The sequence below is a fragment of the Canis aureus genome, chromosome 14, assembly GCF_053574225.1.
Source record: "Canis aureus isolate CA01 chromosome 14, VMU_Caureus_v.1.0, whole genome shotgun sequence".
Classification (NCBI taxonomy): Eukaryota; Metazoa; Chordata; class Mammalia; order Carnivora; family Canidae; genus Canis; species Canis aureus.
Genome location: NC_135624.1, coordinates 31,058,587 through 31,130,675, shown reverse-complemented (window position 1 = coordinate 31,130,675; position 72,089 = coordinate 31,058,587). Strand labels below are relative to the sequence as shown.

Sequence of the window (72,089 nt, the reverse complement as noted above, 5' to 3'; positions counted from 1 at the left end):
AATTAAGTGTTATTGAAATGTGCTAAAAATAAATAAAAGGCAATGGAAGGTAAGATAAGGTAAATGTTAAATGTAAGACAAGGGAAGCAGAATGGAAAACTAATGCTATAATCCCATTTATAAGAACTTCGCTCTCTGGGGCACCTGGGTGGTTCAGTAGGTTAAACACCTGCCTTTGGCTCAGATCATGATCTCAGGGTCCAGAGATGGGGCCCCACATAGGGCTGAGTAGGGAGTCAGCTTCTCCCTCTCCCTGCTTTCTTCACTCATACTCTTTCTTCCTCTCTCTTTTTCTCTCTCAAATAAACACATAGAATCTTAAAAAAAAAAAAAAAAGAATCTCACTCTCCTTTCCCCATGAGTAGATTACTTATCATGGAACTGAAGGATGTAAAGAACAATCTGACTTCTTCATACTTAAAAATGAACTCCTAATGGTATGAGGCAAGAAGTGTTCCTGTTTAAAAGCTAACATCTTCCCAGGAAAAAAAACCTAAGAAATGTGAAAGAGTCCAAGACACTGATCTTGGGAACACTGAATTGGGTGACCTTGGGCAATTTCTTTAAGCTCTTTGAGTCCAATTTCCTTTCTGTTAAATGGATGCTATGCCTGCCTCCAAAGTAAGTGGCGTAGGTCACATATAATCATGTTTTTTCAAGCTCTGAATATAATGGTGAAAATCCTAACATCATTGGTTTGGTGTGGTGGTGGTTGTGGTGGCTGTTGCTATTTTGGCAATTGCCTTAAGAATTCTATAAATAGAAAACAGGACAACATTCCACCTATATTTATAAATGATTCAAGGAGCCATAGTCAATCTCTCTAGGTTATCATGATTAGGAATCATAAATCCTTCAGTTATAAAACAGATTATATATTAATAGAAGGAAAATAAATAAAAGTCACAACATGCTTTTGTAAATGAATAAGAAAGGCCCACAGGCCTATTGGAATCACAGACTGTGTGGAATAGAAGGAGTGTGGCCAATTATAACAAGTAGCCATCATTTTTTCTTTTCCACTATCCACACCCTTGCAGTAAGAGTCTGCAGTTCCTCTCATTGAAAAGGCAGAGTCATCCCCCCTCCCTTGAATCTTGACTGGCTTTATGTCTTATTTTGTTCAATGAGATGCAGTAAAATACCAGTTTCAGGAATAGGATCTGAGAGGCCATGAGTTTCTTGTTCTCTTGTCCCCCTACTACCACTACATAAACAAATCCAAGCTAGCCTGCTAGAGAATTAAAGACCTCATGGAAGACCTCTCATTTGTCCCAGCCAGTGCCATTCTCAACCAGGTTATAGCCAGTTACTCACAAATATGTGGTAGTGATCAGCCCAGATCAGCAAGGCCACTTGCACCCCAATCAGCTGATGGCAGACCCATGAGGTAGTCCAACCAAGACTGAGGAATCATTCAGCCGTCTCCTAGACAATGTGAGCAATAATACATACTTACTGCTTTAAGCCATGGGTGTTTGAGAAGGTTATACAGCAATTGCTAACTGATACAGGAACTTATAAACTTTAATCCAATTTCCCTAAGCCATGGGTTTTTGAGATGGTTATACAGCAACTGCTAACTGATACAGGAACTTAAAAACTTGAATCCAATTTCCCACATGATATCTGAGCCCCATCTCCAACATACCTGTGAAATGTTTATCTGACCTTTGTTAGATTGTGACTAGCAACATGTCTTTTTTGATGTATGGATTCTCTCTTGATATAGATCGTTCTGTCTCTGGGCAGCTCTGACTGCTGTAAGGTTTTTCTTTTTTTAAGATTTTCTTTATTTATTCATGAGAGATCCAGAGAGAGAAAGAGAGGCAGAGACATAGGTGGAGGGATAAGCAGGCTCCCCAAAGGGAACCTGATGTAGAACTGTATCCCAGGACCCCAGAATCACAACCTGAGCTGAAGGCAGACACTCAGCCAGTGAGCCACCCAGGTGTCCCAAGGCTTTTCTTTATGTTGAACAAAGTTGGTACCCCAGAATCTTCTATCCTTGGGCTTACTCTTCCCCTTTAGGTTGCCCCAGAGAAGTGGAATGGCTCATCTATATTTCACCTAACTGAAAGAATTCTCAATTAAGATTACAGCTAGAAGTGTTTTGAGCCAGCTCCATTTCCCTAGAAGATGAGGAAAGTTTGCTTTGTTGTGCCTGTTTTTACTTTATTCCACTTGGTCTGGTTTCCACCGTGAAAGGAAAATTAAAACATTCCAGAAAGTGTTTCTTTCACTGTTGAAGCCAAGAGATGTGAGAATCTTCAGAACTAAATCTGTCCTGGTGAAAAGAAGGAAGGCAGCTTCCTCTGGGTCGAAAATGAAGAGCCAGTATAGACAATTTGTGACAATAACCTGACTCTACTGACCTTTGAGAGGTGAGCAGGCCATCTAGACTGCTAAGGTTCTTCATTAAGCTGCTTTGTGAACCCAGGAGAGAGGAGATACATTAAAGGGTATGGATTTCTGCTGGCCGCTCCGGTGACCACTTCCTGAGCAGCACTTTTGACTGTAGACCCAGTCTTATTGCCCAGTCATTTCCAGTGTTCTTGTGTGGGGTCCAGCTCTGGACATTCCTTCATTCTGTATCTGGACTGGACAATTTCTCATTCCTTGAATTCACTTCCCTGTTCATTCAATTGGACTTTTGCCTCAATTTTCTGTCTAGCATTCTACTTTCCAATCCCCAGCCTACTTTGCTTCCCTCATACATGAGACCTGGTTTTTTCATCTTCATACCTATAGCCAGAGCTAGAATCTGCTGCTGCCAGTGAATAAATATCTCCAAATTAAGACTTCGTGATGATGTGAGTCCAAATTCACCAATATCTGGGAACACATTTGCCAGCATTACTGTAGAGTAATTAAAAGTAACAGGATATGGAAAGAAACAGAAGTTTCTACCACTTTTATGTGGTAGACCTGTGGCAAGTCACTTGACCTCTCCAATTATTCAGATCCCTCTTTTTTTTAAAGATCTATTTATTTATTTATTTGAGAGAGAGCAGACATACATACGCAAATGGGGGATGGGGCAGAGGGAGGAGAAAGAATCCTTAAGCAGACTCCTTGCTGAGCATGCAGCCAACATGGGGCTTGATGCCACAACCTATGAGATCATGACCTGAGCCAAAACCAAGAGTCAGATGCTTAACCAACCAGGCACCCCAGATCCCTCTTTTGTTAAGTAAGGATCATTATTGCTAATTCATGAAGATGCAGTGAAGAGTAACTGTGATACTTTAGTAAATCTCCTAGCAAATAGCAATAGATATTCAATATCTGAGAGCTGGTATTGGTATTATTATTAGAATTATTGCTAATATTGATATTATATAGTTTAATCTTTCACAAATAAATCAAAGCCATTTTTAAAAATATTTATTTATTTATTTATTTATTTATTTATTTATTTATTTGAGAGAGTGACAGAGAGAGAGAATGAATGGGGGAGGGGTAAGGGGAGAGGGAGAAGCAGGCTCCCTGCTGAACATGGAGCCTGACATAGGGCTTGATCTCAGGAACCCAAGATCATGACTTGAGCCAAAGGCAGATATTTAGTTGACTGAGTCACCAAGGCGCCCTAAATCTAAGCTATTTATAATCCCAAAGTTTTCAGTCCTGGTTTTTTCCTTTTGTAAAAAGGCTCATATAGCTAAGACTGTCTAAAAACTGAGCCCATTTGAGTTCCAGTGAATCTAGCGGATGAAGGGTAGACATGGAGAATGGCAGGCTCCTATAAAGATACTGCATTGTGTAGAAGCAAGGCAGCTAAGTGCTACTTTTTTCCAAACTAACTCAGAGTCCTCTATGAGTCACAATGTAATAATGGTACAATACCTTGTACTTCAGGCTTTCCAAGAATCAGGAATGTGCAAAACCATAGACATGCCCACAATAAGTTTCATCACATTAAAGCCCAGTCATATGAGTGGTGGAGTTGCATCTTGGCAGGCCATATTAACTCTAAAATTTATATTCAGGCATGCCTGAAGACAGGTCAAGGATTACAGGAAGACCTGGGAAGAAGCTATTTTCTGAAGGACCAAGAGGCATCATGGAATATAATTTGTCTGGAGGGAAAAGAGAGCAGGAGCACATGCATCTGCTCCTAGGCAGTGGGGCAGTAGCAAGGGATTGTAGTGATTCTGAATACAGCTCAGAAGATATTTTAAAATGTCTGACAGCCTCGCTCTCATGAACACACTCCTGGCTTTTATTTTAAAAATAACCGCAGTTAAAGAAAGAAAGAAGCCAGCATAGACCATTGGAACAAGGGCACACTCACCAGTTTGTAGAGAAGGGATGCCTTTGGCAGAAGTGGGAGACCCCAGGGCTTCCCTTTGCATCCCTGGCCATGTCCCTGATAATGTAGATATGTGACTTCTATTCGTTTTTCAACTTTATTGAGATATAATTGTGGTAATCATTTTGCAATACCTAACGGTATCAAATGAATGTGATATATGTCTTAAACTCACACAATGTTACATGTGTACTTACCATTTTTTACATACCTATGAATAGATGCCTTATCAATGTAAACGATACTACAACTTTTATTATTTTTTCCTGATTATATGAACAACGTATGTTCATAAAATTGTAAGAATAAAAAACCAATAAATAGGTTGGCTGCCATTTTAAAATTTGCTTTTAAAGTTAGTAAGAAATTTTTCTGTGTAAACAGGATACAGGAGACTTCCAGAATTACAGTACAGTAACCAATGAGATTTAAAGTAAGAAAAACTTTGTTTTTAGTAGAATTTCATAAATAGTCATGTTGCTACAAAATAATTAGATTGGATTGAAGAAAGTATTAACAGGACCAATACTTGGCCTCATCTCAAGGAATAAGATGCTTAAGAATTGCAAACTGTGACCCATAGGATTTCTGATGGAAAATATACAGATACAGCCCTCTGTGGCAGAGAGGGAGAAAACAAAAGTCAGGGACATGAGGAAAAATATCATAGTTCGAAAGATTCTGAAAATGAATAACTAGGAGGAAAAGGAGGAATCTTCCTCATCCTTAAATTAATTTTTTCAGGAGTCAAGAGTACTCTAGGGGTGCCTGGGTGGCTCAGTCGGATAAATGTCCACTCTTGGTTTCAGCCCAGGTCTTGATCTCAGAGTCTTGGGATTGAGACCCCATAGCAGGATCTATGCTCAGCAGGGAGTCTTCTTGAGGATTCTCTTTCTCCTTCTGCCTCTGCCCCTCTGCCTCTCTCCCCACTCACACTTTCTCTCTGTTTCTTTAAACTAAATAAGTAAATCTTTTAAAAGGGGGGGGTCAAGAGGTCTTTAAATCTTTAAAACAAGAGCTTGCAGTCATAAAAAGGAAATCAGTGCATTTCAGGAAAGACTAAAAGTGGTGAAAAGAACATTTATCATAGTAAAAGAAAAATGGAATTCGTAAACCTTAGTTTGGACAAGTCCACAAACTGCCCAAATTCAAATTCAGAAATAGGGATCCCTGGGTGGCGCAGTGGTTTAGCGCTTGCCTTTGGCCCAGGGCGCGATCCTGGAGACCCGGGATCGAATCCCACGTCGGGCTCCCGGTACATGGAGCCTGCTTCTTCCTCTGCCTGTGTCTCTGCCTCTCTCTCTCTCTCTCTCTCTCTCTCTCTCTCTCTCTGTGTGTGTGTGTGACTATCATAAATAAATAAATAATAAAAAATAAATAAATAAAAAAACAAATTCAGAAATAAAGCCAAGATAGAATTCACAGTAGAACACAAATTACATGAAAGACAGAAGAAAGTTAATAATTGTGATGCTAAAATAATAATGATGATAAAGAATTTCCTCAGCTTAAAGAAAAATACAAGGCTAGCAAATGAAAAGTACACACCAGGCAATATTAATAAAGGACACTAATCCCATAACACAATTTCTCCTGATTCTTTTTAATTTCCAAGTATAAATAAGAAAAATGTCCGTCAACTACTTAGGAAGGGGAAAACCAAGACAAAACAGTTTCTCTACAGAGGAGCATGGGTTAATTTGGACTCAGAGTGCACTTCTACCACAAGTGAACTTTTATAAGTTTAAATATAATGTAGTCTTCAGCTCAACTTGAATTTTGCATGATTTCCAGTCAGTCAGCTCACCTCTCAGAGAATTGGTAGAGCTTGGAGAACCCAGGCTGTCTCAAACAGTGTGAAAAGTAGTTGGGATGCACAGATGAACAGTGCATATCTTCCTCCTCAATAAGTTCACGGAAGACTGGGAGAGGTAGACACCTAGACAAAAATAAAACCAAGGGTGGAATGCAAGGAGGAAGATATGCTCAGGGTGTAAATGGAATCCAGAGTAGTGGTATCTAATCACAGGGGAGGTAGTAGTGGGAGGAATGTGGGAAAACTGACACAGGCGATGTCTGAGCTGCATTTAAAAATAGGTAATTAATTAATTAGTTAATCGATAAAAAAATAGGTGTGAAGTCTAATTAGACAAAGAAGGCATTGGCAAAGGGAGGGCAGCCCACACAGAGGAACAAGCTAGAGTACCCCTGGAGGTTGATCTCAAAGGAACAAGCAGTTTGACTGAGGATTCTTAATTATGCCCAGACTTTACTAAAGCTCTCTAAATCTCCATTTTCTCATTTATAAAACAAAGGCAGTGGTAGTGTTTTTGTGAAAATAAATTAATGTAACATTCTAAGACTAGTGCCTGGCACTCGGCAAGTATTTGATGCCCTTACAGGGATGATGGGGGTACTCTTTTCATCTACATCATCAACATCTTCAACCTCATCCCCACCATCCAGTCCAACAGATGTATTTAGTTATATTTGAATTCCACCATTTCCACTTCCTATTTAACCTTTAGGAGTTTGATCTATTTCTCTGCACCACAATGTCCATCTTGAAAACAGTATGAAGGTTCCTCAAAAAGTTTAAAATAGGACTACCTATGATCCAGAAACTGCACTACTAGGTATTTATCCAAAGGATACAAATATAGTGATTCGATGGGGGCACCTGCACCCCAATGTTTATAGCAGCAATGTCCACAATAGCTGAATTATGGAAAGAACCCAGATGTCCATCAACAGATGAATGGATAAAGAAGATATAGTCTATATATATAATGGAATATTACTCAGCTATCAAAAATAAGGAAATCTTGCCATTTGCAACAACATGGGATGGAGCTAGAGGGTATTATGCTAAGTGAAATAAGTCAGTCAAAGAAAGACAAATACTGTATGATTTTGCTCATATGTGGAATTTAAGAAACAAAACAGATGAACATAGGGTAAGGAAAGGAAAAATAAGATAAATACAGTGAGAGGGGCAAACCATTAAAGGACTCTTAACTATAGGAAACAAATTGGGGGTTGCTGGATTTGGAGAGGTGGATAGGGGGATGGGGTAATTAAGTGATGGGCATAAAGAAGACATTTGATGGAATTTGCACATTTGTTATGTGCAAATGATGAATTACTAAATTCTACCCCTGAAACTAATAATATACTAAATGTTAACTAAATTGAATTTAAATTAAATAATTTTTAAAATAAAGTAAAATAAGGCTAATCATTAATGTCTACATCATGAAAATCCAGGGGAAATTCAATGAAATAATATATGCAAAGTACTTGACACATAGAGGGGGTTTAAAAGGGTATATGTCCTTTAATGTACAAAGTACTACTACAAGTACAAAGATGTAAGTACAAAGAAAGTCAATGGTTGGTTTGTTTGAACCCTATGTCTGAGAAACCAAGATGCTCCTGGGATCCTACTCAATGACTTCAAGTGGTCTGTCTTTTCAAGCTACTTTCCACTGTGCCTCTTCTCATTCTCCTTCCTTAATTCTAAAGTCAAACACAAAGAACTCCTGGTTCCTCCAACTCATCAGGATCTCTCTCCCTCTGGACCTCATGTTGGCAATGAATAGTCAGCCCCCTAATTCCCCAGGTTCCTGGGATTGGATGAGGCACCTCTCCTCAGGCCAACAGGCACTTATACCCCCACCACATTTACAGGCTGTTTTGTGATTGTCTGATTGATTGCTGGCATGCTACATTGGACTAAAGACTTAGTGGTGACAGATTAAGGGCTGTTTTGCTCACCATTATAGTACCCAGAACACAATACAATGTCTACCAAATAGTAAGTTCTCCACAAGTATTTGTATAATAAGTAAACAAAAGAATTCATGTTGTGCTTTTATTTTTTGGATAAGAGTAAAATTTTTTTAAGTAAAATTTTTATCAGTTTGTACACATCCATAAATTCATCATAAGTACACATTCAAGTCATTCATCTTAAAGCCAAATAGTTGTTTTAAGTTCAAGCTCTCCACTAAATTTGTAATATCGTGTAGTTTCTGCAAGTGTTTCTATGACAGGCTTTATGTTAGATTTTCTTTTATTTTTAGTAAGGATCGCTAAGTCCTAAGTTTTATTATTTTATTTATGCTTTCTCAATGTTCTACATGTTATTACTACTTATACTGAAATGTTCTTTTAAATGATTTAAATTATTTTAAGATACAGTATACTATGCTAAGTTAATGTGCTAATTAATTTGATTAGTACATTAAATTAATCTTCTTGAAAAATCATCCAGAATGATTTTTCATGGAGATCATATTAATAAAATCAACTTTTATAGAAAATCAGAAAGACTCCTCATTAAAAGTAACTTCAGAGGGGCCCTGGGTGGCTCAGTTGATTAAGTGTCTGACTCTTGATGTTAGCTCAGGTCATGATCTCACGATCGTGGGATTGAGACCTGCATCAGACTCCATGCTCAGCAAAGGATTCTCTCTCTCCATCTCCCTCTGCTTCTCCCCCTTCAATCTCTCTCTCTCTCTCTCTCTCAAAAATAAATAAATAAATCTTTAAAAGTAACATGAGGTATCCACACAGTATTGTTGCTTGTGCATTTTCTCCTCTATGGCTGTTATTTTCTTTTCTAATAATAATCACCTTTCTCTTGCATTTTGGTAGAACTGCTCAAGTTTGCCTCCCATATTTTTTGTGTTATTGTCACTTTGCCCCTTTATTACTATCTCCAACAGGAATTTCAGTTCTGCTGTTGAATTGGTTTCTTTGCAGCTCTTCCCTGCCTCAGCTCTCTTGTCTTTCCAGCCTGCTATCTTTGTATGTCAACTAGTTCTCTGCTTAAGCCTTTCTGCTCCTCTTTTATCGAGGTCATCACTTTCTGCATTCCATCAAAACATTTGTTTCCTAATGCTTTCCTCCAGTTGTTGTTAAAATATATATATTGGTATGTTTGAAGATATCCTGAGTGTTCCGGATATTTTTTTTACTTGTTCTGCAGTAGACTTCATGTTTATTTTCCACTTTATTCACTTGCAAGTGTGATGAGATTTATCTATACTGTGTTGCCGTACTGTGTATCTATACACTAAGTGTTTGCCAGCCCTAGTTTCCAGGCACTGTTCATTTGGGTAATGGTTAAATGCCATTCTCAAAGAAGAAATGGAGATTATGCACCTCTAAAGCCACCTGTAGACCTACTCAACAGAGATTGTGGCTTTTCCTATGCCCACTATCGGGTTCATTATCCTTTGAACCAATGGACTATGGTGAAGGCAAAAAAATCACAAAATAACCCTGCTAACAGTTCTCTTTTTCTGTTCCCACTCATGAGTCTTTACACAAAGTGCTTCACCTTCCAATACTGTGTATCACTGCCAATTGGGTTTTCATTCCTATTTTTTTGTGGGTTGTTTTGTTTTGTTTTTAGCCATAGCTTTTTTTGTAATTGTTTGTTTGTTTGCTTGTAATGAGTGAGGGAATAGGTGTAGTCCAAGAACAAAGCAATGTCGAGCACATTACTGTCTCCTAGACTCTCTGTTAGGTATTGAAAACATCATGATGAACACAATAGATATAACTTCTGCCCCCCTGAAGTCCATAATTTACCTAAGATCCAGTTATTAAATACATACAAAAGTGTTCCACCTTATACTAGGGAAAGCTTACTGCATATAAAGAAGAATAAGATGGAAATGATGGGAATGATAGATAGCTTCATGGTGACTACTTTTAACAGGTATTCCACATAAAAGAAAGAGCTCCTTTTTTTCTTAGTTTAAGCTTTACATTTCAGAGCCACAGATCATAAACTAAAGAATTTTCTACTATTTTTTTTCAGAATGATAAACTTGATGTGTTTCTATTGACTATATAGGGACTTGTTAAAAATGTTTTTCTATTTTTTTAATCTCTGGTAATTTGTTAAAAATGATTTGGATTCCAGTAATTTTAACAGTTTTAAATTTTGATGCTGTTGACAAGTTTTATCTTTTTTAAATGCATTTTCATAGATATTTTTAGTGGAAAATTGGAAATAACTGCAGCAAGGAGTGTTAGCTAGAATCCATTTTAAAATTAAAGTGAGAAGTCATTTCAAGAGATGTTTAAGAGGCCAATTCTACAGGGACTGGTGATAGATTAAATCAAGAGAGGGAGAAAGACTGAGGTTTTGGCAAATAAATATATGGGTATATAAGCTCTAGGAGAAAGCCTAGGCTAGAAATAAGAACTTGAAAGTCATGTCACAGCCAGTTGCCATCTGAAAGTCAAGTGTAGAAGACCCCAAAGCACTTATTCTCTTCACATGTTGAGGCTCTAAGTATGTTAAAAGATAACCCAAGTAAATTACATTTTGTTCTATAGTACATGACTTACACCTTTCAAAATAGCAATAATGACTGAATTTCTCCTATACCTTCTCAGGGTCTCTCGAGTCACCCATTTTTTCCTTAACCACAACCCTTGCTCAAATAGAATCCCATTCACCTTGAATTCTCATGTGCTTTATTAATTTGGAATAAGTCAGTTGGTTTCCCAACATTATAAAGTGGGGACTTCAGTGAGGAGGTAATGATGCAGCAGAGCATTTTGCACACTATGTGTAGCAGTTTGGGACTCCCATTCACTTCTCAGAACCCTCCTCCCCTTTTTCCCTTTCACTTGTCAGAGTCTCATCTCTTGCCACCCTTATTATGACTGTCTCTTATTGGTCTCTCAGAATCTTGCTTTACTCCTTTCTTTTCTTTTTAAAGATTTATTTATTTGAGAGAGAGAGAGAACAACAGCATGAGCTGGGAGAGGGAGAGAGGGAGAGGATCTTTCAAGCAGACTCCACACTGAGGTTGGAGCCCGACATGAGGCTCAGTCCCACAATGCATGAGGTCATGACCTGAGCCAAAACCAAGAGTCAGGTGTTTAACCACTTAATTGACTAAGCCACACAGATGCCCCTACTCCTTTCTGATCCATTCTTTATCACCTATTAGATTTGCTCTTTGTTTTTCCTAAAGTGGAATAAAGAGCTCAAGGCTTGGTTCTTATCTTAACCATAAGGAAAAATGAATCTTCCCCAGAATCTTCCTCCATAAAATGGGAAAAATTAGATTGCTTTACCTCGCATGTTTTATAATAGCAAAGAATAAAGGAGACAAAGTATGTGAAAGTAAACACAAATTCTACACACATGAATTGTGTATGTTACACCAGTTAGGGTAACACTGGCAGTGTAAGAAACTCTGGCATCTTAATAGCTTATCAAAGTAAGATTTATTTTTCATTCCAGCAGGCAGGATTTACATTGATTCAGAGTCCCTGGCTTCTTTCTACGCAGCCTTCCCCAGTGCCTCATAATTCTTCACTCTGTCAGCAAACAAGAAAAGGAACTGAAAGAATCACCCATGGGGGGGCTTTTAAGGAAGAGGATTGCAAACCATGTATATCACTTCCAATTCTATCCAATGGACTAGAACTCAGTCACATGGTCATACTTAATTGGAGGTTGGGAAATTTTGTTGGGCTGTTTACATAGGATGAGAAAGAAATGGACTTTAGTGAACACACAGCAATCTACCATCTCATGACATTCCTATAATTCTACTGGGTGAAGGTGATACCAATATAGTAAATATCTGTCTTAAAGAAAGTTAGTCACTGGAATGAACCAAATATACAAATAACCAACCAGAATTTAACGAAAAATAAGCGCTAAGTTTTAGGTTTAAAATGCTAAGAACTTGTAGTATAGCAGAATTTACTAAGAGCCTACTAACTGCCACAGCCTTTTCTGTGTCCTTATTTATTTATATATCATCCATATATTTACAGAAGGAAAAAACTCAGGTTCAATTAAATTAGATTAGTCACCAAAATCCAAATGACTATATATATAATGGTAGATCTGCACTTAAGCCCAAGATGAAGGAAGGATTGATTTTGCCGGGGGATTGGAGGGAAGAATGCTTGACAGAAGAAACACTTCAAATTGGTTCTGAAGGACAAATACATAACTGGCAGAGTGAAAATTTTCAAGAGTAAATCAGAATTTATTACTCTCAGCTTCAAAACCATCTCTGCTTCCAACACACCTGGAATGCAACCCAAACTCCTCCTGACATTGACTTGCAAAGCCTATATATCTGGTTTGGGATTATCCCTATGACCTCATCTTGTCCCACTTCCCCCCCTTATCACCACCATTCCAGTCTCTGACCCATTGTCAATAATTCAGTTGAGCCAAGAGTACCTTAAAGCCTTTGAAATAGCTATTTCCTTTGCCTGGAATGCTCTTGCTCTTGACCTTCATGTGCCTCAGAGAAGCTTTTCCTGACCCTTCATTATTCTCTATTATTTTGATCTATTGTAATTCTTTTCCCAACATTTATCATTATCTGATATCTCTCTCTCCTTCTCCCCCTCTCTACTTCTTCCCTCCCTCCCTCCCTACCTTCCTTCTTCTTTTTACCTTCTGCCATAAGAATGGAATCCCCTTGTAAATATGAATCTTCCCTGTCTTGTTCACTGCCAAACCAAACAACATGACTCAAAAATTACTTGCTGAATAAATGAGTCTTATTTTGACAGGTTGAGAAATAAAAAGAATGAAGATATTAGAGATTGAGCGTAGCTTCAAGAGCCAAAGGCAAGTTATACATCAGCATAAAGGGTTATGTACTTTCAAACCTCACATTTTTCTCTTAAATCTGAATATGACATATTCTTCTGTTTTAGAAGACCTGGGTGTCATTGGTGGAATATTGTGTGCTGTCGGTGGAAGATTGGTGCAATATCTGGTACTTGTTCTTTCAAAACGACTTAATGATGCTTGAGATGTTCCCAAAAAGGGCAAGGGCCAGCAGAGGCTGCTGTACAATTCCAGACTAAAAATATCTGGATTGTTTTGCCTTGAAATATTAGGCTAAGAAGAGGTGGGAACAAAATCTGAAGGGACTTGGAGAAAATAAATATAGTTTTATTCAGTAAAACCCAACATCCTATTTTCAGGCTCCTAATAACCTTCAAAGAAGGCATATTTAGGGCAAATAAAATATCATAACCCTTCTTTTGCATAACACCATGTTTATAAGATGGTTTTTTCTTTCTTTTTTTTGAAATATGCAAACAACATTTGTATGCTGAGTATAATTATTCCTATTCTATAAATTGAGGATATCAAGACTCTGAGATGTAGTTTGCGTGAATTTCTTAAGGAAAGGAATTATGTCTAATTTATCCTTTCAGTGTTGTTTGTAAATTTAAAAAAAGAAAGAAGGAAGAAAAGAAAGAAAGAAAGAAAGAAAGAAAGAAAGAAAGAAAGAGAAAGAAAGAAGAAAGAAAGAAAGAAAGAAAGAAAGAAAGAAAGAAAGAAGAAAGAAAGAATAAATGTTTAAAAATTGCATTGGATAAAACTCAGATGAATCAGAAATAGGTTTCCTAAGAATGCCTTGCCACCGGGTACCCATTTCTTCATCATTAAAGGTAAAGAGAGATGATTCACATTTTTTTTTGTCCTGAAGTCCAAAAGACCCTCAGTCCTGAAAAATAATGAGCAAAATGAACTCAGAAATTTAAATAGCAACTAAAAAGATGTTAACATCTCTAAACTTAGCCTGGAGGAAATTAGTCTTAGAAGGAAAGAAGATTGAGAGCTCCTTGTTTCAACATCTTGACAAGATGATAGAATAACATAAGATCCTTTTCCTCAAATCAACCCTGTAAAATCTAAGCAAGAAGAGGGAAGCAGAAAACCCAAAACTGTTAGTTTTGGTTCTGGCCAAGACTGAGTAAGCACACTTTGTCCTGTCTCTCCCACTCCATGCAATGAAAAATACTGGACAGAATGCACAGAGTAGCTATCTGAAGTATATTTATAAAAATAAAATAAAAGTGGTAGCGGGCAGATTGGGGAAGGAAACCAGAACTTGAAATAACACCAAACCAAAGATGACTTTCCTCTTTTTCCTCCTCCAGTATTTCTTAGCCTGGACTCAAAGACAGCCTAAAACTCCTAAGTGTACACTAGAGCAAGCTCTGTATTAGTTTTCTAGAACTGCAGGAACACAGTGCCACACAATGGGTGACTTAGAAAAATAAAGATGAGAAATTTATTATCTCACAGTTCTGGATGATAGAAGTTCAAAATCAAGGTGTCAGCAGTGTGGGTTCCTTCTGAGGGTGATGAGAGAAGGATTTCTTTCAATCCTCTCTTTAGCTTATAGATGGCTGTCTTTTCACATTGTCTTCCCTTTATGTATACTGATGTCCATGCTTCCCTTTTTATGAGGACACCAATCATGTTGGATTAGCAGACCATCCTACCCCAGTGTGGCCTTATCTTAGCTGAATTCATTACATCTGCAATGATACTATTTTCAAATAAAGTCATGTTCTGAGGAATGAGGGTTAAGACTTTGACATATGAATTGAGGGTAGGGGTACAATTCAATCCACAACAAGATTAAAAATGAAAACAAACAGAAAACATCTTTTCTTTCTGGTCCAAGGAGCAGGAAAGAATGTTTCTGTGCTTCAGAGAGAATGGTAGAGTCCCATACTTTTGGTTTTATCTTATTTTTCCTTGTCTCCCACCCTATTCTCCAGGCAATCTTATGGTAAATAGTGGTGGGAAGACTGGCAGCCGTGTCAGGCAAGCACCTACACTTACCAGGGAGAAAAAGTCATACTGACTAGAAAACTGTGGCACTAAGAGAGTTCCTTCATGTCATTCCATATACCCTGGCTCTTCAGCCCCTGATGTAGACCCAGTCTCAGGAAGTACATGACAGAGCTGGGAACCTAGTTTCATTTCTAAGACAGAAAACAGAGGTGGGGATAGGGTGGGATGAGTGGATGGATGGGATGTTTTTTGGGAGCTAGAATGTATCAAGAAAATTACCAAAGGTAAATAAAAGGGTCCCATAAAGTATATGAACACTTGGTTTCACCTTCAAGCTGTGCATTCATGGACCTTGGTCCTAAATTGCATACAAAAGTCTTTGAGAATTGAACTATGGGGTAAATCCCCACCCAGGTTCCAGACTGGCCATTGCATGATACACGTACAGGACAGATCTAAGTGATCTTCCAAAGGTTTGGAAAATTAAGCCTCATTAAAACCACAACCCAGAGAGAAAACCAGTAGGAATTTGTGGACTTAAACTAGGATAATTCCCTGCTGAAACAAACAAACTAAAATATCCCCTATAGGATTTAAATAAGGCTTAGACCCTTGCAATATTCAAAATGTTTAAGATATTATCCAAAATTATAAACATGAAGAATGAGGAAACCATAATATCTTGTAAGTAAAAAAAGTAATCAACAGATATTGACCCTGAGATGATAGAGATTTTGGGATTATTATAGACAAAGACTTTTTTTTCAGATTTATTTATTTATTTATTTATTTATTTATTTATTTATTTATTATAGATATATATATATAGAGAGAGAGAGAGAATGAGGCAGAGACACAGGCAGAGGGAGAAGCAGGCTCCATGCCGGGAGCCCGACATGGGACTTGATCCCGGGACTCCAGGATCGTGCCCTGGGCCAAAGGCAGGCGCTAAACCACTGAGCCACCCAGGGATCCCCGAAAGACTTTAAAGTAACTAATTGAACCATGCTCTGCAAAGTAACAGTAAACACTTTTGAAATAAAAGGAAGTGGGCTACCTGGGGGCCTCCATCGGTTAAGCGTCTGACTTTTGATCTCAGCTCATATCTTTCTCACAGGTCATGAGTTCAAGCCCTGTGTTGGGTTCCACACCAGGTATGGGGCCTGAGGAAGGCAGGAAGAAAGAGAGAAAGAAAGAAGGAAAGAATATTTCTATTTATCTAGTGATAATTAGTTATAGTTGATGATAGTTTGTGATCATTATAACAAAGGATCAATTGGAAAATGTAGAACTGAAAAATAACACTTTTCACTGAATGGGATCAGTAGCAAAATAGAAATGACAGAGGAAAAAGTCAATAAATTTGATGATAGATTGATAAAAACTATCCAGTTTGAACAACAAAGAAGGAAAATGATTGAAAAAGAAGCAGAGCCTTAGGACTGATGAGACAATACCAAGAATGTTAAGAGTTATGTCATAAGAGCTCCAGATGGAAGAGAGAAAGAGTATGGGGAAGGAAAATCTCTTAAGCAGGCAATGGCTAATATCTTCTCAAATGTGGCCAAAGACTTAAACTTAAGTAATAATTGCAGCATTGAATTATTATAGTTGTTGTTACTACTGAGTTTACTGAGCATTTTGTTCTGGCACCTGTTTTAAGTTCTTTATATACTTATTTAGTCCTCAAGAAGTAACACATAGAAGTTCTTACCCAAGGTCACAGAGGTATTAAGTGGTAAAGACAAGAAACAAATTCAAGAAGTCTGTGTCCAGTGCACAAGCTCTTAACCACAATATAACATACTCTCTGGCTCATCTAGTGGATCAATCTCTCCACTGGGCTTGGATTCTTAATGGCAGTTACTTTGTTGTGCTCTTCTATGAATTTTTTCAAGTATGTGTAGTTCTTGATGTACTATCTAATATATGGAGGCTTAAAACATTCGAGGGAGAAAAGAATAATTATAATACAGTGTTGTCTTAGTCTGTTTGGGCTGCTATCACAAAATACCACACACTAGATGGCTTATAAACAATAGAGATTGTTCTGGTGGATGAAGTCCAAGATCAGGATGCCAGAATAGTTGAGTGAAGGTTCTTTTCTGATTGCAGACTTCTCATTGTGTCCTCATGTAGAAGCTCTCTGAGCCCCCTTTTATAAGGGAACTAATCTTATTCATGAGGTTTTTGAACTCATGATTTAATTCCTTCCCAAAGGTTCCACGTCCTAATACCACTACATTGGGCATTAGGATTTCAGCATATGAATTCAAGGGGGCATAAAGACTCACCACACCAAAGGTAAAAGTTATTTGTGAACCTGATTTACTATTTAATAAGACTACAATTTTTCAAAGATTTATGTATTTATTTATTTATTTTAAAGAGAGAAGGAGAGAGAGTGAGCAGGGGGAGGGGCAGAGGAAGAGGAAGAGAGAGAATCTCAAGCAGATTCCCTGCTGAGCATGGAGGCCAGTGTGGGGCTTTGATCCCATGACCCTGAGATCATGACCCAAGCCAAAATCAAGAGTCAGATGTGTAACCAACTGAGCCACCCAAGCACCCCAAGACTGTAATTTCTTAATGGAAGATGCTCTGTGACACTTTTTTTTTTTTTTTTTGGAAAGAGTGTGTGTATGTGTGCATATGTGTGGGAGCAGGGATAAGGTGGGGAGGAGGGGCAGAGAGATAGGGAGAGAGAGAATCCTAGGCAAACTCTACATCCAGTGCAGAGCCCGAGGTTGTTTTTTTTTTTTTTTTCTGAGCTTAATTCCTTTATTTAATTATACATAAAGCCACTATATGGGTCCTTGACAATTAAGATAGAAAAGGGAAAAAGCCTTCCCCAACAACAAAAAGGGAAAATAAACCATTTCTATTCCTTCTGTATAGTAGTACTTTGTTGAGTACTGATGAATATATCAATTAGAAGCAATAATTTTAATGTGTTGGTAAAATATAGTTCCTTTTGGTATATATTTTGCTTTGATATATATATAAAGGTATTGTAATGAAGTTGTGTGACTTCATCTTACTCTCATTTGTAATACATTTATACATAAAAAAGAAAAAAAAGGTAAATCCTACTGGAGGAGGACCTTTATCAGAGATATGCCCCAAAGCAGTTAGATGACACCAAGACAACTAAGCAAGAAGAATCCTAAGCAAGCTCTACATCCAGTGCAGAGCCCGAGTTTGGGCTCAATCTCACATCCTTGAGACCAAGACCTGAACCAAAATCAAGAGTCAGTCGCTTAACTGACTGAGCCACCCTCACACCCCTCTGCTGACACTCTTGTATCCCAAAATATCTAGTATGCTTTTGGTACATATAGCTGTTTAATTTAAAAAAATTTGTAGTTTGATGAAGTAGACATAAGACCACACCTTCCATAAAAAACAGTGCAATAGAAAGATGCTCTGCCTGTAGTGCTAACTAGTTTTCTAATCCTAGGAAAGTCACTTGACCTATGGGGACTCAGCATCTTTTCCTAAACCAAGAAACGAACATTCCACTTCCCAACTATGGATATTATGAAGACTGATGGGTCATGTATGTGAAATGCTTTGGAGAGCACTATGCAAATGACATTTCATTTGCATTAACTCATTTCAAGGCAGACAGAAATGAGCAAAACACACTATAGAAAGAGTTTGATGGGCTAGGAAAGGGAGAAACTAATTCCAGCTGGGAGCATTGAAGATATGTGCCTAAAGACTGAACAAGCCAGGAAGGAGTTGTTTCATAGAAAGGAGGCCAAGGCCAGAGGTACAGAGAGCCGTGTCCTTGCATGGCAAGCTCCCACCTCAGAAACTTACTTCTGATCTTCTCTTTCTTTTCCCTGGAGCTTGGAAGAGATATGATCTCAGGGGATAGGCTTAAAATCACTGTAACCATTTGGAACACTTTGTAACCCTGAGCGAGAGAACACATAGATGCAAAGCAGGAGATGAGGGAGTTTTTGAGATGAACGGGCTTTTCACAAAATGTCTTTATTTTTTATTTTTGTTCCTTTTTTGGAGGAGAGGTTCTTTTCCAAACTGAACCAAATTAGTTTCTAGTCCACTTGGGGAAACTAACAGTTGTGTCTTCTACTCTGTGTTTAGCACAGATTTCACACCAGTGTTTTTCAAACGTCAGTGTGAATAAGAATACCTTGATGAGCTTATTTAAGGGAAAAAGAAAAAAAAAAAAAAAAGGACTCCCAGGCTGTATCTCCAAGGCTGTTGATGCAGAGCTTACCTGAAAATGGACCACGGTTCTTCATTTTGACACATAACCAGGTACTCCAGGTGTAGACAGTTCCTTCTCACCATGGACAAGACCAAAGATTAGTCCATGTCAAAGCCAAGAGCATAGTATTTAGCCTTCAAAGCATTTCCAACATTGCTTAGACTCCCTTCTAAGATCAGTAGCTTTGAGATGTCCAAAGAGAGAGAGAGAGCTGAAATCCATGTTGGAATTTACCAGATTGCTTTATTTTATTCTTTGCATTTTCTTTTTTTCTAAATATTTTATTTATTTATTTATTTATTCATGAGAAACACAGAGAGAGAGAGGGGAGCAGAGACACTGGCAGAGGTAGAAGCAGGCTCCATGCAGGGAGCCTGACACAGGACTTGATCCCAGGACTCCAGGATGACACCCCAGGCCAAAGGCAGGAGCCAAACCGCTGAGCCACTCAGGGATTCCCACTTTGCCTTTTCTTCCATTCAGAAGCAAGAGTTTCAAAAATAAGGCCCTCACCTTGCAGATGCTGCTTTCCCAGAGCCACCTGTATCACCTTGCCATAGTCAACCCAATCCACTGTGTTCTTTGAAATCCCTGTAGATGGCAAGCCCTTGGGCCACATCTTCCTTTGAACTGTTTGCAGACAAAGTTCCGAAGACAGCAGAAAATTTTCATCCTCTGTGCACTGGGGAGAAAGGATTTGATTATAAATGTGCTTCTTTGACAGGATTGTTCCGGGATTTCTGTGCCAGGATGTTGACTTCACACTCCATAATGGCAGTGACAGCAAGTCCATCTAAGGGGAGAAATCTGATGATGAGAATTTCATCCTCAAGCACAGGGGTCTTAGCCTCTCATCTGTGGCAAATGCTAGACCCAATACAAATGGTTCCCAGTTTTTCATCTGCACTGCCAAGTCTGAGTGGTTGAATGGTCAGCAGGTGGTCTTTGGCAAGGCAAATGAGGACATGAATATCGTGGAAGCCAAGGTGTGCTCTGAATCCAGGAATGGGAAGACCAGTGAGAAGGTCACTAATGATGACTATGGACAAATCTAACAAATTTTACTTGTGTTTTATCTTAACTACTGGACCATTCCTTCTATAGCTCAGGAGAACACCCCTTCACCCCCATCTGCTAGAAATATCCTCTAATCTTTGTGCTCTCACTGCAGCTCTCTGTGTCCCACATTTTTCTTACTCCCCTCCAAGTCTACCTAGATTACCATTAAGTTTATGATGGTGGGCAGCCCGGGTGGCTCAGTGGTTTAGCACCACCTTTGGCCCAGGGCGTGATCCTGGGGACCTGGGATTGAGTCCCACATTGGGCTCCCTGCATGGAGCCTGCTTCTCCCTCTGCCTGTGTCTCTGCCTCTCTCTCTCTCTCTCTCTCTCTCTCTAATGAATAAATAAATAAATAAAATCTTTTAAAAAATTAAAAAATGAACTCACTTAAGACCTGGCCACTGTACCACCCAGTCCAAGAAACAGTGCAACAATGGTTTACAGAAAACAAGTTGGGGACACAGTTTTGTTTCAATACTGAGCCAAATGCAGTATGCAACAGTCCCTTTCTCAATACTCCACAAGAAGAAAGGAAGAAACAACCAAGAACTAAACAAATAAAATGAAAAATCACCTCCCTTTTATATTTGGGTGATCAAAAATGTTTGAAAGTCCATGGAACACTCATAGAAATGATAATTACCTTCTGCTTTCCTGGGGTAAGCATGGGGACATTTGGATTGTAATGGTCTCATCAGAATTGTATAAACTGCAGCATAAGCAATAAAAGTTCTCTGAACATCTGGGCTCTGTTTATCCTTTAAAAGGTTTGTGAGCAAAAAAAAAGAAAAAGAAAAAAGGTTTGTGAGCATCAGATAAAGAAGATGTTAGGATATTTTTATTTCAGGCCTTAGGGTGGTAACAGTGGTCCCATAATGAAGTTACATCAAATCTGAATTTCCGGAAGTCACCCATGAAAACTACTCTCAAAGCAGCTAACAGCCAGAAGTCAGAGATGTGTTCAACTGAATCATGTCTTTCCAGGAAAAACTAATTTCACAGTCCTACAGTTCTCCTTACTCCAGTTCTCCTTATGGAGAGAACACCGATATCAAAGAACATTTCCCCAGGGCCAAGAAGTGTGTTGGGAACTTTACAAATGTCACATGATTTCAATTGCCCTACAGACCTGGGGGGTGGGGCTGCCATGACTACTTCTATTTTATAAATGAGAGAACCAAGACTCAAACAAGTTACATAACTCACTTAATACATACACAAAGTAAATAGTAAAATAATCCATAATTGCCTGATTCATGCCCAAATTACAAAATTTCACCTCATGATCATCTGCTGGTAAGTCTATATAATCCCACCCCCCTCAATCTGAGTAGACAGTGCTTTTTCTCCCCCTACCCCATTGTAGCATGTGTGTAACTAACAAGAGCCATAGTCTGGAAGATTTTATAATTTAGGATTCATTTAATTGTTCCTACCAGTAGGCTGTAAGTTGGAGAGAAGAAACCACATCTGATGATATAACTTTTAGCATCAGACATAACAAGTACATATTCTGGTTCCATTATTTACTACCTATGCTTACCAGACACAAGTTTTTGTCTGTTGTTGTTTTACTTTTTTTTTTTTCTAAGTAGGCTTCATGCCCAGCATGGAGCCCAAAGCAGGGCTTGAACTCACGACCCTGAAATCAAGGCCTTAACTGTTTGAGCCACCCAGACCCATCTGTTTTATTTACATTTTTGAGCCAAAATTGTCTCATCTGTGAAATGGGAATAATAATTCTGTCTCCAAAATCACCATATGGTTTAAGTGAAAATATGTGAAATGCATCTAGAATATACCTGTTGGTTAGCACATGCTCCACGAATAGTTTCCTATCCACTTTCCTTACTGCCATAGTGCTGGGAGCACACACGTATTTAGTAGACCTTGTTGTCCTACAAATACATTCATGTGGGGGAACGGAAGGGACCCAGTAAATGACATTCTTCGAAACCAAATGAAATACAAGACAAAGAAATGAAGCTCATGGAGGCCAAAACACCATGGTTAGTGATAAGAAGGTGATATTGGACAATTCAGCTTATATGTTTAGGGCAGGTGGGCTTAGACTGAACTAAGAATGAACCCCAAGATCAAGTACATTTACTTACTCTTCCACAGGCAAAAGTGCAGAGCCTGAGGCTTGCCAGGCTGAAGCTACAGTACAGTCCCTATAGGATAGAAGGAAGGGGCTGGCCCATTTATGCCCAGTTTCTTTTCCTAGCCCACTGACCAGGTAACTCTTCCCTCCTCACTAGTGGACAAGCAAAAAGTGGACCATCATCTAGAAATATCCAGGAAAAGGCTTTCTCATAGGGACCATGAGTGCAGAGAAGTCTGCAGCCCAACAGCCTGAATGACAACATCCTTCCATTGCCCCCATGTCTCTGAGCAACAGTCTGGACTCCTGGTACCTGGACTCCAGCCCACCCTCTTTCACCAACCTTCTCAGTTGGGAAAATTTCAGGAGCTAATGCAAGAACTCAAACTACCCTTGTAAGGCCTGACTCTGACTTTGTGATTCAGTCACTTGGCTCACCTTCCGTCCTCCTAACCAAGACCTCACCTCATGTCTGATTCTGAATAATTGACACCCTACTGTAACAACTTTTTTATAACAGCTCCAATCGTCCCAAGATGGGGGCCATGCTTGCTGATGTGAAACCTTCCTAATGCTAATGTTCCCCCAAATAAGGGTCGTTAAAGCTGGAAGGCAAGCTTTCTAGAGAAATGAAGCAAAGCCCAAAGAGTAGAGGGATTTACATGATCAGAGAGCTGTGTGCCGGAAGTCAGGCTTTCTGGCACCCAGGTCAATGTTCTTTTGAATCACCGAGTGAGAAGTAAATAGGAGACAAGATTGAGCCTCATTCCCACCATTTGTGCAGCCTGAGAATGGAATTCCATCAAATCTTGGGAGATGTCAGCAGATATGAATACTGACCAAGGAAGAACCTTCTTAATAAAAAAGAGTCCTTGAGTCTAGGACTGCTGAGGACACTGAAAAACACTATAGTCTAATAGAAGAAATCTGGTGCTCGCTCATTCATTCACACATTGAATAAATATTTATTGTGTGTCTTACATGCCAGACACTTATGTAAATACTGCTCATGTAACAAAGATGAAGCCAGACAAAAAACCCTGCCCTCGTGGAGTCTGCATCCTTTCAGGGAAAGATAATATACAAAAACAAGTACAATATGCTGCAATATAGTAATAGGCAGGGAATTATAAATACTGAGTACTAGGGTCAGGAGTGGCTAATTTATTTATTATTTAATTTTAGTTCAGGTATACTTAGCACACAGTGTTATATTAGTTTCAGGGGTAGAGTATAGTGATTCAACATTTCCATGCATCCCCCGGTGCTCATCATGACAAATGCACTCCTTAATCCTCATCAAGTATTTCAAGGGGTGGCTATTTTGAATAGACTAATCAGGAAACGGCTTGGTGACAGGTTGACATTTGGACAGAGACATCAAAGTGTTGATGGAACAAACCCTGTAGATTCCAGGGAGAGGAGGGTTCTAGGAAAAAGCAGTAACAAGAGCAAAGGCTTGGAGGCAACTGTGCTTGATGTGCTTCAGAAACAAGAAGAAAGCTAGTGCATCTGCAAGAGTGACAGAAGACTAAGTTAGCAGGGCTTCAAATTATATACCTAACTCGGAGTGGGAGGAGACGGAGTCAAGATAGGAGGATCACAGGCTTCACACCAAGCAGGGGGGCGGCAAAAGCAAAGGTGCTAGTTGTGCTCTCCAAAAAGTCCTGAACAGGAATTAAGAGACTCTGTGACCATGTAGTTTTATAATCTTGGGAAGGTTGTTCTTCCTCTCTGAATTTCAGCTTCCTCTTTAAAACAGGCAAACATAAGGGTGTTTGGATGGTTCAGTCCATTGGGCACCCGACTCTTGGTTTCAGCTCAAATTATGATCTCAGAATTGTGAGAACTAGCCCCTACTTGGGATTCTCTGTCTCTCTCAATCTCTCTGCCCCTCTTCCCCTCCATAAACAAACAAACAATTATTCAAGAACATCTCCAAGTTCATCTCAAATTCTGAACTTCTAAAACTTGAGACCTTTACTATTCCAGCTAAGACAAAAGGGAAAACAAGGCCAGGAAGGGACCAAACATTAGGGAAATCATCCCCAAATGTTTTGCAGTTTCTTAGAAATAGATAAGTAGAATTAAAGCTCTGAAAACAAATTAAGACCCATCCCTCCACCCCCAGCTCCAAACACTACCTAAAGGACCTCAGAAAAATTAAAAACAGTATGTCTTCCCCTTGGATTTATTTTTAATTTCTGAATGCAAATATTTGAAAGGAGAGGTTAAAAATACAGTAACAGTCTATAAATCAAAACCCTTGTCTTCAACAGGATGTGGGAGAACAAGTAATGTTGGTATACTCTGATGACTGGGATGAGACAGGTAGATAAATAGATTGATAGATGAGTACATACCTGTACAGACAGTCCCTGACTTAGGACGTTTCCACTTAGGATTTTCAACTTTATGATGGTGCAAAAGAGACATCTATTCAGTAGAAGCCACACTTTCAAAATATGAGTTTGGATCTTTTCCTAGGCTGGCGATAGGCGGTACAGTCCTCTTTCCATCAGCCAGTGATCATAAATATAAACAACTGATATACTTAAAACCATTCTGTTGGTCACTTTCGTACAGGATTCAGGAAATTATAAGAGCTAGCAAACACTTTATTGTCAAATAGGCTTTATGTTAAATGATCTCTCCCAACTGTAGGCTAACCTAAATATTCTGAGCATACTTAAGTTAGGCTATGATGTTTGGTAGGCTAGGTGTATTACATGCATTTTGGATTTACGGTATTTTTATTGGGACATAACCACATCATAAGTCCGGGAAAATATGTAGTTATAGAGAGAATTTGTGTTATGTGTGAAATTTTGCGACCCCAATTTACCCCATATTTGTGCTGATTCCATTAACATCCAGCTCAGCTGTTAAAGAGACTAATGATCTGTGCAGATGGTTCTACTATTGCTCTCACTGTAACCTATTGAATGGACATTCTCACTTTGATACCAATCAGACACCATCCATGTTTACTTAGCTCTTACAGTTGAGCTTTCATATCTCACTAGATAAGGTCACGTACCTGTACATTAGAAGAATACATACATACATGCACCTACGCCTTTCTACTATTCCAATACTTGACTATGAGAAAGTCAAGTTCATCTGCTGGGAAATCCCTGCAGTACAAAGCCCATGGGTAACTGTAGAGTTAAAACCCCTACTGGCTGAAATAGAAGACAGTAGTTAGTATTTCTTGAGAACATCTCAAGTGTTAGGTACTCGGTTCTATGTTGTCACCTTTAAATCTTATAAATGAATGGTCTTTCTGGTGAAAGAAGGGCTTTCCAGTTCATAAGCACAAGTAAAAAACGCACATCTGCAAAGACTAAATGAAATAAAATAGTAAAGTGCTTGGCACATAAAAGGACCCCAATAAATACTAGTTTCCCTAAAGCAAGCATTCTTTTTTATAGCCACTTAGCCATTTAATCTTGTTTTGTCATTAGCATCTTTGCCAAAATTTTCTCCAGGAGCTATTTCATACATTCCAAGCCATCCTTCAATAACACAGACAACTGGTGTTCTCAACCTGGGGCACTGCTCTTCCAATTCCAGAAACATCCCACTATAGTCAGAAAGTTTGGGTTAGTGGAGGAGGGCAGGGCCATTAATTAGCACTGAAAGGGAAAATTCTAGGTGGAATTACTTGAGCTTCAGTTGCTATCTGTATGGCCAACTCCCAAATCCTTTCTTCAGTCCAGACTTCCATTCCACATTCTAGGAAAGCAAATATCAACTACTCCTTCACATTTATGCTTGAGAGCCCACAAGTCCTTCACATGGATGATGTCCAAAATACAGCCATCACATCTACCACCACCACATTCAACTGAACCATATCCCAACAATCCTATATATCCCACCTGGCAGATGACACATTCATTCTCCTGGTTGTCTCAGTTACAAGCTCACAGTCTGAGTAAGGCACTAGAAATCAAAAACTTCTAGTTGCTTCCACCCTCAATTTCAAATCCATTTGTTCAACAAATATCTATTGTTGTGTTGTGTGTTATGTTTGTTGTATGTTGTGTTTCAGGAATCATGCTAGATGTCACTGGTAGAGGCAAGGAAAATAGTTATTTCATGGATATTCTGAGATGAGGCTAAAGATAAAGACTGCTCATGCTTTGGGAACCTCAGAGGACACAATTGAATAGTTCAAAGAACTGAATTGGGAAGGGGTGGGGGAGAATGAAATATTTCACCAACCAGCAAGGGGATAGGAGCTCAGGGTATGATGGAGAAGACAGGCTTGGACTTCTCCAGGGGCAAAGGTGGGCAGGAGAATGAGTTCTGAATGTCTCATGGAAGACAGTGTCCAGCTTTCCCCCTGCTCTGAGACCTAGATATCTAGTCTAGAAGCTTCACAAGAGGAGCAAGGCAGCGTCCTACCTGGCTACTCTCTCAGGTAACTCTCTGGGGCAACTATCATCAAATCTGCCTCCTGCAACTTCCAAATCTCTCCATTTTTCTCCATAACAACTATTCTACTCCAGATCATATCAGCACTTGTCTATGATGGGGTTCAGGACAGGCTGCCTCCAAATATGCCACTTTGGCATATTGATTATTTTGAGTTAAAGTTACTTAAGAAACAGCCAGTACAAGAAGGACACACTGACCCTCCTTTGTCCTCCTGAAAGCAGGAAATGAATTTCTCATGTGAAAAGTGAGTTCTTTGTATCAGGAGAGAGAGAAAAAGAGAGAGAGAGGGAGAGAGAGAGAGAGAGAGAGATCCTTCCAGAGACAGGAAGTTTAGGGCCAAATAAGCTATGTAAGCAAACCTTGTTACTTCTTCACTAATTTGCAACTCCAAGCCCAAACTTCTTTGTCTTGTCAATTCTTCATAAATGTATTGTTTCTCTAGAAGGTATAAAAGCTTCCTGTTTTGGTCACTTCTTTGAATCTCAGGTTTCTGTGGGCTCTTGTCAGTATATTTGTACTCCAGTTACTCTTATGGGACTGGGCTTTTACACATGTGTCTCCTTGAGATCTTTACTATTCCTTTGTTTTATTCACTTTTACTCATCCTTGTCAAGTATCCACTGTGACACCATTTCTTCCAAAAAGCATCTCTTGTGGGTGACATGCTCTGTGTTTCCCTTGTCATAACAGTTGTCATTCTGTATTCTAATTGCCTACCACCCCTTTTTAACCTACTATTATGTTGCGAGAAACTTAACATTCTTGATGCCTAAAAATATGTCTTATTCACTATTACATCACTGATCTGTAACACATGACCTTGTGACATCAGTGGTGCTCAATAGCTATTTGTTATATTTATTCAACAAATGATGAGATGAGGCTATCACTGGTGGTCATAAAGGTGGTATTGGAAATTATACTAATATGGAAATTATATAAATCTTGTTTTAATCCCAGCTTCTTTATTCATAACCTGAAGCATTTGGTTACGTGCTAAGCCATAGTTTCCTTGCCTAAAACAAGGACACAGCATTATGTACTGAATAGGGTCATCATAAAGATTTAATGAGATTATACATATTAGGTATCTTGCAAATAATTATTGTTCAAAATCAAGCAGAGATCTTTTAGATTTCATGCTATCTTTTTCTAAGATCTTTCCACATTTATTTTCCTCTTAAAGATTGCTCTTGCTTGCTTTTTATTACAGCCAGATTTTCCCCCAAATACTCATTTGAACCAGAGTCCTGGGAGATGAAAAATTGGTTGTAGGTGTGATTTACTCTGGCATAGAGTTCTGATTCTAAATAAAGTGAGGTTAACTTTCTCTTGCCTGTTGAAATAATTGTCATTGAGATTTCTGTCTCCCTCCCCAAACTCAAGCTACTTTGTTCCTCTAAGTTTTAAGAAACTGCATCTTGATCCAGGGAGATACCAGTGGCATCAATGTCATATTAGGAGGCTTAGGACACTGATATATGACACATGAAGTCAGGCAGACTCTGCTAGATTGATGAGAAGGAAACTTCTTCTTAACACTGAGGGCACTTGGTCTGGCAGTCCCTCAGGGCTGGTTTCAAGGGCACCATAAAGACAGGGCAGAGTCAACCAGACAAATGGTTTTGGACAGAAAGGACAGTCCTTCTCTAGTATAGATGAAACAAGCACAGCGTGTGGAATCAGAACCACAGAGTTGATGGAGGAAGGCAGAGCAGTGGGTTCTGAATCATCCTAAAGATTTGACATTTATGAGAGCCATGAGCCATTTTTAATAAGAACGATATAAACCCTGAAGAAGCCATGGGAAGTACAGCTTGGGGGATAGTATCTAGAGACAGATGGGCAACATGATGTTGATATAAGGCAACAAATGACTGAGTTTGGTAGAGAGAGAGGGAATGGAAAGCAAGGTTGGGTAGGAGAGAAAGAAGACAAAGAAAGAATCAATAGAGTCTGAAAACTGATTAGATGTTGAGTTTAGAGAAATGAAGCCTCCCCAACTAGGAGAAAGATAGAACCAGCAAAGGAGAAAGATCAAATTCGTAAGACTCATCTGTACCTGTCACTACTCTAGGAAGATGCTGTGAGGTTGACAACCAAAGGAGAGGAGGTGCTTCCAGTCTCCCCTGGGTGGCCGTGGAGTTCCATGGGACAGTGTCCACACAGTGTCACAACATTTGATCAATCTGCTCTAAAATTCAGTCCAGCCTTTGGTTTCACCCCCTGTAGAGGCAAGAGGCTGATGAGATAAGCTCTGCACTTCCTCATAGTTTCTCCTTGCTCAGACCTACCCAGCCTGTTTATTGGTAAAGGATAAACTGAGTCATGATCATGATGGCACATGACCCTGGGCAGCATAGAGCATGTCTGTTTCTCAGGATCTTGACTTTATTTATGTGTATTGAAATCTCACAGAGTGGGGGGGGGGGGTGGGTAGGGAAGGGAGTCAGAAAAAAGAAAAGCGGAAATTCTAAAAAACTAAAAGGTGACATCCATTGCACTCCCTGTAGCAATGGGTCTATTTTTACATCCGCCACATGGGGCAGAAGGCTTATGTTGTCATTTCAAACACCGCTTCATCTTGACCAAAGCAGGATTATATGTGACAGCACTGAAATCAGAACATCTCTCCAGGCAGCAGGGCAGGAGGACTTCTAATTGCTCTGGGTATCCAAAGTTACAACAACCATCCCAGCTTGTCCCAGCTGCCTGGGAAAGACAGATCATTAGTCCCCTAGACAGAAGACACTAAGGTTTCAAAAAAATGAATAAAACACCCAACAAAACAATGCCCTCATTGTGATATGGTCTGCTCATGTTATAAAGGGGCTCTGGTCAGCCTTTGCAAATACTAGAATGATCTCTATATTTTGGCAAGTGTCAATAGAAACTAGGATCTAAGAGAGACAAAGAGAAATGTATAAGACCAATATCTTGGGGCACAGAAAAAGGATCCTAAAAATAACAATTGCTGCTTTGTGTACATTTCCTTTATTTCTCTATCTTAAGAGCCTGGTCCCATGTCTAGGACATTAATAAATTTTGGCAGGCTGAATAGGTTAATAAAGTAATAATACTCAATGTTATTCCCCTACCTGGAATGTCCTCCTCCTATGTTTCTTTAACTAGAAAATTCCTATTCATATTTTTGTCATATCACAAATCACTTATCACTTCCTGAGAGAAATCCTTTCTGTCAACCAAGACAGGAAGTATCTCTCTCCATCATTACTTTTAACACAGTGTTGGTTTCCTGGAGGCGCCAGCAAGTGAATTGTATTTTATCAGTTTTCTTATCTGTCTCTGAGTAATGTAAAGTTAGAAACCATTTCTTATTCTCTCTCTCCCCCTCTCTCTCAATCATCTGGTATAACTTAGCACATAGTAGGTTCATGATACCGTTGGGTTGACAAACTGCTCTGAGAGACATCAGAGAGAAAGTCCTGTCAGGGATGAATAACAGATAGACTACAGGGACAAGGGAGAGAGAAGGGTCAATGATAAATAATCCCCGACAATGATTGCTTCTGCCTTCCAACACATTTTTTCCCCTGACATCAGTAAGTGATCCACGCATTCCTTACAAACCCAATATAATCTGTCAGCCATGATTTCCTGCAGAAAGGGTTTCTGCCACGAAGTTGCAAATAAAAGATAAAAATGTGAATGATGTCTTCTGTATGGTCGTTGCCTTTTTTATAACTTCCCCAATTGTTTCTAAAGCCCAAGTTTGTGGGTGGTCTTCTGGAGGAGACCAGCTTTCCTGTCATGAGCGGAATACCCTCCCCAAAGAGAATCATTCTGTGCAGCCAATTACATCCTATTCTAGGCTTCCCTGTTTCCTCCTACATCACCATATATTTCTTGAGGTTCTGTGCTGTCTTTAGATAGATCACCACTCCCCTTCCATAAAGCAAGTGAATTAAGAGGCATATTTGCTCGGCACTTTTCCCTAAGAGAAGCCAATCACACGCATGGTCTCGCTTTGTCTTTTCCAGGGAATGACCCCAAACTCTGTCTGGATCTTCACATCCGTGTATTCCACACTATCTTCACCCACGGGCACATAAAAATCCACACATCTAAAATCTAACAAAATCTCCTTCCTATACCCTGCAAAATCAGCTTCCCATGTGGAATCTCTTGTCCTGAGGTATGATGCCAGCAATCTCCAGTTACCCAGGCTCAAACCCAGAGGCATCTAGTGTCAGAGTGGAGCCTTCTAACAGATTTCCTTGTCACTAGTCCCTTGCACATTGCTTCCAGAATTGTAGTCATGAAGTTCCATTTCTTTTAGTATAAATTCCAACCTATTCAGTTTGGCCTTCAAAGCTCTCCAAAATTGACTCTTAGTTACCACTCTAGGTTATTTCCTTAAAAAAATCCCCCAAGTGAGAATGGGGAAAATTAACAAGGCAGGAAACAACAAATGTTGGAGAGGATGCGGAGAAAAGGGAACCCTCATACACTGTTGGTGGGAATGTGAACTGGTGCAGCCACTCTGGAAAACTGTGTGGAGGTTCCTCAAAGAGTTAAAAAGAGACCTGCCCTACGACCCAGCAATTGCACTGTTGGGGATTTACCCCAAAGATACAAATGCAATGAAACGCCGGGACACCTGCACCCCGATGTTTATAGCAGCAATGGCCACGATAGCCAAACTGTGGAAGGAGCCTCGGTGTCCATCGAAAGATGAATGGATAAAGAAGATGTGGTTTATGTATACAATGGAATATTACTCAGCTATTAGAAATGACAAATACCCACCATTTGCTTCAACGTGGATGGAACTGGAGGGTATTATGCTGAGTGAAGTAAGTCAGTCGGAGAAGGACAAACATTATATGTTCTCATTCATTTGGGGAATATAAATAATAGTGAAAGGGAATATAAGGGAAGGGAGAAGAAATGTGTGGGAAATATCAGAAAGGGAGACAGAACGTAAAGACTGCTAACTCTGGGAAACGAACTAGGGGTGGTAGAAGGGGAGGAGGGCGGGGGGTGGGAGTGAATGGGTGACGGGCACTGGGGGTTATTCTGTATGTTAGTAAATTGAACACCAATAAAAAATAAATTTAAAAAAAATCCCCCAAGAGCATTCTACTGAGCCACCATTTCCTATTCCTGGGTCACTGTTCATCTGGATAGAAAGTTCAGAAAGTAGCCAAGTAAGGGCATCCTGGTATCTAAAGATGAAAGTGGAATCATAAAATGAAGAAAGAGGGCAGCCCGGGTGGCTCAGCGGTTTAGCGCCGCCTTCAGCCCAGGGTGTGATCCTGGGGACCCAGGATCAAGTCCCACGCCGGGCTCCCTGTATGGAGCCTGCTTCTTCCTCTGCCTGTGTCTCTGTCTCTCTCTCTCTCTCTCTCTGTGTGTGTCTCTCATGAATAAATAAATAAAACATTTTTTAAAAATAAAATAAATAAAATGAAGAAAGAGTAGCATGTCGTAAGATGAAAAGACATGAAGGAGACACGTTGCTCCATCTGGGTGAATTAATGGCTACTCTTTCAGTTAACGATTGATAGAGATCTAACTCAAACCAGCATGAGCCATAAAAGGAAAAAATTAGCTCATATCACTTAAAACTCCGGGGATATATTTGGCTCCATGTTTGGTTGAATATAAGTGTACAGATAAGGTCCTTTGGCTTCTTTCACTCTCTGTCAATAGGTTCTGCTTGTCTCTGGTTCTCCCGGGCAGGTTGTCTCCTTGTATAAGCAGGCTCTAAGTTCCCATGCTACCAGCTCAGCAACTCTAGAGATAAGTGCCTCTTTCATAGTAGTTGCTTCAAATGTCTGGATTGTTTTTTCAATGAAATGCCTAAGGCCCTATCCCCGTCCCTTAATTAATCACTGTGGCCATGGAGAAGAAATATTAGAAAATCAGGGCACTGTAAGAAGGGGAAAATGCTAGACAACAGGAAGTAAACAATAAGAGGATCTAGAAGATTCAGGACACGGTGCATGTTGGAGGCCTGGGTCTTGGGGTTTGAGGATGGTTCTGATTGCTTATAGATCCCATGCTTGGTCTGCCTCTTAAACTTTCATACATGTGAAAAGGGTCATGGGTGATGGTAAATCAGAGAAATACATCTGCCCCATCTTGATATATGGAGCACACACATACACACACAAATCTGCTTCTGAATGGAACTACATCCTACTTAGATCAATCATTCAGAGGAAAATCTATGCACTGGCCCACTGTCTGGGGCTACCAATAAACACCTGATCCTAGTCTAAGTGGGAGAATATGAGAGTGAGACATGATTATGGAGGAACAGCCTCAGAGAACTTTCAAAGGTGAAAATCTATCCAGGTTGTTAAAGTGAACCCACCAATTTACTGCATGCGACTTGCTTACTTTTCAACAGGTAGAGCTTCTTTAGGGAGTACTTCTCACTCCAGCACCTTCCGTCTGAGTATAACCCTTCACTGACCACAATCTAAAGCCTTCCCTACTCTGTGCTGGGGACTGGGATCAAGGGGCCCTCTGATCCCCCCATCCTCAATTTAAGCCCTATGTTAAACACATTCCAACACGTTTCTTCATGACTCAGGTCAAATCCCTCTCTCTCCCATAAACGCTCCAAATACCTTTATTTTAAGTTCTTTCTCCCTCCCCCACACTCCATAGTATATTGTTTATTCTCCTCTGATAGCACTTATCACAGTCTGTGTTTGAATTAATGTTATTTATATATGTGTCTGTCTTTGCTGATAGACTGTGAGCTCTCAACAGGCCTGGAATAGCTTTTATTCATCTCTGTATCCCCCACAGTGTCAAGTGCAGCTCTTTGCACTGAGCAGATCCCCAACAAATGTTTGCCAGGTTGCTCAAACCACTCATATTAGCCCCTGGCACAATGTTTTTCAAAGGCCTCACATTAACCATAGCACTGCCTCTATTTTTTTTAAAAATCTACTTTCCCTTTCAGAACTAAAAATCTTATGCCTCCTGTTGGGATTGGAGGGATCTGAAAAATAACTCTCTTTCTCTCCACTCATGTTCTGAACCAGTTAAAACATTAAACAAGTAGCAAAACAGGTAGGGATTTAAAGCAGCTTTATTGCTGATAAAAACTGAATTAGGAAGTGGCTAAGGTAGATGCTTCCTAATTCTAAACACAGACCAACCACATATCCTTTTGAAATGCATAACAGGACAGGAACAGAGTAACCATTTGTGTGTGTTGTGGACATGAGGCTCCCAGGAGGGAGGCTGAGTTATGTATGCATGTTCTTTCTTCTGCATTCAACAAGCCATTCATCTTCCTATAAGAAGTGACAGAAGAGTAAAAACACGCCTTGAGTGTCACTGCCATGAAAAGTCTCTTCCAATGCCAGAAAACATCAGGAGCAGGGAGTATGTCTTCAACAAACACCTTCATCAGTTTGTTCGCTAAATTACAAAGTAAATAACTATTCATCACCTATTTTGTCCCAGGTACCATGCAGAACTTGAAACACAGTGGTGAACAGGGCAGGTACAATTCCAGTGTCCAAGAGCTTTAGAACATAGAGCTGTGAGACCTGATGGCAAACATAGCCATCACTAGGGAGCTGTGGAAGCAGCCAGACTGAGAGGCCCAAGGAAGCCTCCTACAGAAGTGACATATCGGCTGGGACTTGATGAATGAAGGGTTTTAGATAGGTGAAGAAAACAGGAAGAGTGGAGACATGGGGAGGAGGAAAGGAAAAATAGAGGAAGGAGTTCCACAGGGAACAGTATATGCAAAGAACCTGAGGCTCTTTGTTTATGTGGTCATGATGGACTCTATTCCATAGAAAAATCACATGCCAAAAAAAATCCTCAATGTCCTGGCTATTTTACCTCCAACTTCCAACTCCCCCAAATATTTTAAAACTACAGAGACTAATGATGTACTTAGTACTGGACTTTCATCTGCTTCCCTCACTCTACGTCATGCTAAAATAAAAAGCTGATTGTCGAGGTACCAAGAGCTACGGTGATTGGAAATAAACAGGGGTTAAGTGACAGACAGACAGTGACTTGAGAGAGAGAGTATGGCTGAAAGAGAGAGCCAGGGAGAAAAACAGAAAATCATGAGGACTGGAGGCGGGAGTATCAGCCCCAAAATAATTCTTAAGGGAAAGAGATAATTTCAACTTGTAGACATCCTTCATAAATCCAGCCAAATTCAAACAAAACCCACTTGGAGGTTTTGGCAGTATTTTTATTCTTGCTCTGATAAAAAAAAAAAAAAGTCTACGTTATCAAAATCTTAATTATCAGAAATATCTAAACATGTGACGGCAGAGAGACTAAAAAAGGCCCTGTTCTATTTTGCATTCCACAAGCTCTAGTTACACTGACCCCAATAGCAGTAATTAGTTGGCCCCATATATGGCACCACGGTTTGGGAACCCAACTGCCCAAATTCATCAATAATACGTAGATAACAGCTGTGACGTTTCAAAGGCAATAGTTCAGGCAACACAGAGGGAAAAAGTGAACTCCTCTCACCCCGCCCCCTCATTTGCATCTTCTATTAACACTGCAGTATATCAAAGCTAGAAGAAGCCTCAGGGACCATCTTGTCCTACCTCTTCAAAGTACGTCTGAGAGAATTCAAGCCCAGGGAATTAACATGATCGCCCCAGCACCCCAGAGCATGCCAGTGGCAGGGCTATGTTTAGCATCCACACCTCTGCTCCTAGGTTAGTGTTTTTATATTCAACTGGGTTTCAGTCAGCACATTGAAAGCTCCTCCAAACCAGGCAATACCTAAAGATAACCGTGTTAGCTGCACCATGGATTAAAGGTGCACTGGAAGACAAGTAGTCAAATGAGCTCAGTAACATTCCTCTGAAATGAATTTAGCTCCTAAAACTGAACACTTTCCTCGCAGGGGGGTAGAATCTGCTCCGTTAAGGTAACAACTTGGTAAGAAACAGGTCAGAATTCTTCCCTAAGGGAAAGGCATGCAGATCCCAAAAAGGAAAGCCAGAGCAAGATAAGCCATTCATGCCAACTCCTCCCAAATTCATCAATCAGATAGGTCAGCCCTCTTCTTGATTGGGGTGGAGATGGGGAGTGATGACAGGTGGGGCAAGAGGCCAAGAATATTATTCTAATAGGGATCCTTTCATAGAAAACAAAAGTCCAGGATGAAGAAATTCTCTCCTCCAATATTTCAAAGTATTTTTTTTCCAAAATCTTATCTCATAGAGCTTAAATAATATCCCAGGATCCCCAAGCTATAGCCAATCTCTTGTTAGAGAAGACCAGCAATCTACCAAGAAATTCTTGCCTCCTTCTTCATGAAGCCACTTCTTCAATACTAATCATTATATCTAAGGGTATCCTACAGGTAAGCTGTAAACACCTGGCTTCTGGTATCGTTTAGACAGCCCTAGAATATGTTAGACAGGTAGTACTTAAAATTTTTTTTAAGGTAGTACTTAAATTAACTCCAAGACCATGTTGTACCTAAAACTGAAAAATTCATCTACTATTCTACCAAATGATGTCCAGTCTCCTTGTCTACAAGAGCTCATCCCAGGTCCTGCAGGACAATCAGATAGCAACCTAAATGATCCTCCTCTACAACAAGAAACCAATGTTCAAAGGTCAAGTATCCTTGCAGGTTAAAGTACAAAAAAATTAATTCCTAAAAAAAAGTATTTGCCATTTTAAGATAAAATTCAAGGTTAAAAATGTTTTAAGTAAAATCCAAATATACAGAAATACTTCCTAATTACTTATTCTTCACAATCTCTCATAGGATTCTTGATGCCTAGAGAAGGGAAGAATTCCCTTGGCATCTACAATTCAGACTCTTTTATTGTTAATGAGTGTATTTCTGTCAGAGTCTCAAAACTCATATGAGTCCAATCCCAAATATCTCATAAGCACTACTTTATAAGGAATCCAAAGACTTAATAAGGATGAAAATATTATTTTGGCACCTGTAATACACCCATAAAATTTAGAAAACATAAATCTCTAGTCTCTAAGTCACTTAATTTTATTTTGCTTATTTAATTGCCCCGGGAGATAGCAGAGACTCTAAGACGCATGAGCGGCAGGTTCACTGTCAGGCTGGTCAGTCTATGTAACCTGCCCAGAGTCTATGACCTTGAACTCAAATGCATTTAGGAGAAATCTCCCATCAAGCGTTAATGGCATATTTTCCATTACAAGGAGGAGGGAGAGATTAAAAATCCCACCCATCCGTACAAGCCCACCTTCTTAAAGGGCTGCATTTATGAAACTCCTGCCTTCTACCTAAGTATAGTAATACCCACTGGTAGAAGCTCCTCTTAATTCAGAACCTCTTCAGATGCTCTTGATTCACTTGACCACATTGAACTCAAAGTTTTGGCACCTCAGATGGAACTGATATCTCAGCCTCTACATTGTCTTCGTGAGCAAGAGTTTTCATTTCTCAGGCAGTGGTTCAGTTCTTGCTCCTTGCTACATAACACCTTAGGTCTTAAGAAATCTGCATCGTCGGTTTCTCCTCATCCAAGCATTTGATTCAGTTCAATAATCACCCTCAACATAGTTCAGAACCATGGCTGCTGCAGATGCTTCAGAAATGTTTGTTCCAGCGACCTAGTGAGGACCACTACCCCTGCTGTGGGACCCTCAAGCCACACTTAGCTCAACCTGAAAGATCTTGGTCTTGAGGAACATTTCTCTCTGCCATGTCCCCTTATAGCAGTAAACTTTGCCTCTGGTGTTTCTGATGCTTTTTTTCTCTCTGTTTCTGCCAAGTCTCATGTGAATACATAATTGAGTAACTACTTAATCGGCTCATAGCCTGGCCTCTTCCCTTCTCCAAAGGTGATGTACTACTACTTATTGGAATTGAATTCCTTTCTTCTTTCCTTTGAATTTTTTTCTCTGCTTTCTGACCAAGATATGTATTCATTGAGCACCACCCTTTAAATGTTTTACAGTTTTCCACTGTATAACAAATTAATAATTTCTGGGTCTGTGGAAAGCTTCTAACACAATAAATCTTGTCTGTTATAGTTTCCTGAATTAAGTCATCCCACCCAGGGGATAGTATCCCAATCATCCTATATCTCGCCCAGACTGGATTTAATCTATCATTATTTAATCTATCATTATTCTGCTTAGATTCCTTTTAGTATATGCTGTGGTATGGATTCATAAACAGTCCCCAGATGGACACTTGGCTGGCTCAGGCGATGGAGCATATGACCCTTGATCTCAGGGTTATGAGTTTGAGCCCCACATTGAGTATAGAGATTGCTTAAAAAAATAAATAAACCTTTAAAGAAAAAAAAAAACAGCCCCCAGATATCCCACTCTAATCCCTAGGACTATGAATATGATATCACACTGGTGATTAATGTTGCACTACACGGCAAAGGCTTTCTGAAGATATAATTAAAGTTACTCATCAGTTGACATTGAGTTAATCAAAATAAAGATTATCTGTACTATCATGTGATTAATATAATCACTTAAATGCAGGGAGTTAGCTCTGGATGGTAGCCTTAGAATCCTAAATTGAGAAGTATACCAAACATATTTCCTAGTGATTTAGACAGCTGCCAGTCTACCTGTACCATCCATAACACCATGAAATTGGTCAAGAAGTTCTTTTGAGTATATCCTATTGATTGTCTAAGTTTTTTGGATCATTTATGTGTCTCTCCTAGTCTTCAGGGGATGTTTCCTGGTGTCAAGTCTTTACATGGCTGCCTTCAGTGATTCCCGGCATGCTGGCAAATTCATTCCAGGCTGCCTTCTGAGATCTCACCTCTTTCCCTCTGTTAGATTTCTTTGTACACCTGTCACATTTTCTGATCTAATAACACCTAAAATGGCTTCTTTTCTAATGCCCTCTTTTAGAGCAATTACACCTAGATGCAGCTACTTTTACCTTTTATATCTGTTTATCATAGCCCTTAATATCTCATTTCCCTTTCATTTTTGCCTGAATGTTCCTCCAAGATGTTAACATTTTTCCTAAGGAGCCATCTCTCTGCTTTAACACAGTCTTCCTGCCCTTGGTTTTTGTTCTTCCACTGCTCTCATCAAAATGTTAAAACTAAAGCACTCTAGTTAAGACATTCCATTTCCTCCTTGGTCTCATAAATAAAATTATTTCTAGATGCCAAATATTCCAGGCACAGGTAGTCTTTTTAACTGCCTTCCTAAGCTTCAGATTTGTGCTAGTTCCCTCTAAGAGGAGATCTTATTTTTCTTCATAATAAGGCTCTCCTTTCATTTTACCAACTTACTAATAAAGCCTATCACTATTCCATGCATAAAGCCACAGTTTTGATCTTGAGAAACTAAAGCTCTGGTCAGAACCTCAAAATGAACAAACTTGAGACCACATAGTGGAGAGTAACCCTTGAGAACCTGTTGATAAGCTCATGTTTACAAGAGATTAGGACTCTGGGTTCCTCCTTTTAGTCTCCCCACAGCAGAGAATTTGGGGCAGCAGGTTTAGTGCTGCTACCTAAGCCTGGCAGTAACATTTTAAAGTGAAAGCTTTATTCATTAGGGTCTGTAATCTGTGTAGAACATAACTGTTTTTGCAGTTTAAAGTGACCATTTACAGACCTGACACTTGGCTGAGGACCTCAGAAAAAGCAGAAATTATGCGCCATTTATCAAGATCAAAAGGTTCTGGTATCTGTTTCAGCCTTGTCTGAGATCCTACTGCAAGTCCTATCTGTGTAGTTTAAGGTCCAGTTACAGTAATCCAAAATGAAGATCTAAATGGCCAGACTCTGAAGTATGTTCTTGATTATAAAATAACAGCCACTCATTGGTAGAAAAAAACTCCAGAAGGTCAGTTGCAAGCTTAAAACCAAAAACATCCCCCTATAGTACAACACGAGTCAATGCAAACTAGTCAGAAAACCAACTGGTACCATGATCCAGAGCTTTGGGCCCAAAGCCATGTCCCTGGTGAACAAACCCTCTATCTCAATGCCTTTTATTTTGCCCCCAAATACCATTTCTTATTTATGGTTCAAGAGCATCTTCTTTTACAAATGACAAGACCATTTGTTAGTCAATAAATAACATCTCACTGTTTTCTAATCATGCAGTCCAATGAGACATGAACTCAGGATTGGAGAAACAGAGACCAAGATGGTAGCTTCATTATTGGTAAAAGGTATATTTATTGACATGGTTTCCATGTATTGCCAGTGGGCTTGCTAACATCTTCTACACTGAACTTACCCCAAAACACTATTTCCCCTTTTGACGTATGAAGGCTGTCCCACTCAAACTGGTGCATAATGGAAAGCATGGACCAGATACTTCCTCTTTACTGGCAGGAATATGTCCCCAGAAAGGGCCAGGATGAACTACGAATGACCAATTCACCAATCAATTAAATGATTCTTTTTTCCTGAGGATGGAGATGGAGAAAGAGGTCAGGTCGTTACTCTATATGAAGCACTTTCTACTTGAAAACAAAGCCAAGGAAGATTTGCCTCCAAACAGAATCATATCAGTTTAGAGTGTTTCTAAAGAAATTAAGAAATGATATTGATAGAGCTGTACTTATTATTGAATGTTTGCTTTCAAAATTCAGAGGTATGAGAAATTAAGAAACCATCTAGCCATTATTCATTCATTCACTCAAGCAAGACTTACTGAAAGCCAACAATATAGAGGGCATTGAACAATTTTCTCTTTTTCAGGTGAGGAAACACAGAAGTCTAGAGAGATAAAGCACTGTAATGTCACCCAATACATTAGGGATATAACTTTGACCCATTCTTCCAAGCATCATGAAAGGAACAGACTAAAATGTGTGGTATTGAAAAGTCACTTCAGAAGTACTGCCCTCAGGGCAAGCCATCTCTACAGGGCTATTGACAATAGCTGTGACCCAGAAGGAAGAAGTCAGAGGAGTAAGGGAAGGGGTGGAAACTATGTCATGTGAGAAGTGGAAGGAAGGAAGCTGTGGTGGAAACATTCTTCCTCTGGTGTCAGATGACCTGTTTTAAAGACACAGATTCAGTCATATGGAGTTGCAGACTGGACAGGTCCCCTGATCTTCCTGAACCTTCATTCTCTTCTCCATAAATTGGAGATGACAATAGCATTGCTGTCATTGTCATAGAACTGCAGTGAGAACTATATGTGATAATGGACCAGGATGATTCATGTAAAGCTGATGTAAATAGTCATTTATTTTTATTAAAATATAGTAGAGCTAAGAGTATTTAACAAAGGCAAAATGAGACTGTGCTGAGGGGTATTTAAGGTACTGTCTCTTATGACAAAAAAGAAGAAGAAAGAAGAAGAAGAAGAAGAAGAAGAAGAAGAAGAAGAAGAAGCAGCTCCCTAGCCATCTGTTTCTTAGACCACTTAGATTCTAAGTCCTCCATCTTCCTCTGTACCACATTACAAATCCATACATTCTAGAACACAACACACCTGAGAGGGCAGATCAAGGAGATAGATCATGAGCTGGAATCAAACTTGAGTCTGCCTGGCTAGTTCAAAACATAGCTAACTTCCCACCCCTGGGGCAATGTCAAAGTGGTTGGAAGGTATGGGCTCCTTGAATTTGCACAAGGCTCTGCCCCTAGGAGCCATGTGGCACAGGCAAGATAGTTAATTATTCTGTGTCTCCTTATCCTCATTTGTAAAATGGAAATAATCATAGGCCAACTTTTTTTAGCTCATTATGTGAGAATACGTGAGATACTACATGGGAGGTGCTTGAGAAAGCATGGCGTAAATACCACAATTATTACTGAACGCTTTGTTAGTAGAGAAATTGAACCAGGTGACATTCCTTTTCCCTTCCAACCTTCAGATCCTAAGTACACTTTTCTTTTTCCCTACCCTATGTATATTATCAGGCAAAGTCCTCCTGGAAGCATCTTGGAGCTCAGCCAAGTGTCTCGATCAACACTGATTTTGATCATAGAAAAAAGGATTTTGGAAAAGAACATCAAAATGCTAGCTAGGTACAAAAACTGATTTTTAAAAATAGGCACACTAAAGCCAGTACTGAGAATCTGCTGGTCTATTTCATATATTTAGGGATTATTCTACTTCTTCTTTTAAATCAATCAAACATTTATTGCACCGTCGAAATAGTTCTGGGTGCCAGAAAGTCCATCCCGAAGCATGCCAGACTGCCTGCTATCACATCTTGATGGTGGAGATAAACCTCACTTGGGGTGTGAGGAGAGGATGAGTCTTGACATGAAGTTTTGAGGGAGGGATAAAAATGAGAGAGGTGATCTCTTTTCCAAGTACCATGGGGATTGGGTAAAGTGATGAGAAAAATCAGTGCTTCCCCTGAGCCTCGCACTACTCAATATTAACATATTCAACTTAATTAGCAGTAACTTCCTCTTTAAGCTGCTAAGTATTTTTATGATTAAAGACAATAATCACAGCGATGGAGAGATCAGTGTGGCCACTCTTACAGAACATTGATGAAAAGGTACATCCTTTTGGAAGGTAACAAGGTTATATATATGAACCTCCCGGAACATATTTTGCCCCTCTGAATCCCATTTCTAAACATATAATTAAGCATGTGATGAAATATCAGGGTGTACAATCAAAACAGCCTTGTATGTGACAGCCAAAGTATGTGACAATGGGAAAAGAAATGTTCAGAAATGCAGGACCAGTGAAATAAGTGAAGGCATATCAATAAGATGGACTAACAAGTAGTTATTAAATGGATGATCTAGGAAAAAATAATGATACAAGAAATCATTATGACCACTGTTCGGTGAAATGAGTAGGTTATTAAGGAGTGTGACCTGCATAACCATGATGGTGTACACTCATTTACACAGGAAAAAATACAAGTCTAGAAGGATGGATGCACAGCTAAAAGAACACAGTGGTCATTAGGGAAAAGTGGGATTCAGACAGTTACGTCCTTTCTCATGCATACATGTGCCGTCCAAATTATTTCCAATACGTCTCACAAGTACCACTCCTCAATAAGCAAAAACATTGACAATCAATTTTTGTAAAGGCTGATCAACAGCTACATTTTATGGACAAAGAGGGGACATGGTGGATTTGCAGGACAAGATAGACATGCCTTGTCCCCCAGCAGCCTACAAGAGCTGACTGAGCCCTCCGCTCATGGTAACTACCTCCTGTTCCTTGTGTGATGGAAGGAAACAGGGTTCTGAAGTTGGAGACAGTTACAAGAAGCCCCAAATCACTTCTGCCACTTGCTGACCATGTGATCTTAATCCCGCTAAGCTTTAATTTCCTTCTTTGTAAAATGAAGATCGATAGCTCAAAGCTTTGCTATGAGGACTCACTGGGAAGGTAAATTTGGAAGCAACTGGGCAGGACCTACTGCTCATGGTTGGACTGCAATCCAGGTGAATGGGTTTACTTCGCTCACCCATCTGAAAAATGTGTTGAGGTGACATTAAAGGGGGTGAGGCTGGAAATGGAAATGCAAATGCGTGCCAGAGGATGTGGTAAGCAGGCATCTGCAGAAGGCTAGTTCTCCAGCGGTACCTGCTCAAGCCTCTGCTCCCTGCCACCATTATAGGACGCCAGGCAGCAGCACCCAATAGCATTCCAGGGAGGCTGCTACCTCTGCAGGAGGCAAAGGGTGAGGCGGGGAGGCTGTCCCTGTGCCTACTGGCTCCAGAAAGACACCACGTAGTCTCTGCTCCAGGGACCAAGAGGCTCCTGGTGCAATTCTGTCTTCCAAATCTCCTGAGAGCACAACCACCCTGGCAGAAACTAGATTTAGCCGAACCCTACTTAAAACGGAGTTTGGGAAATGTAATTTATAGATGACCAAATTTACGAAAAATAAATAAATAAATAAGTATACTGGGGAAGGTTGGAGAGAGGTTGAGTGCCAATCTGCCATATCCACCAGTACCTCCCACAGCCCCTGGCATGAGAGGTGACCTTGCCCTGAAGCCCGTTTTTAGAGAATCCTGCATATCACAAATGCACATAAAAAGGAAATTTATTAAAGTGCATGTGTGCACTCTTGTCTCTTGGGATCTGATACCCAGCAACTGCACAGCACAACCCATAAACCCAAACACTAGTTCTCGTGTCTAACACTGCTCAGGCCTCACGGGAACATTTCTCTTACCATATATTCTTGAAATGAAAGATGCCAAGTGCAAATGCCATGAAGATTTGTGAACGGAGGTGGTCGCAACTTTGCACAGAGGACCCCAGGGGTGAAAATGCTTCAGGAAGGCAAAAGATAAAGCAAGTAGCTCAGTTTTTCCCTTCATGAACGCAACAGTCCTTGGTTATAATCAGGCATCAATTTCCCAGGAATGCCAAACAATCGTTTTGGGGGACTCTCTTTGTATTCCAATGTATGGTTTCAAAGATACGCAGAATTAGCTGTGTATTCAGAATAACTGCACATGTCAACTGAGAAACATTTTGCAATATTAAACAATGCACTTCCTGCTTAAAATTTTATGTTCTTAAGCTTAGATGTAACATGCATAGAGCATTATCCTAAGACTTTACATTGGCAGCTTGATGGGCATCAGATGCAAGAAATATGAATATCTTATTTTCATACATATATTTAATAAAATTTAATCACATTAAAAATAAAGGAAATAACTGTATTTGAATAATTTTGCTGGAGATTTTTGATACTAATCAAATTTAATTATGTTTTCCACTTGAATTTTAAAAAGCAACATGGAATATTTTATAAGACAACATTTCAGAAACATATGCAAAATAATTTTAACTTCTCAAATGTGTACATTTTATGGAAATGTAATTTACATCTAAGCTTGCATTTAGCTTACATTTTCTGGAAACATACTCAAATTTTATATCCTTTGAATAGAACCCTATTTTATATTTTAATCTTATGATGTATTTTTGTCAACAGAACACAAGTAACATGAAAATTTTCATTATAAAAATATAAAGAATTATTTTGCCAAAGTGAAGTCAAGGAAAATAATTTTATGAAATAAGCATAAACTTATTTATAAATTATGAATCTCAACATTCGTGGTCAAGGAACAAGGTACCTAGACAAGAGCAATAATAATTGAGTTCAGTTGCTGACTGATATTTTGCTGACTTTTTCTCTTTGTTCTACTGTCATTCTTTGGAGTCATGGAAAAGGCACCTATAGTTCACTGCACCTGGCAGGCCCTCTGATGTTTGAAGAAAGTGATTGTGAGATCCCCAATCTTCTCTTCCCCAGTCTGGTTCAGGCTCTGCACATACTCTTCATTCATTGTCTGGACTGTCACTTCACTGCTATTTACAGTAAGAATCCTTCAGGGACCTTAAGAGACTTAACTACAGAACAAACAGGGTTGCTGGAAGGGAGGCAGGTGGGGGTTTGGGGTAACTAGGGGAGAGGCATTAAGGAGAGCATTTGATGGAATGAGCATTGGGTGTTATATGCAACTGGTGAATCACTAAACTCTACTTCTAAAACTAATAATACACTATATGTTAATTAATGAATTTAAATAAAATAAAAATAAATTTAAAAAAAAGTCTTTGGGGATCACCTAGTATGCACTGGGCATTGTGCTAGGCATTGAATATACAGACATGCAAACATGTTGCTTTTGCTATAAAGACATCAGATTCCAGCAAAGAAAATCTTGGGCAATCTTTGCTTTTTGATAGTTATTCCCTTTAAACTAAATGGCAGATCCTGGCATAAGAATACCCTAGATATTTCCCTCTTATTCATTCTATTATTAAACAGCCTTTAATAAAATATTGTAAACTGTTAACAATCTTATTGTTACAAAATATTATCAGTGGTATGTCAGGGGACTGGGGATTCTAAGATGGACAAAACAGTGTTCTGTTCTTAGGACTGTTCTTAGGAAGTTCAAGGATAAATGCTGCAGAGATAGACACAAATACTACATGATAAATTCAATGGAGAGACCAGTATATGATGCTATGGGCATTTTCTTCCAAGTCACAAATACTTTTTGTCTTATTCCATATCATCCTCAAGCTACCAACTGATAGAGCCAACTTAATTATATGTACTCTTACCACTTTCTCACCTCACTGAAATCCCCCAGTACACTGAAACCTAACATCTAGCCCACCCTCTTCTTTTGTGGCCCTAACCAAGGTCACCAATGACCTCCTTGCCAGAAAGCCAATGAACACTTTCATTCTTTGCCTTAATTTCCATGAACATGGGCCTCCTTCTTGAATAACTTTTTCCATTGGTTTCCCTGACACCACATCCTTCTAGTGACTTCTCCAAGCTTTCTGGTTAACCCTTGTCAGCCTTTTTTTTTTATGATTTCCTGTTATTCTGCTCATTTCTCAAACCTCAGTCCCCAATAGGTCTCCCACATGTATGAATCATGCCTGATGATTGCTACCATAAATATGCTGATTGCAACCATAAACATGCTGGGAGGTTGCAACCATAAGTAAACTAGGTATTGACAACTCTAGATCTGACCAAAACCTTTCTCCTGAGTTATGACATATATATACAACCGCCAACTCAGCACCTCTTAGATGTTGCTCAGGACCATTAAACTCAGGCTAAATGAGTGAGCTATTTCCTACCCTAATGTGTTTCTCCTCCATTTCTCCTATCTTAGGGAAGAAAGATGCCGTCTCTACCATGACCCAGAAGCCAGGTTAATCTTTTAGTCTCTTACACGTATTCAGCACCAACAACTATCAATTAAAAAATCTTTTTATTATTGAAGCACAATTAACATGTGATGTTATGTTAGTTTCAGGTATACAACGTATCAATTTGACAACTCCATACTTTTTCAAGGCTCACCACAAGACATGTAGTCACCATACAACGCCATTACAATATTATCGACTATATTCCCTATGCTGTGCATTCTATCTCCATGACTTATTTATTTTATAACTGAAAGTTTGTACCTCTTAATCCCCTTTATCTATTTTGCCCATTTCCCACCCCCGTCTTCTCTGGCAGAAGCTATCTATGTATACTCTTAAAAATGTCAACTCTCCATTCTACTGCTACTAGCTTGGCTCAGGCCACCAAGCTCCATGTCTCATGGAGTAACACAGTGGTCCATTGAATTTATCTCCCTGTGTGAAGCTGGTTTTATGTCCTTCCAAATGACCCTCCATAGGTGGCTAGAGCCATCTTTCAAAAGTGCAAATCTGACTGTGTCACTTTATTGATTAAAGCTTCCTAATGACTCCCATTGCCCTGCAGCATGGAAGAACAAAGTATTCTGGGAAATAGTAAGAAATTGGGTATTGCAAGAATATAAAGTTCAACAGGAGGATAGCCACACTGATAGAAAAAGGTAAGCACAAACTGAGCTGGACTAAGAAGATTGTCATTGGAACATTAATCTCCAAGGGCACAAACACAGAACTGAAATAAATCAGAGCAGATGCCAGTTAGCTCAAATTTTCACCGAGAACCTATAGAATTGGAGAAAATTACATTTGTTCCACTCTCGCCAATAAAAGTGTTCTAGAGTAAAAATGAAAAAAAAAGACTTCCTACTGATATTTTCTGTTTTATCTCTGTTTAGAAGTTTTTGCAGCATGGCACTAAAATTACATTGTGCAGCTAGGGGTAGCAACCTCAGTGCCTCACTAGCCACATGACAGTGACTTGGAGCTAACGGTTTTCCCCGCTCTGCTGAAAGCACCTGACACATGAGGCATTGCTGTTGTGCTTCTTGCAGTTTTAGTTTTATTTTTTGTCATAAATTCACTATTTTTTTATTTTTTTAAATTTAAATTCAATTTGTCAACATATAGTATAATACCCAGTGCTCATCTCAACATGTGCTCTCCTTAGTGCCCATCACCCAGGGATCCTATCCCCCCCACCAATCAGAGAAAGACAATTATCATATGGGGCATTACTGCTGTGATGGAGTCTATGTGCCTGCAGCCTCTGTCAGTAGAGAGGTGAGTGACCAGTATCTTGAGTAAGATAGAAACTGGGTAGTGAAAAAAAAAAAAAAGAAACTGGGTAGTGCTGCATGCTAGATGAGTCTATTCATATGGAAGTCCAAAATGGAGAAATCTGTAGAGTCAGGAAATTGCTTGGGGCTGGGGGGCCCAGGCATAGGGAGTAGGGAAGTGACAGCTAAAGGATACAGAGTCTCTTTCTGAGCTGATGAAAATGTTATAAAATTGACTGTGGTTATGGTTGCACAATTCTGTGATTAGATTAAGCACTACTGAATACTTCAAAATGAGTGAATTTTATGATAAGTGCCATATCTCAAACTTCTGATGCTATATATTAGGAAGTAATAAAATCATTATAATACCTTTTAAAGTACCACATTTTAGATTTCTCACTGTTTTTTTTTTTTTTAATTTAAATTCAATTAGCAACATATGGCACCTCACCAGTTTCAGTTGTGGAGTGCAGCAATTCATCAGTTGCAGACAACAATCAGTGTTCATCATGTCACGTCCCCTCCTTGATGCCCATCACCCAGTTATCCCATCCCCCAAGCCCCCTCCCCTCCAGCCACCCTCAGCTCTCTCCCATAGACTTCTCACTATTTTTGAAAGGGCTTTATAATACAAACTCACTTCCCAGTTAACTTTCAGAACATTTGTTTGCTATGCTTTATCTTTCGTGTAATTCTAAATCAGTTAAAAGTTTAATTATGATCTTAATTAAAACTGGAATAAAATATCATTTCAAATAAGACAATTTTCTTTCATGTTCATTTGCATGTCATAAAGCTCTTAATGGAGCAAAAAGCAAGCAGTAAATAATTTTAATAATAAAATAGTGGTTTATTTGTAATCTCTCTAAATAAATATTGAACAAATATTTTTTAAAATGTAGCTTTGAAAGAACACCAAAGAATTAAATTGCTGTATATATTGAACATGCTCTGAGCCACAGAGAGCAGATTTCACTGTTTCTTCCAGAGATAGTCACCCCATCTTATAAAATGGGCAGCTAGGAACAATGTCGAGGACTGGGGTGGCATGGTGGAGGGCTGTGGGGAACAACACATGAATGGGGAATCAGGAGAAGCCCTGCATAGACCAATGGTAAGAACTGGTCCTGGATCAAGTGTGTGAGGAGGACCAAGAGAAAGAGGAGGGAAAGAGGAGAAGAGAGACTGGGAAGAGAGCCTAAGTCAGGATTCCTGGTTTCTGGTCCCAACTTGAGTTGGTTCTGTGTCTCTAAGCAAGTTGCTTTCTTCTTCTGAGCCAGCCCAGTCTGAAATATAATTCAAGTCATATATGTAATTTAAAATTTTCTAGTGGTCAGATTTAAAGAGTAGAAAGAAACAGGTGAAATTAATTTTAAATATATGTCATTTAACCCAATACTTCTGCAGGACAATTATTTAACAATCAGTTAATAATTATTTTTTTGGTTAAGTTAATAATTATTAATGAGAAATTTTACATTTGTTTTCTTACTAAGTATTTGAAATCTGAAGTGAAGTTTGCACTTTCTGTATGTGCAAATTCAGACCACAGCATGGCTCAACACAAGCCAAGGCTCCACTTCCCTCTCCATAAAAAATAAAAGTAGGAATACTGCATAAATTCTAGGCTTATTCCTAACATCAGTAAATTTCTTAGCCATATGGAAGCTGACCCATAAGCTTTCCCCAATTGCACAGATACCTTGCTTACATTAAGCTTCCCTCTGCTTCTTCAGTTCCAGTTCAGCAAAGCACAACAAAACATTCTGGAATCAGGTACCGCACTGTCCTTCAAAATCATTGATCCACATGTGCCTGCTCCTGATTCTCAATCCATGGATCCTCTCCACATTCTGCTGCAATTCCTGTAGATCCTTATGCTCTTATAAAGACACAAACAGTGCTCATCGAGAACTTCCAGAAGGATCCTGAGGACGCTGATAAAGAAAGAAAACTATTTCTAGGGGAAAGGTGTAGAAGCATTATAAGGGGAGACACTTCTGGCCAGGAACACTGACTCTAGAAGCTGCATGGCTCAGTGGACAGAATGGAGGCTTAGGTTTAGGCAGACACAGATTCAGACCACGGTCCCAGATGGATAAGACTGGGCCAGTACCAAGCCATTGAGCCACCCTCTCATCTGTAAAAACAGTCTAGAGATAGCTACTTCACAGAGTTGTGGAGAGGTTACAGGTGGTGGCAAACATGAGGGGTTGGCTGGCAATAGCCAGGTCACCAGATAACCCCCATCATCAAGTCAAAGGGCTGTCTTTATGTTTTGATTACTGTGGCCCATCTCCCCATGCCCTGGATCAGGGAGGCTCACAGAGCATCCCCGATGGTCAACTCACACTGCAGGGAGAGAACTCAGGATTCTAGAACCAATGCTCAGCCACGTCAGCTCCTCTTTCAGAATACCCCTGGAACACCAGTGTCTGCACCCTCTCAGTCACTTCTGTCCCTGCTGAGTGGCTGTGAAAATGTCAGGTTCCCTCAAAGAAGGTAGAGACCTACTAACTCCTATCCCGTCCATTCCCCTTTCCGAAGAATGCCCAGCAGTCTAGTTTGGATCTCTTTCTCTGAGGTCATCCATAATGCTGTGAGTTTTCTCACAAAATGAAAGCCAGAATTCCACAGACACACATTTTGATGGATCAGAGAAGTTGAGGCACCTTATTACCAGCCCTCAAATAGGTCAGCTGTTCAAGCCCAGAGTGCTACAACCTCAGCATCAGATGGAGATTTAGACATCAAGCTTCAGTCCGTCTCAAATAAGAAAGGATGAAATCAGAGAGTTAATATTACTTGCCAGAGGCCATGCGGCATGTTGAGGCAGAGACAGAACCAGAGCTGATGGTTGTGTCTCCTGTCTTCCAATCTTTCCTTCTGTCTGCTATACCTCATGGTTTATCTATCTTACATAAACGTAGCAACAGCACAATACATAGATTCTCCTCAAATCCTGTGTTGATGAACTAGTAAAATATCTGGTTACTCCTCCTTAGACCAAGTTGTAGGGATGCTGTAGAGAAAACACACATAATGGAGGCTGCAAGAAATCGAATTGTAATATTCCAATAGAAATATTCACATAATCGAACATATGTGAAACACATCCAAAATCTCTGCAGGAAATCTCCTCTGGTAGTTGATTAGTTGATTGGTCCTTTGTTGCTAAAATTTTATTTTAAAAAAACTGAAGAAAAAAATCAATGTTTAAAGATAAAGGAGATCAGGATAGCCTGTCTCCAACCCCCTAGAATTTGCCATGTTGGTATGTGGATTATTTTGAGCTGAAGGCACTTGAGACCCTGCAGGCTCAAGAGACTTTTGTTCCTCCCTTAATAACACAGAAGAATCTAAATTGAGGGTCTTGCTCAGCAATAAGGGTTATTAACAGAGACAAATTTTATCTGAGTGACCCATCTGTATGGTAGGGCTAACATCTCATTACCAAACATCTGGTCTTCTTACTGCTCTGTGGAGTGCATTCCTTTCTGTAGAGGCCACTTTTAGACAATAGGCTTGAGGCATGGAGACTTGATCAAGGTGAAAGGGCCTGCAGTGACCACCTGGCTGAATATAGACAGGCCCATAGGTGATCCACCTCAAAATATCCATAGGTCCTACCTAACCAATGCATTATTTGCAACCAGACACAGTTACCAAGAAAGGGAAGATTTCATATGTCGCCATACCCTCTCATCTTCTCCCTTTAAAAACAGCCCCCACCCACTGCCTGGTTGCAGACAGCTCCTCCTCTACTGTCTGGCTCACCCATAGCATATTCAATCAACTTCTATCTCCCTTGTCCTGCTTCAGGTGAATCCTTTCACTGACCAGCCCCCATCCAATCATTGTCCCAAATTGGCAGGGTCCCCAACCAATCAGGAGAGACACTACATTTAGATATCACACACACTTTCCTCTGAAGTGTGGTGTCTTCTAGACCCTTGCCCCTTTCTCCATAGTTCAGAATGACATTTATACCTCATATTGCCTGACTGTCTTTGGAACTTCCATGTCTGTGTGGCATCCCCATATGTATGTCTATTATATTTGATTTTTTCCTGTTAATATGTCTCATGTCAATTTGATTCTTAGTCCAGCTAGAAGGGCCTTTGAGGAGATAGGAATTCTTGCTCACCTTAAATGCTGTCTTCAGCTCAAGATACAAGAAGACATGGGGGTAGGGGGTTGGCGGTAGCCTATTATAGGAGGCTATCAGGAAAGCACAGTAAGTGGGGAAAGTTAGTTTTGCAGATTTGGGTCATTGTCATCCCAATAGCTAAGAGTTACTAGAGATTTCCTCATCCTTCTCTTTCTGGTACAGAGAGGGAGACACCCTGAGGAAAGAGATTTCTCTTACAAATGTAAATGTGTCTCATCTAAAGAGATGACTTGTACTCAGAATTCAGAGTTTTTATGTGTGTCTGCTGCTTCCTAAAAGTAATCAGCCTAAAAATAATCCTTGTGCCATACAGACATATTTTAGGGTGGCAATAAGGCTAAAATGTTCTTGGAGGAAATGAGCAATGACCCATGTCCTGTTGGTAAGAAGATTATCTTTTTTTCCTCCTCTTTCTCTGTGGGAAGATAAAGTATGAGAAGGAGATGAAAAGGGGCACAAGGGTGAAGGTCCATGGTCATTATGGATGCTCAGTGAAGGAATTGGTGGGAGAAGGACATCTACTACCAAGGGGAGCCTTGGACTCAGTCAGTTGCAGAAAAATCAAGGGGAAACACAGCTAATTTTGAGCTACATAAAAAAAGTGTTTTAAAAATACAAGCTTTCATTTAAAATGCAAAAGGATGCAAGATTTAGTGGAGATTAAAGTGATTTATCGTATGGCAGCAGCTCTGGAAGGTGTTTATTTATAGACAATTATACACATCCTTGCAGGGACAGTAATAGCCCGGGAGAGAATATGTCCCACATGGGTCCCTTAGTTCCTGTGTGTTCTTCAGAGTCCTGCTCATCTCCTAGATTAGGCCTGTGTGTAGGATGATGGTCAGGTAGACACTAGGGTTTCCAGGCTTTCTCTGACCCATAGCACCCCTAATCCTTTTGGCTGGACACTGCCAGCCCCATAGGCCTAGGAAAGAGCCACCTTCCAGAAACTGGGCAATACCTCCACCTCACACCAGTCAGAATGGCTAAAGTGAACAACTCAGGAAATGACAGGTGTTGACTAGGATGTGGAGAAAGAGGAACCCTCTTACATTCTTGTTGAGAATGCAAACTGGTATAGCTACTCTGGAAAACAGTATGGAGATTTCTTAAAAAGTTAAAACTAGAGCTACCCCATGATCCAGCAATTGCACCACTAGGTATTTACCCAAAGGATAAACATAGTGATCTGAAGGGACATCTGCACCCCAATGTTTATAGCAGCAATGTCCACAATAGCCCAAATATGGAAAGAGCTGAGATGTCTCTAGACAGATGAATGGATAATGATTGGTAAATATATACAATGGGATATTACTCAGCCATCAAAAAGAATGAATACCTACCATTTACATTGACATGGATGGAATTGGAGGCTATTACGCTGAGTGAAATAAGTCAATCAGAAAAAAGACAATTATCCTATTGTTTTACTCATATATGGAATATAAGAAACAGCACAGAAGATCATAGGAGATAAGAGGGAAAACTGAAAGGAAAGTGATCAGAGAGGGAGAGAAACCATGAGAGACTCTTAACTCTAATAAACAAACTGAGGGTCACTGGAGGGAAGGTGGATGCCGAATGGGGTAATTAGGTGATGGGTATTAAAGACGGTATGTGATATGATGAGCACTGGGTGTTATATGCAACTGATGAATTATTGAACTCTACATCTGAAACTAAGGATGTACTATATGTTGCCTAATTGAAGAGAGAAAGAAAGAAAGAAAGAAAGAAAGAAAGAAAGAAAGAAAGAAAGAAAGAAAGAAAGAAAGAAAGAAAAGAAAAGAAAAAAGAAAAAAAAGAAAAGAAAAGAAAGAAAAGAGAAAAAGAAAAGAAAGAGAAAAAGGAAGGAAGGAGGGAGGGAGGGAGGGAGGGAGGGAGGGATGGGGGGGCGGGGAAGGAGGAATTGGAAAACACCTTATCCCTTTTAACCCAAGAGCTGGGAAAGCAACTCGGAACTCTGTGGGACATGGAGCTGTGAGACATCGGATAATAACTATAACGATAGCTAGCTAGCATTATTGCCTACTTGTGTGACACTATTTGGGATTATAACATCTACACAGCCACAATCTAGGACATCTCTTCTCCAGCCTGGGCCACTTTATTAACCTTGTCCCACTGCTTCTGCTCTTCTCCCCCACCCTCCCCCTGATTCCTATCTCCAAACAGCCAGAACCAGCCTTCTAAGCATAAAGAACATTGCATGACAACCTTGTTTAAAATTCTCAGTGGCTTCAGATTGTACAGAAGGGAGAAAAGTCCTACCACTCACTCATTCCATAAATTCCAGCCACACTGGACATCTTTTTGTTCTCAAACCAGACACACTTGTCTCCAAGTTAGGGCAGGTGTTACTGTTCCCTCTGCATGGAAGGCTGCCCCTGGATCTTTCCATGGGAGCCCCTCTTTGGCATTCAGCTTTTAGTTCAAATGCCACCTCTTCAGGAGGCCTTCCCTGATCACCCATTAGCCACCCCACTCACACTCCTACTTACTTTTTCTTACTTCTTTATATTTTGTTTCTTCACAGTATTTGTGACCATCTGAAATTCTTTTATTCGTCCATTTGTTTCCTCGTACGCTGTCTCCTTGCCATGAGGCTAGAGGTTCCATGAAAACAAGGTCTTATTGGAACCTCCAGAGGTTGGAGCTCCACTCAAAGCCTAATTTGGGGCCCACGTTGGAACCAGATCCTTTATGTCTCCTCTTCTCGCCAAAAAATAGTTTTGAATCCAATGTCAGCTAGTCATCTCAAACAAGGCCCACTTTTGGGGAAGACAAGAGACTGCTCCAGCAGCCTGGCAAGGATTCTTGTAAGTAGTGCCTCATAGAAGATCCATAGCTGGACTTGCCTTTTTCCTTCTCAGACCTAGCCTGTGTCACTAATGAAACCCCCACTGCCTGGAAAAGCCAAGAGGGGTCATTAAATACAACAATCAGCCTGATCAGGACGACTTAACAACGTGAAAAATAAAGACAAGACACATCCTCTGCAACAGAGATTGCCAGCTCTGAGTTATTTAAAGTCTCTTTCCTAAAAGGTACCAATTCTTGCTGTCTGAGGATGTCAGAGCTTACAGGCAAGACCACAAACTCAACCTTTTCCCCAGCCTTGAACCAGCCACTGAAACATTGTAAATCGGAACATTCCTGCATCTCATGGCCTCCACAAGATGGAATTCCTCTTTATAGCCACTTTCTTCAGGGTGAGTAGACACAGGACTCAGCTTCTTAGAGACACTTTGCTTGATGAGAATGGTTCACTTTTTCTGAATTATCTATGCTGGCCCCCTTATCACAGATGCAAATAAATAAATAAATAAATATCCCCCAAATGTGGGTTGGGAACCAACAGCATTACTCAGGCTTCTCCAAATAGGCCACTAGCTGCTCTCTTGAAAAAGATCCGAATTTCAGAGTTGAAAAGAATAGTGGAAATGTTCCCAGCCCAGCATCTCCCAATGCGTATTTTATTAAATACTGGAATTACGAGATGTTAATAGGTGAGAAAGGGTGTTTAGTGAAAAAATTTTTAAATGTAGAGAATGCCATGTCTCACAAAGTTAGACGGTTTCTTATGGAAGGTCTTGTAGGGTCTCTAAGATGCATTGGGAGTTTACTGGGGAGAAATAGGATATCACATCTGTTGTTATCCATGGGACCCTTTGTCATGGAACATCTTGCTGGATTAGTGTTCAGTGAACTTTGGGAAGTTCTGGTCTAGTCTTACTTTACGCAAGTCTCCGATCTGCAAACAGTTATTTGTGTCCGGTGTATAAAATTTCCTAGAGATTACTTTAATTGAAATTTCACAAAAGGAGAAATGAACAGTAAAAGACAAGATGTCTTGGTGGAATGCATATGGATTAGAATCCTGGCAATCACAGCCATTAGATGTGTGGTTCAGAGAGAGCTGTGTCATACTTTTCAGAAGGCTCAGGTGAACCCAAAGCAAAAGGATGAATAACCAGTATCTCCTGCTGGGGAGGATCAGCAGTGCATGAGACCATCCATCAAAGGTCAGCCCTGCAGCACTCCGGGAACACCTCTAAGCTGGTGTTGTCTGCTACCATCTGCTCATGTCTTTCCCAGGTGTTTGGTTCTCTTGGACAAAAGTTTATAACTATTTGGTTGTTTTCTACAAAAATCCCATATTCCTCTTCATATCAAATAGACCACACCTGTGGATGTTGATTCATTCAACATTTGTTAAGAACCTGCTAAGTGTAAGCATTTTACTTGCCATATAAATATCACCAGGCTAGCTAGAAGGCAAGGCCACCACTCTGGCCTCCTGACACTTTCAGCTTACACAGACTGTCTCATTGATTCTAGTCCACATCCTGAGTGTTTTCTTCTACCTGCCCTCTAGGGAAGGGAAAGTACCTGTTGTGATCACCATTCCTTCAGAACTTACTCCAACAACGTGTTCATCCAGTCGTCATTTCATCCACCAAGGCTGTGCATCATGCTGGGTTTTCTAACAAGTACTGAGAACAAAGGATTAACAAGACCCAGGCCCTGCCTTCAAGGACTTCATTACTGAGCAAACAGGCATGGCTTCCCTCCAGGTAGATAGCAGAATATGCCTCTGAATGTTGAAAAAATGAAAAAACAAAAGCAGGCATTCATTTTATTTATTTTTTAATTTTTTATTTAAATTCAATTTAGTTAACATATAGTGTATTATTAGTTCCATGGGTAGCATTTAGTTATTCATCAGTTGCATACAACACAGAGTGCTCATCACATTACATGCCCTCCTCAATGCCCATCACCCAGTTACCCCATCCTCATGCACGTCCCTCAGGTTGTTCCCTAGAGTTAAGAGTCTCTTATGGTCCACCTTCCTCTCTGTTTTTATCTGATTTTATTTTTCCTTCCTTTCCCCTATATTCATCTGTTTTGTTTCTTAAATCCCACATATGAGTGAAATCATATGGTATTTGTCTTTCTCTGACTGACTTATTTCACTTAGCATAATAACCTCTAGTTTCATTCATGTCATTGCAAATGGCAAGATTTCATTCTTTTGATGACTGAGTGATATTTCATTGTGTATATAGACTACATCTTCTTTATCCATTTATCCATTGATGGACAGCTGGGCTCTTTCCATAGTTTGGTTATTGTGGACATTGCTGCTATAAACAGGTGCAGGTGCCCCTATCGAATCACTATGTTTGTATGCTTTGGATAAATTACTTAATAGTGCAATTGCAGAGTCCTAGAGTAACTCTATTTTTAACTTTTTAAGAAAACTCCATACTGTTTTCCAGAGTGAATGTACCAGTTTTCATTCCCACCAAGAGTGCAAGAGGGCTCCCCTGTATCCACGTCCTTGCCAACATCTGTTAGCCATTCTGACGCTTGAGGTGGTATTGCATTGTTGTTTTGATTTGTATTTCCGTGATGCCAAGTGCTATTGAGCATTTCTTCATGTTTCTGTTAGCCGTTCATTTTAGACTGAAAGTTAGAAACCCTACTTGTCATTTACCATCTGGATAGCTGTGAAGAATCTCACTAACCCCTCTATACCTTAGCTGCTACTTGTTCAGGAATGATCCACCTGGTCTCTCTTCTCAGATTTTAAACACTGGACACTTACATAACATTTAACAATATGTAAGTGCTTTTAACATGTATTTTTAGTCTTCACAATCACTTATAAGTATTATCTTTAGTATTATTAGATATCAATACTTATTAATACGAGATATAAATACTAGTATTATTATTATCACTGGTTGTTTTGTATTAGTATTAGCATTAGTATTATAAGTGAGAAGTATCATCATTAGCAAAGGTGATCATATACCTGATATCCCTGGAACAGAGCCAGGAAAGCTCATATCTTCGTACAGTTATTAAAAGTACACCAGGGGTGCCTGTGTGGCTTAGTAGGTTGAGCGTCCGACTCTTGATTTCAGCTCAGGTTATGTCTCAGAGTGGTAAGATCAAGCCCTGAGAGGGCTCCACACTCAGCACAGAATCTGCTGGATATTCTCTCTCTCTTTCTCTCCGTCTCTCTCTCTTTCTTTTTCTTTCCCTCTGCCCCTCCCCCAGCTCACTGTAAATAAATGAAATATTTTTTCTAAGTACTTGAAAAATATCTTTTAAGATTTTATTTATTTATTCATGAGACAGACAGACAGACAGACAGAGACACAGGCAGAGAGAGAAGCAGGCTCCATGCAGGGAGCCCGACATGGAACTCGATCCCGGAAAAAAAATTTTTATTTGAATGCAGCTGACACACAGTGTCACATTAGTTTCAGGTGTACAACATAGTGATAGACAAGTTTATACATTATCCCATTCTCACCACAAGTATAGCTACCATCTGCCACCATACAAACACCATTACGATATCATTGACTATATTCCTTATGCTGTGACTTTTATTCCCTTGCCTTATTCATTCCAAAACTAGCAACCTTTATCTCCCACTCTCCTTCACCCATTTGACCCATCTCCCCACCCCCACACCTCTGGCAACCATCAGCTTGTTCTCTGTATTTACAGGTCTGAGTCTGCTTTTGGTTTGTTTATTCATTTGGTTTTTTAGATTCCACGTATAAGCACCTGATGTTTATTCCAGCATTATTTACAATAGCTGAGATTGGAAAAGTACTCACTTTTAAGCTCAAAAGTATCTAGGTCTGGATGGTAGACTTTAGGATCACGCAGTCATTAGTCCTGATCCAAATAAGGCTGAGAGAGGCCATGCAAGACTTCCAAGATCACCCAGCTGGTAAGTGGACAAGCCCTGAGTAAATGCAGAGTCATCTTATTCTAAATGCCACTGCCTTGGAACCGTCATAAGCAGGACCAACCCTTTGTGAGAATGAGAAGTCAACGGGATAGGAAAGTGCTCTGGAAACTGAGATGACGTGCTATTTGGGCAACGTGCTCTTATTAATAATCCATCCTCTGTCCTATTCTTCCCAAGTCCTGGGCTTGGGAGACTAAGTCACGGATGAGACAGCCCAGAATCAGCTGAGAAGCCACAACAGGTGTGACCAGGAAGGAAGAAACTTTCTCACATGTAGGCAAAGAAAAATCTATTCAACAAAGAAAAGCCGTGAAACTCAGGCTGAGTGACAGGGTCTATCACTGAGAAGAGGAAACAGAGCAGAGGCTCAGTGCTTCCTGGTGAGGAGCACAGTACCTCTGTTCACGACGTGCAGTGGGACGTGGCACCTGCATGAGGAGGAGGAGGAAACATGGCACTTGTCCCAAAGAGAGACGAACCTACGCCAGGAGGAAGCACTGCCTCCCTGGTGGAGAGTGTCTCCTCTGGATCCTTGATAATCCACACTGAATGGGGACTGTGTCACAGCAGGGGCAGGGAGGAAAGATGGCTGGTGGCCATTTCTTTTTTTGACCTTCACAGTCTGGAGCTTTTCATTTTCTTCCAATGTTATCGAGAAGTAATTGACACACATCACTCCAGAAGTTTAAGCTTTGCATCATGACAGTTTTTAACTCACCTGTGTTATGAAAGGATGCTCACAGTGAGTTTAGTTAACATAAAGATAACTCTTACAGATACAACAAAAAGAGAAAAAATTCTTGTGATGACCTCTTAGCCCCTGTCTCTTAACGACTTCCTGTACACCACTGAGCAGTGTGGACCGTAGTCCTTGGGTGTACTTCACATCCCTAGTCCTTATTTACCTGCTAACTGGGTGCGGCTTTTCAGCTGATGGCAAGGCAAGAAAGAGAACACATATTACAATTACGTGCTTGCTTTACCGCAGGTGTTGCTCTCATTTGACAAATATGTATGGAGTTCCTGGTTTCTAGACAAATATGTTTCTAGACACAGACTTAGGCATGTTGTACAAAACAGACCAAGATCTCTGCCCTAAAAGGAGCTTCAATTATGCAGTGGGGAAATACACAATTAACAATAAACACAATAGATCAATACATCTTCCAGCTTGTTAGCAAGAGGCAGGTGATACTTAACTAAAAAGAACAAATAAAGCAGATGAAGAGGAGAGAAAGTACCAGGGAGGGAACTGTGGTATCGAATTTGGTGGTGACATTAGGTTTCACTGACAAGGTGACATCTGAGCAAAGACTTAAAAAGGTAAAAAAAAATGAGCCAAGAGACTGCATGGAAAAGAGGGTGTCAGGCAGAGGGAACAGTGCAAAGGCCCCATAGCAGCCACATGTCTGGGATATTCAATCAACAGTGGGTTGGCCAGTGAGGCTAAATCAGAGAAAGCAGTGGCATCAGGGAGGCAGGGGCTGAAAGGGGTGAGGGGAAAAGTGGGGAGAGGGGGAAGGTCAGAGGAACTGTGGGGTCTTTTCACGCAAACCTTTGCCAGTCATTGCAAAGGCTTTGGCTTTTGCTCTGAGCAAAAATGGAGCATCATTGCAGAATTTTGAGAAGTGATATGATCTGACTGAAGATTTTCAAGGATCACATTGTCTTCTCTGCTCTATAGGGACACACAGGCAGAAAGGGGAGACTTGCACAGAGATTATGAAATCCCTGAAATCAGAGACTATGGTGGCTTGGGCCATGGTGGTAGCAGTGGAGTTTGAAAGAATGGTGGGACTCTGGCTGTATATCAAAGGTGGACATAAGGTTTTCTCATGTGAAATTTGTGACATGTGAAAGAAAGGAGTCAATGGTAACTCCAAGAGTCTGGCCTGAACAACTAGAAGAATGGAGTGATCAACAACTGACATGGGTAAGGATGTGTGTGGAAGAGCTTTGGGGGATCAGAAGATCAGTAGATCAATTTTAGGCATGTTTTGAGATTAATCTTAGATGTTCACATAGAGATCTCAAGTACTCTGTTGTTTCTATGAGCCTGAAGTCTAGGGGAAGTTTCTGGGATGGAAACATACACTTTTTGCTATTGGTTTCATTCACTCTTCCTCACAACATTTCGAAGTATATAGTATTTCTTCTGCTTTATTCCAAAGAGTTTGTGTCTGAGCCAAGATCACACACTAAAGGAGGGATTATGGGCTTTTGATTTCTTGTCTGCCTTCCCAAAGCCCTTGCATTTTGAAAGCTTCTCCTTCAAGAGAAATCAGTTCCCTCTTTCTGCCCCCTTTGTTTCTTTAGGTTTTTGTCTCTGTGATTCAGTTTATATTAAGTTCAATATAGAATCAGAGAGGGATAGACCTAGAAAGGGCTACATAGATCCTTGCCACCCTCTGAATGACCTGGTCAGGATTGATGACCATCAGGAAACCCTGGAAGGTGTTGAATCCAAATAAGGACTTAGAAGAGATGACCTGGAAGCAATAGAAGATGAGAACTCAAGGAAAAGGTGAGAGAGTCCACAAAGCAAGGTACTGACAGACATGAGAACATGAGGGACACCAGATTTATCACAGAATAGCTCTCACTTGGTGAGACTCACTGGTCCCATCTTATTACAGGTGAATTGAATGACATATGTATCCCAGTGAGTGTATGATCCAACGAATGCATTTGTACACTGAGTGCATGTATCCCAATGGCACATCATGGGAGTTCCTGTACATGTGTGTCTCCTGTTAGACTCTGAGCTCCTTGAAGACTAGTGCCTTCTCTGTTTTATTCACCTTTGTGACTCCAGCATCCCATCTGACGCTTGGCTTGGAGTGCACATAATATGGACACAAAGATGACTGAAATGCTAGATGGGCAGGAATTTGGTCCTAGAGTTTCCTCAGGGAACATTCTGGAAAGAAGAAAAATAATTTAAGGGAAAATCAAGCATCTTGTTATTCTGCTTCAACATGACGGGTAGCAGATTTCTGTGGACATATATTTGCATATCTTTTTCTTAAATAGTCAGGCCAATTTACATACATTTGTATATTCCATTCAAAGAAACTTGCTGTCTGTATGTAAATTACTGCACATAGAGTTCTCCTTTTCTTCTTTCCATTTTTCTCATTTTCACTGTTTCCTTTTCATACTTAAAAATGTATATTTTATGCAAATTTCCTCCATATTCTGATAGTGCCTTTCAATGGCATGCATGACTTTAAATGAAATTATATAATTGATATGTGCATTATGTATGGTGGGTATGTATATGTTTTATTTTGCTTCCACTTCCAGCTCAAGCACAAAATTGTATACATTGATGGAGAATCCCCAGTGAAGGCCTCCCTGCCAAGCACTACCACTAACCAGGTACACAACCTGATGGAAGTCCTCAGATCTCTGGGCTTCTCTATTTCTTCTTTAACAAAATGAAGACATTGGGGCTCTAAGATTATTTCCAGGTAAAAGATTTAGCTACAAACGTTTTCATTGCCGCTAATGCAAATCTCTGGGCGACACACAGCTCAGGGACACACAGGATAGGAAGACCTGTTTACAGTCAAAGAGGAACATGGGCCAATTGGAGGGAACTGCTTGAAATGTAGGAAGAGAAATCCTTTTCAGAGCAGAATAGAAGAAGCCGCGGAAAGAACAACAGGCAAGAATTTTAAGAATTAGGCAAGTCAATAGTCCCTGGGAACAATATATTCCCAAAGAACACCGGGAACTCTGCTTGATTCTTTTTCTTTCTTCTTTTTATCTTTTTTTTTTCAGTGCTCCATTCCTGAGCTCATTAATCTCAACCTGCAATCCTGAGGAAATTTACACTGAGCAAATGAGAAACTGTTCATTTCCTCCCCCGAAAGGCCACCTGCAAGGGGAATCCTCTTGGCGTAGAATTTGTTTTATTCTTGGGGACCAGAATGTTGTATAAATTGTTCTGAGCCTCAGAAGCCAATGGTGTAGAAGTTTTGACCTCGACTTAGTGAGGTATCCTTCAAACAACACATAACAGTGCCCACCAAGCTCCTCATACTAACGCTGAAGGCAACTAATTGATCCACCTGTTCATCTACTCCCCCAAAACTTACTGAGCTCTGCTGCACACCAGTCACTGTCATGGGAACATGAGATATATCTAGTAGAGTGCTTCTCAACACTATCAGATTCTCTACTCCCATCTTGTTACAAACAAATCTAGTGATTCCTTTACTACTTGGAAATAAAGTTTATTTATATGATATAATATGATACTCACATATATAATTTCAAAAATCAATGTGAGATCAACCTAATTCTCTTAAGTTTGGTAAAACGGACAACTATACTAAAAGAAGTTGTTAGCTGCTTACCCCTACTTGAAATTAAAAGTAAGGATTTCAAAGAAGCAAGACAATTATTAACTGTTACATACACTTTTTCTCTTAAACGTTTTAAAATAAGAGCTGTGTGAATATCTGTGTCGTGGTAGATGATGTCCATGTCATAACTCCAGGACCAGTGAATATTTTATGCAATATGGCAAGGGGGATTAAGGTTACAGGTATAATTAAGGCTGCTTATCAGCTGAATTTGAGATGGGCGATTATCCTAGATTATCTGGGTGGACCAAATGGAGTCACAAAGATCCTTATAAATGAGAGAAGACTGTGGGTGGGTTTCAGAGGGATGCAGCAGGAAAAGCAAGACTCAGCCAGCCGTTGCTGGTTTTGAGGATGGAAGGTCATGAGCCAAGGAATTCAAGCAGCATCTAGAAGCTAGGAAAGGCTAGGAAGTAGATCCTCTCCTAGAGCCTCCAAAAGGAATGCAACGCACTCACACTTTGACTTGAGCCCCATATGTCTCCTTTTCAGACTTCTGACCTCCAGAACTATATGATAATAAATCCATGTCTTAAGGTCTTAAGCCACCATGTCAGTGGCAATTACCTACTACAGCAATAGGAGACTAACACATAAACATTTTCATTTATACACATGCACAATATCACAGTGAGCATAACAACTACAAACGCAGGCCACTTGTTCTGGGTGACTCAAATATCGCAGTGGGCATGGCCTTTGTGGACAGCAACTCTTCCAATAGTTATAGCTGGTACAGATACGGCTTTTGAGCAAGCAGTCAAGATGGGAGCCAGCATTAAAACCAGGGAGGCCGAGCCCATGAACACCAGCTAAATATCAGTCCTGCCATAGGAATATGATTTCCCAAGCAGTGAACAATTTGCAGAACATTAAAAAATAATAATAAAAGAAATGGGCAGAAAAACACTTTGTGTGTATGCAAAGTGGGAATGCTACTGAGTAGTAGGTCAAGACTGGGATATTTTCCAAAGGGGTTATATCAGAGTCCTGAACAGATACACAGTCAAATGGGGGTAAAAAAGAGTTTATAGAGGGGATATTTTCCAAAGTATGAGCAGATTAAGGAGATCTCACAGGGATGGTGAAGTCCCTGAGAGCCAGTGACTATTCTTTCTAAGTAGAGGGAGGAGGAGGAAGCAGTTACCAGGTCCCAGAGACAGTAGCAGAAGTTGAATGCAGTTGGAAAGAACATGCTGTGATTTTTGATTAGAAAAATGAGTGGCAGAGGGAAAAGCAAACTCCCCACTGAGCAGAAAGCTAGATACCAGAACCCTGGGATCATGACCTGAGCTGAAGGCAGATGCTTTTAGCCGACTGAGCCACCAGGTGCCCCTGATCCATGTTTTCGTGTGGGTTTCCAGGGGGCTGTTGCATGGAGAAAAGGTGGTGGCGAGGCATGAAGGTGAGTGGGGAGACCACTGAGGAAGCCACTCCAGGATCCAGGCTAGAATGTTTGTCAGTCTCCCCCATTGCACAACCCCCAGGGAGAACCTTCCCCTGGGAGTCTGGACGGTGGTTATTAGCACTTTTAAAGAAAAAAAGAATAATTAAGGAAAACAGAGGTTTCAGAGTTTAAGAATATATTCAAGGATCCAGCGAGGACAGACAAAACCAGGACTCCAGAGAGATGTCCGTCTCCAAACTCAAGATTTGTCCTTCCCTCTGGTTGGAACTTTTAAGGCTCCCTTAAATACATTCATTAAGAATTCATGAAAGATTCAACATCTTCACTTTCCTGAAAACAAACTGAAGCCCAGACCTCCCTACCAGATCACAAGAGAAGCAAGAGGAGCAGTACAGCAGTGTTTCCATACTCTACAGACACCTGATCAAGGACTGACCTTTTCACTAGAGGTCCCTCCAATACCTACCGAAACACCTGACAGGAAGGCATCTAAGAAGAAAATGAGCACATCTGTTGAGTGGGACTTTGAGGGCCTCCATCTAAAGGAGGATATCACATAGAATTAGCATTATTAGATGTTAAATTATTACCTGAATTAAGCTGGTGTTTATTCGGCTTTCATTTCCAGGATATCCAGGGCTCCTCCTGGATACACAGCTGGAAAAAATAATGTCAGAGGCCCATCCTGGTGCTGGACTTAGTCATCTCAGCTCCACAATCAAGATAAACTTTTATTGAGTGCCTGGTGAGAGTTTATCTCTGTGTTGGGTGCTCAAAGGACATAAAAAGCTCTGGGACAGCAGACAGCATAAGACTTTCAAGCCTGACTTTGGAGCCAGCAAAATCTAAATGATCTTGGGAAGTCATGTAATTTCCTGGTCAACCTCTAGCACAAGTCATTTAACTTCGTAGGCAAGTTATTTTATCGCTGGGGTGAGTCATTTTGCTGAATGATCATAGGCAAGTCATTAACCTCTTCCAGGCTTATCCTTCATCTGCCAAATTGGGATAATGATTCTTCCTCTGTAGTGTTGGTTGCTCTAGGACTGAATGGCAGATGCACATACAGTGGTGGCACACGGCAGTCATTGAAAACATGTTCATTTCCTTCACCACTTCCTTATCCCCAAGTCCTTGGCTAAAAGAAAGCAGAACATGATCAAGAAAATAATTTTATCAAAGAGAAAACAAGGTTAATGAGAAACTATACGAAAAGTGTTAGATGTATTGATTGATTTGGATCAGAATGACATTGGCAATTCAGGAAGTAGCCGATGCTTCCCTGCACCATAAGAACCCTGGTGACATTGTCCCCAGCTCCAATGCCAAGGCCTCTCTAACTGTGGACTTCTCTCAGAGATGTTCTTCTAGTTCCTGGGTGAGTCCAAACCTTGGGCTCCAGCTTCCTTCAGTGCTACTTCTGCCCCTATTCCATTTCTTACCCACCACTGCTGAGCTGTGCCAGAGAACACATACCCTGCCTTCTCCCAGAATCTCTCCCTCCCAGCTCTGCTCTTTCCTCCATTCTCCCCCAACCAGAGAATGCTAAGTCTTCTGCCTCTCGCATCTGCCCCACTGCCCTCTTCCCCGTCCTCTCAAGTCCTTTGCAAACAGTCTAAATTTCCTAACCTAGGGACACATTATTTTTTATTACTATTACTGCTATAGTGGCTGCTGCTACTGCCTCCACCGCATGCTGCACATTTGAGAGAAAAGGTCACAGAATAGGAAAACCACCATCGAGGTTCAAACCCTGCTTCTGTCACTTGGTGACCTGGGACAGTGATTTAAATAATCCAAGGGTCTCCGTTATAAAATGGGGATAACAGAACCTACCTCTTAGGGTTGCTTGTGAAGGTAAAATGAGATAATCTATGTCAAATCCTTAAAATAGCTTCTGGAGTATTCTGGAACATTAATGATAAATATCACTCAGAGCGAGAGAGATGAGCATTTTGTGATCTCAGGCAGGTCACACAGCATCTCTAAGCTCCACTCTTCTCATCTGTAAAATAGGGCTACTTGATGCCTACCTTGTGGGTTGCAGAAGAATTGGTGTGAAAATACACATAAAGTCAGATACTTGCTACATTTCATTTTCCCCCTAGATGGAAAGTCTTGTGGTTTGTTGACTCTCCACCTATGAAAACTTTTGCCCCAGAAATGCCCTCTGACATCACTTCAATGATTTATTTCCTCAGTGAAATATACAAAGAGTACTAGTAGCCTTTGATTCCAAACTAACCTCTGATTCTTATGGGGTTCTTTTCTTTTGTAGCTTCTCAAAGCTGAAAGCAGCAATTTGATTTTACATTGTTCCAGCCATTCAAAGTATGCAGGACTCAAGGTGGTTGGAGTGATTTTCATCCTCATCTGATGGAATGGAGAGTGTTAGATACAAATGAGGTTTGACTGTTTGTGCCATTTCTCTTTTACAGAAAGTTCCCTTGAAGCCCCCGTCCATCAGGGATGACATTTCAGGGAATGAGTTGAGCCAGCAGCACCTCATCTCAATGTAATGCTCTGCTTGTACTCTGAGCAGCAGTGTTCTTATTTGTAAAGTAGAAATAATAGCAGCTACCTCCGCATGCATAATGAGGATTAAGTGTGATCATGCACTTAGTGTGCTTGGCACAATATTTGTTTGGGTTTCTGTTGCTGATGATGATAATGATGATGATGAAAATGGATTTTGCTAGGAGTCCATAACCATCGAAGACAAAGATTCACCCGCTAGGCATTGTCACAAGCCCTTTCTACAACTCTGCCATTTTAAAAGCCTGCATGTTGGGGTGTAAAGTCTGACTCCTACTGAAAAGTGAGAAAAGCCCTCATTATAAACTTCACAAGCTAAAGTTAAAAATAACCTTGCCAGTTAGGTACAGGAAAGGTTCCACAGAGAATCCCACACCCTCTCCCTCAAAAACAGCTCCATTTAGGGGGGCAGGACTGTCCCCCAGCAGCCCTTAGGCAGGGCTCACTGTAGCTGAGCTAGTTTTGCAGGGCAAGTGTAACCACAACAGAGTCACTCAGGACAACAGGTATTTAATTTCCCACAGTTCTGAAGACTAAATACAAACCCGACCTTGTTCCCAGGGCTTCACTCCCCCTGAAGGTCCGAAGAAAGAATCCCTCCTGGTTCTGGTGGGTGCGACAATCCTTGGCATCCTTCAGCTTGTTGATACACCCCAATACCTGTCTCCATCTTTACACGGACTTCTCCTTATGTATATCTCTGTATCTCTGTTTTTTTTTTAAGATTTTGCCTGTTTATTCATGAGAGACACAGAGAGAGGCAGAGACACAGGCAGAGGGAGAAGCAGGCCCCATGCGGGGAGCCCAATGCGGAACTGGATTCCAGGACCCCAGGATCATGACCTGAGCTGAAGGCAGATACTCAACCACTGAGCCACCCAGGTGTCCCTATTTTAGGGACTTCTTATAAGAAAAATCACACAGTATCTGCCTTTTTTGGCTGACTTTTTTAATTTAGGGGAATGTCCTCAAGGTCCACCCATGTTGTGTCCTATTACAGAATTGTCTTCTTTAAGGTTGAAAGTACATTGTCTGTGTGCACCACATTTTCTTCACCCGTCTTGGAAATTTTGGTTGTTTCCACTGAGGTTCCATGAATTTGGAGAGGATACTATTTGACCCAGTAATGGCTCAGGGTCCAGGCTCCAGAGTCAGACAGAGATTTCCTACCCTCCCTGCATCGTACACAGCTTCATGACTTCAGCCTTAGTTTCTATATGGGGAAAGAGAGAATAATGATAATACCACTGAACTGTAGGGAAGATTAAATGCTAGCCACCGAAATCAATAACTGTGGCTGAGGACTAACACTGTCAAGTAGTCCTAAGCCCTTTTCACACATTAACTTATATGCATAGCAGCTCTGAGAAGCAGTAGAATTTTTTTTTTAAGATTTTATTTATTTATTCATGAGAGACATACAGAGAAAGGCAGAAACGTAGGCAGAGGGAGAAGCAGGCTCCCTGCAGGGAGCCCGATGTGGGACTGGATCCCAGGACCCCGGGATCATGACCTGAGCCAAAGGCAGATGCTCAACCACTGAGCCACCCAGATGCCCCAAGGCAGTACAATTATTATCTGATTTCTGAGATGGGGAGGCTGAGATCTAAAAAAAGTTAAAAGATTTTCACAAAGTCCCACTGCTGGATAAATTCAGGAGTCTTGGGAAGATTGGGTGACTCAGTTAAGTGTCTGACTCTTGGTTTCAGCTCAGGTCATGATCTCAGAGTCATGAGTTTGAACCCCTCATTGGGCTCTGTGCTCAATGTGGAGTCTGCTTGAGATTCTTTCCCGCTCCTCTCCCTCAGTCCCTCCCTCTGCTTGCTTGTTCTCTCTCTCAAATAAGTAAATGAAACATTAAAAAATAAATAAAAAATAGATCAATTCAAGAGTCTTGCTTTTTTGTAAAATCCTTAGCAGAGCACCCAAGCAACTAGGAACTGTCCAATTAATGTGAGGTTCTGTTATTACCTGTAACCAGAGTATATTTCCATACCCCACATGCCTCACAGCTCAGAAGTCAGATAAAATAGCCCCGTATGTCCCCAGAGTGCAATGCTGGAGTGTATTAACTATCCTAACCCCATCCTACAACCAGTAATAAAGCAACTCCAACATAAAAAATGATTCAAGTGTTCAAAGGAATCATTTCCAGTAGCAATCTCAGAGCAGATGCATAGCAACAAGGTGACATCCCTGACTCACTCAGGAAGCTGGGGAAATGGGTGATCTGCAACCAAGAGGCAGTGTTCTTGGCTACTAAGCCGAGGTAGCCTCTAAATTGGGCCCAAAAGCAGCATCCAGATTAGGCCCTTTGTCCAGGCTAGGACCCTAGGCCCTGGGGCATAGCCACTTCTCAGACTCTAAGCCAGATCCAGGACACCTGAGCAGGTTTTTTCAGTCTCCAGAATCATTACCCCCCTTCCCTCCACTGGTCCTCAGACTGGAGTTCAGCAGCTTTCCTTAAGCCCTAGACATAAATAAAGATTTTCATAACCACTGCTTTACTAATATATGTTGTCCCTTGCTGGGTGTCCTTAGGCAGCTGAGTAACCCCACACCATGCATCCAGAGGACTTTTGGCCCTCCCCACCACTGCCAAGGACAGCACTGTCATGAGTTGCAGGGAGTTTCCTGACACCTTTCCTTCTGTGTCCCCACAGATTGATCACCATCAAATCTGACACATACTCCATTAAACACACAGAGATGGTCTCAGAGACCCCCCCACCCTCAGTCTTAAGGTCCTGCTTAAATTCTTGTATTTTCCACCCCCTTTCCTGGTGTATAATGGCCTCATTCGATCTTCTGTGTATTCAGATATTCATTTACTCATTCATTTAACCAAACATTTGCTGGAGTATCCATTTATGTCCAGTCCTGTGTCAGTTGCTTTCATACATTCACACAGTCATTATTTTGCCCCAAATCCATGAACTTGGTACTTAGTTCTGGTACTTGCTTAGTTCTTGGTACTTGGTACTGCTTTATAGAGTGCTTGGCAACACCCCTGGGCTCTACACAGGAGATGTCAGTAGGATCCCCTATCCCTATTGTAAAAACCAAAAATGCCTCCTGACATTGCCAAATGACCCTGGAGAGGGAACAAAATTCTCCCCAGTTGAGAATTACTGATCTAAAATAAGTTATTGAACTTCTCACTAAAACAAGTTTTTTAATTTCATTATTAGCAAGAGGGCAGTAAAGATGGTATCTTTGCTCTTGAACTTAGTACTTGGCAACTATTAGGCCTGTGACTATTAGGATAAATAAGGCATCATCCTGACATAAAATCCCAAATATGAGTCTTATAGTCTAGTGGAGATGAGCACTATGTAAACACATATATTACACTTCAGTGAGGCACCTGTTATATTGGTGGTAGGAACTAAATGATGTAGGAACATAAAGAAGGTGGTAAATTATTCTTCCATCCTCTCTCTGTATCTACCATTTTATTCTCTTATAAATACTTGGTCAAACATTTTCTCAGCTAATGGTCACACTGAGAAGGTATAAAAGAGACTGTGTGGCTATAGCAAACTCCAAAATCTCAGTAGCTTAACACACAAAAGCTTCTTTTCACTTACATGAGATGTTACTCAGCATCTCTGATCAGCAGAGTCCTAGACCCAGAATGATAAAGGCTTTATCATCTCAAAGGCAACCCTAGATGTCATTCGTGGCCAGAAAAGATGGGGCGTGGGGGGGGTGGTGTCACACACTGGCTCTTAAATGCTTCTATTCAGAAGCAGCTCTTGGAGTCTATGGGCCAGAAGGAGCCGTATGTTCCCGTTCATCTACAAAAGCACATAGAAGTTTGTAAGTGGGAGGGAAGAAGCTTGTCAAGATTCAGTGAGCTGAAAAAAAAATTAAAAAAAAAAACTAAAAAAAAAAAGATTCAGTGAGCTGAAGTAATGTTTCTACTACAAAAAGAATGTAATTTATAATAAGAATTTTTAAATTGTCTAATGCAATCACCTCATTTTAGTTGATTATTATTTTTTTAGGGGAGGAAGGAGAGAGAGAGAGAGGCAGAGAGAGAATCTTTTTTTTTAAGATTTTATTTGAGAGAGAGAGAGAGAATAAGCAAGGGGAGGGGCAGAGGGAGAGGGAGAAGCAGGCTCCCCGCTGAGCAGGGAGCCTGATGGTGATCCCAGGACCCTGGGATCATGACCTGAGTTGAAGGCAGACACTTAGCTGAATGAGCCACCCAGGAGCCCCTCACCTCATTTTATAGATAGGGCCAAAAGGAAAGGGCCTCCTGCATCCCATTAGAAATCCCATTAATTAATATCTAATTAACACCTTTTCAACATTCAGTTCTTTCCATTAGTCACAAAGATGTGAAGAAGAATCGATGATCTCTGACATAGAGTCAAGTTTTTGAAGGTAATATAGGATTAAATAGAGTGGTAATGTAGGATTAAATACAGACTGTAATAATTTAAGTTGGCCAATATAGGCCCAATTATATCAATAACTGCAATTTAAAAAAAAAAACAAAAACCTCACACTTTAGCACAGAGAATGACAGGTTAATTTTAAACATTATGGATATATGTTATTTTTAAAGATATAGGACAAAGTATATTTAGCCCAAAAGTTCCTCAACCTTTGTGCTGTTGGCATTCAAGACCAATTCTTTAACCATAAGTGGCTGTCCTGTGCTTTATAGAATGCTTGGCAACACCCCTGGGCTCTACACAGGAGATGTCAGTAGGATCCCCTATCCCTATTGTAAAAACCAAAAATGCCTCCTGACATTGCCAAAAGACCCTGGAGAGGGAACAAAATTCTCCCCAGTTGAGAATTACTGATCTAAAATAAGTTATTGAACTTCTCACTAAAACAAGTTTTTTAATTTCATTATTAGCAAGAGGGCAGTAAAGATGGTATCTTTGCTCTAAGAAGATTATGAGGATTTAATGATTTTATACATTAGAAGTTTGTAGAAAAGTCCCTGGATGAGGATACGCATTAAATACATGTGATGATATGAGGGGTGTGACATGACTAGTGATGGAAAAGCAATAGCATCAGGAGTAGTATCATGTAGGTGTGTCTTCCAATAAGTGCTACATGTTTAGCATAGATCCAGAGCAGCAATTTGTCTTTTCCATAAAGAGGGAAAGTTACTCTTGTTCAATAGATA

At 40.2% G+C, this 72,089-nt stretch overlaps 1 long non-coding RNA gene across 2 annotated transcripts; it reads right to left on the bottom strand.

Annotated features, from left to right (window-relative positions):
* Nucleotides 1-50,453: 50,453 nt before the first annotated feature.
* On the bottom strand, nucleotides 50,454-58,752 carry LOC144283329 (uncharacterized). Of its 2 annotated transcripts, none has more exons than XR_013351853.1 (4): nucleotides 58,482-58,752; nucleotides 56,230-56,434; nucleotides 54,339-54,744; nucleotides 50,454-50,685 (listed from the first exon to the last, which is right to left on the bottom strand). It is a non-coding gene; the product is annotated as an uncharacterized LOC144283329 (long non-coding RNA). The 2 variants fall into 2 exon arrangements; XR_013351854.1 differs by having other exon boundaries at nucleotides 56,261-56,434.
* Nucleotides 58,753-72,089: the final 13,337 nt, after the last annotated feature.